General features: G+C 44.2%; 2 protein-coding genes across 3 annotated transcripts; one reads left to right on the forward strand and one right to left on the reverse strand.

Moving 5' to 3' along the window:
* Positions 1-935: 935 nt before the first annotated feature.
* On the reverse strand, positions 936-2765 carry LOC106585148 (large ribosomal subunit protein mL41). Its single transcript, XM_014171035.3, has 2 exons — positions 2672-2765; positions 936-1578 (listed from the first exon to the last, which is right to left on the reverse strand). The coding sequence occupies exon 2, from the start codon at positions 1538-1540 to the stop codon at positions 1133-1135; it is 408 nt and encodes a 135-aa protein (XP_014026510.1). The 5' UTR covers positions 1541-1578; positions 2672-2765; the 3' UTR covers positions 936-1132.
* An 18-nt stretch (positions 2766-2783) lies between these two features.
* LOC106585146 (patatin-like phospholipase domain-containing protein 7) lies at positions 2784-24112 on the forward strand. Of its 2 annotated transcripts, none has more exons than XM_014171032.3 (35): positions 2784-2872; positions 3843-3950; positions 4109-4195; positions 4473-4569; positions 4773-4846; positions 5194-5291; positions 5436-5576; positions 5895-6054; positions 6281-6361; positions 6608-6736; positions 7890-7970; positions 8075-8201; positions 8597-8689; positions 8934-9037; positions 9700-9858; positions 10272-10349; positions 12261-12466; positions 12676-12807; positions 13150-13273; positions 13504-13693; positions 14429-14578; positions 14679-14742; positions 14876-15044; positions 15748-15930; positions 16499-16617; positions 17163-17319; positions 17539-17655; positions 17920-17989; positions 18219-18335; positions 18530-18678; positions 18953-19105; positions 19324-19440; positions 19712-19796; positions 19888-20012; positions 21176-24112. In XM_014171032.3, the coding sequence occupies exons 2-35, from the start codon at positions 3870-3872 to the stop codon at positions 21218-21220; spliced, it is 4062 nt and encodes a 1353-aa protein (XP_014026507.1). In that variant the 5' UTR covers positions 2784-2872; positions 3843-3869; the 3' UTR covers positions 21221-24112. The 2 variants fall into 2 exon arrangements, with proteins under 2 accessions (XP_014026507.1, XP_014026508.1); XM_014171033.3 differs by having other exon boundaries at positions 2786-2872; positions 3898-3950.
* Positions 24113-63493: the final 39381 nt, after the last annotated feature.

The raw sequence follows: 63493 nt of genomic DNA on the forward strand, positions 1-63493 counted from the left end.
CAGTGTTGTGAAAAGTCCTTGCTGCTTTTGTAACTGAGAAAGCAACTCTTTCGATGCACTTGCCCTCTGCTCAGAAGACATATTCCTATATTTCTCTGCATGCTTCGTCTGGAAGTGTCGGGACAAGTTGTAGTCTTTCAAGACAGCGATGCTCTCTTTGCACAGTAAGCACACAGCTTTCCCTGATACCTCAATAAAGACATATTTCAATGTCTACTCTTGCTGGAACCCCCTACATTCATTGTCTACTTTCATTTTCTTTGAAAAACTATTTTTTGCGCAATTTGTAGCTAGCTATTTGTAACTGTGACGTGTGTCCCTTGTGCAGTTATTTTTACATGCCTTCAAAATAAATGTCCCACAGCAGTGGGAGTTAAACCATTACACAAAGGCAAGTATTAATTGGGCTTTTAATTGTAACAAATATGTTTTTGAAAACATTACCATCACAAATTAATTTTGTGATCTGAGCATGATTCCGCGGGCCGTATTCGGCCGCCGGCCTTTGTCCAAGCTTGAAGTAAAGGGTCTGAATACTTATGTAAACAATATTTCTGTTTTAAATGTTTTTATGAATTTGTAAAATGATCAAAAAAACTGTTTTTGCTTTGCCATGATGGGGTATTGTGTGTAGATTGATGAGGGAAAAAACTATTTTATCCATTTTAGAATCAGGCTGTAACTTAACAAAATGTGTAAAAAGTAGTGGTCTGAATACTTTCCGAATGCACTGTATATCATTTTTGAACAAGACATTTACTGTATTTGGATCACCAGGCTTCTCTTATTCTGTTAACATTGTGAAAGCCTATTTGGTAGACATCTAAGCTTAGTTGGATGTGACCATAATGATTTTTCTTAGTGCAAAACCCATCCTAATAACCTGTATCCAACATGTGTATTGATTGTTTAAAAAATAAAGCAGTAAAACGCCATATAATACATTTGTTTTAATTAGAATAGCATATACTAGTACTTTCAGCAAGCACATTCACATACACCACGGTCCAGTAACATATGATCAGCTGTCTCAAATGGTTAGCAACTACTTGACCTCCCAACACAAACAAAATTAGTTAACGATCCTTGATACTAAGTCAGAGTTCCAGATAGATCAGATTGGGTGGCCTTTTTATTGTATAAAGTTCTTTGGGTATAGTTTGAATAACTTTCCCTCCTGCGTGGGCTCAAATCCATATTTCTCCAGCTGTTCCTTATCAAAGGAGCCTTCCTCAAAGTCTTTCTGGATCTGCTGGGCCACAGCCTCGGAGAACAGACCCTCAGGGGTGACAGCGGGCTCCGTTCCAGCCGGGGTGCGGTACGACACGTAGGGCTTGAGTCTGAATCCCTCCAAGTCAGGCACCACAAACTGGGGGATCATTGCCTGTACTGGAACAAATTTTCTGCTGGAGGTTAGTACTCCTGTTGGCTGTGCCCCTCTGCCTTTGTAGTGAGTCCTTGAGCCACGTTTGCTGGTGAATTCAGCCATACGATCGGCTCCTCTTACAATGCCCCGTCGAAGAGCATTCAATACGCCCATCGCATCGAAGAGTTTTGGAGTCAAACTGTTGGGCAAATCTGTATGGAGTCAATGAAATGGGTGAGATTACAATGGGTACTTTGGTAGCTAACAACAGTAAACATAGCTAACTCACTATTTCCTCACTGCTAGGAACCTACCTCTATCAGTTCTTTCACATTAGTTTAAATCAAGTAAAATGAGACTGGGATGAAGAAACAGATTAAAATAAGCATTTTAACTATTGACCGTTTGAATACCCTGTGTGAAAATGTGAGTCAAACTGTTGCAAGATATAGATAACATTTTTATTTACAATGATGGCTACCAAAAGGCAAAAAAGCCTCCTGCGGGGACGGGGATTAAAATATGTTTTTATAAAAAATATTTGACAACACACACATCACGACAAGAGACACACCACGACATAAACTAGTATAGTGTAGATAATCATTGTACCAGTTAAACCGCTGTGAAATATAGTTTCCATAACCAAAAACATTGTTGTTTTAGCTGTTTGAAGCTGGTTTACAAAAGTAAAAGAGCAAAAACAAAACTTAACGGTAGCATAGAAATACTGAACATAGAACAGCTTTACCGCTTCTTAGACTTGCTTTCAAGTAGAATGATTGATCTAAAACTAAAATGTCTATGCAAATTTGACCAGGTCGACCGAAAAAATTACATATTTCCACTAATTGAAATACTGTTGAATTACATTAATTCCTATGGAGGGTGCATTGGAGTCAATATGGGCTTCTTCTGGAGAGTGCCAATACGGTCATTTCAAAGCCTATTACTGGTCAATATATAGCATTAACAAGCCAGGGTTTATATACAACAGTATTGTAAACATGACACATTAACACGTTCCATATTGTAATTGTGGCTACCTGAAGACATTTTCATTGCGAAAAACGTCTGGGCATAGCTGTTAGCTAGCTAACGTTATTTTGCTTGGTTTTGGACCCATGTGTTTTGCTAGCACTACAGTAGTTCGCTAGCTAGCAAAACACACGGGTCAACGACACTTTGACTCCCCGTTTCTAAATAGCTGTACCGTCATTGTTGAAGTTGAAAGCAAGATAAGCACTACATGGCGATTAATATCACTTTAGCGATAATATGTGTCAAATCTATAGCTACATTCACCTTGAACATCGCCAACCGCAAGACAGACACATTCGAAAACCCAGATGTCAGAACAAAACGTTTTGTGATTGGTTTGATTCAGTCAGTAGTAGCCAATTGGAATTCTAGATACTGGCAGCGAGTCATCGGGGATTGAAAGACATGCATGTGTACATAAAACTTTGACAGTGGAGATAGTGGAACGTTAGGTAATACGAGCCAGTAAGTATATTATTGTAGGTAATATTTTCATTTAACCATGTAGTGCAGTGTAAATAATTTGTGTTTATTTGACTGCATGGCTACAGACGGGGTGTCAATGGGCATTGGGCAAGTCGGCATAACGGGACTTTGTCTGTTTGCCTGTCAGCCCATTTAGCTCTGTGTGACAGTGATACAAATCTGGCCATATAACCGTCGACTGCCTGAACCTATGAGCACCAATTTAATAACTGGGATTAAACGTAACTAATTGGAAATGTTTTCGTATTCTTCCATATTTATGTCGTAGATACATTATAGCTATTTAAGGCAAGGGCAACGTTAGTAGAATGTCATACCTGTGCGAATTGACAGTGTGTCTGTCCGTGATTGGGTTTGTTTATCAATATAAGGGCACAGTTAGAGGAAAATACCATACATCCAGATCTTGAAATCAAGCCGGCCATACACCTGCTCAGTATTTAATGATCTAGGCTAGATCAGGCAAATTTGATATACTCAGGATACTAGGCCCTATATGATTCCTGTCATGAACAATCTGTTTACTGGGGTGTGTATGAACTTGTATCTGTGCTAGAGGTCTCTAATGCACAGATACAGGTTCAGGGTGTGTAGTGTAGTAGCCTAGACTTTCTACTTGCTTGTGGGTGAGTCTATTCAAGTATGCGTGTGCAGTGGCCAGTGGGTGTCTCTGGTTACAGAGTGCAGACCAGGTGCAGACAGACACACTGGCAGTACACTCTGTGACTACAGTCAGTGAGTGATCCAGTGTTCTCATTTGTAATATTTTTTTTCTTCTCATTTGTGTCTGTTTTGTTAGGGGATGTTTTGGCATAATAGTTTTAGGGTTTCAAGACTTCACATAGTGCTCCTTTTGATTAGGCCTGTCAGTGTGTAGAATGATTAGGACATTTCCCTCTGGTTCCTTTTCTCAAACCGTGTGAAGAATACTTTATTTCATTTTTTACAGTCTCTTCCACTGTGACTGGGAAAATGCATGTACACTGTTTGCCTTTTTTGGCTAGGAATGGATGACAAGGTGGATGACAAAGATGAGGACAGCTGCAGTATATACCCGGTAATAAAACCAGTTCTAAGTCTCCCACCAATTCAATAGGTCTACTACCCTGTCTATTACACAGTGTCCGATTCCATTTCTCTATCTAGGCTTAACCTTCTTAATGCCTGGTCATGAATAGACATCTGTTGAATGTTGGTTTCCTGCTTGTTTTGTAGAGCCTGCTGCCACTTGGCAGTGAAATTAAGGCCAGGATGCAACATTGGATGGAGGACAGAACAGAGACTGCTATACCATTGCCATTGGTAGGTAGCTACCCAGCACTCTCCTCTCCAGCACTGACTCTGTGAACAGTGCTGTTGTGACTGTTCTTAGATCACCATGGCAGCAGCCTACTGAGGCTGCATCCAAAATGGCACTCTATTCCCTATAAAGTGTAGGTCTACTAAGGCTCTGGTCCAAAGCAGTGCATTATATAGGGAATAGGGTGCCATCTGGGACGAACTCCTAGCCTATATATTAGATGTCAGTGTGGCTGTGGTTTGGTCCACGTCTAGTAATCATCTTCTTTTGCCCTCCCAGTGGACTGGTGTGCTGGTCGTAGCTGTACTGGCTGTGTTGGCAGTGTCTCTCATCGGCATGGTTGTGTTTTTATTCTACAGAAGATACAAACAGTACAGTCAGTACTTCCTGCCTCAATTCTCTCATAAATGACGAACTATTTGATAATAATATATACAGGCAAATATTTCAAACCAATAAAATAGTGAACATTGTTCAAGTTCGTCAAGTTGTAATAAAACAAAGAACGTAATTTAGCTTTAATAGCCATATAGGCCTTTGTGTTCATGCTAGTATGTGCTGTGTGTGTTTTTTTTTCAGAGGAGCAGCAGCCTCACTATCGCTTCAGGAAAAGAGACAAAGTTATGTTTTATGGCAGAAAGATCATGAGAAAGGTCAGTCCCACACCATCAGGCAATCCCTCGCACATTTTGTCTAGAGTGTCTCCCATAATTGTTTTGTGTCGTTTTCAATATAAATAGCACATAGAGATACAGTAAATTACCTGTATGTTAGGCTCTACTGTAGCTTCGTCAAGCAGACCGACCACTGGTTAAGCAGACCGACCACTGGTTAAGCAGACCGACCACTGGTCAAGCAGACTGACCACTCAAGCAGACAGGTTTCATTTCACTTCACTCGTTAGTATGTGAGCTATCACGAGATCAGGCTGGTTTCACAAGGCTAGCTATACTGAATTGATTTAAATTAAAACATCTCTCCCTGTTTTTTACTGTACCAGGTGCAGACCTTGTCCTCTACCTCAACCCCTACCTCTACCTCAGAGTCACAGAAGCAGCGAATCAGGAAGAGAACTAAAGTCCTGTCTATAGCGCGAAAGTGAGTCATGACTACACTGTGTATTCCGATGACACCTGTAGTGATAACCTCTCTTTTTCTGATGGTGAACAGTTTGTATGAGTTTTGCATGTTTTAAGGATACGTTTAAACACCATGCACGAACCCTAACACTTTGTGTCCCAGAATACTGCGCATTAGGAGGGAGCCCCCCACCCTGGTGGCTAAGGAGCCCCCTCCCTCTTTGCTGGAGGCTGACCTCACAGAGTTTGACGTGCAGAACTCTCACCTGCCCTCTGAGGTGCTCTACATGCTTAAGAACGTCAGGTAAGGGAACCGCAAACACATAAACACCTAGACTAGCGACACTCAAATATGGACCTCCAGTCTAGTTCCACTGGTGATTTTTACTTCTTACCCTTTAGTCAGGGACTGATTTAGACCCAGGGTACCTGGTGAGTGCAATTAACTACCAGGTAAAAACTAAAACCAGAAGTGTAACTGGACCCGAGGTTCAGATTTGAGCGTCCCTCACCTAGACTGAGTAAATGATGGGATGTCATGTTGTAAGGTGCTGCATTACCAACAGTTGTTTTAGCAAGACCTGTGTAATCCATTCCACTATGGTCTGTGTGCTGTGTCCAGGGTCCTGGGCCACTTTGAGAAGCCTCTGTTCCTGGAGCTGTGCCGTCACATGGTGTTTGTGCAGCTCCACGAGATGGAGACACTCTTTCGTCCCGGGGACATCGACGACAGCATCTACGTGGTGCAAGATGGCCGTCTGGAGCTCTGCATACATGAGAGTGTAAGATCCCCTACATGCTATATCTATCTGTTGCTGAAGCAACCTAATCATGAATAGTAAAATGAAGAAGGTCCGAAAGGAAATAGTTTTCCATCTTTGACAAAAGTTTTGCCCATAGATCATGAGGGGATGTGGTCTCACCCATTACGCTGCATTTACAACTACTTGTATTATGTACCTAAAGTTTGATAGTGAAATGCAAGTAACATGTATTTTGTTGTTATAGGATGGGACAGATGTGGTGGTAAAGGAGGTGTTTCCAGGAGACAGTGTCCACAGTCTGCTCAGTATCCTGGATGTCATCACTGTACGTTACGCTTTCCACTCTCATTTACCCTCTGATTCAGCTAGCGCATGTTTATGTATCCACTGCACTCTGATAAGTACCTAAGACACAGGAGGCTGGTGAGGGGCGGACGATTCGTAGTAATGGCTGGAATGGAAAACCATGTGTTTGAGACCATTCCATTCCAGCCATTACAATGAGCCTGTCCTCCGATTTAAAGTGAGACCAGCCACCACTTCTCGTCCTCTACCCCTCAATGCATCCCAGGGTCACTCAGCCCCCTACAAGACTGTATCTGCCAGAGCTGCAACCCCTTCTACCATACTGCGTCTTCCAGCTGCTGCCTTCCACTCTGTGTTTGAGAAATACCCAGAGACCCTGGTCCGTGTTATCCAGGTACTGTTACTGTCAGTGACAGACTGACCTAGGATACATCCCAAGTAGCGCACTATTCCCTGTATAGTGCCTATAGAAAGTCTAGACCCCCTTGAACTTCTTCTCTTCACATTTTGCTGCCTTAAAATGTAATCTAAAAACGTATTAAATTAGATTTTTTTCCTACAGATCTACACAACTTCCTCCACATTTTCAAAGTGAAAGAAAGTTATATAATTTTTTTCAAATTGATAAAAAACAAAATGAAATAGCGTAATTGTATAAATCTCCGCCCTCCTGAGTTACTTCTTCGGTTGATGCACCTTAAGCAGCCATTACATCTGTGAATCATTTTGAATAAGATTTGGCCAACTTTGCACAACTCTTAGGGCAACATATATCCATTGTTTTTGTCGACATTGCTGAAGCTCATAATATTTGGTTGGGAATCACTGATGGACAGTAATATTCAAACCTCGTCTCTGATTTTTTCTTTAAGCAGATTTAATTCAGGACTGAGACTAAATCACTCAACACCTCTTGGAAAGCCATTCTGGTGTGTATTTTTTGCATTCAAATTTGTGTAATTGTTCTCCTTTCATATTTATTTTGATCCTGACAAACTCCCTGCCCATGACAAGCGTACCCATAACATGTTGCTGCCACCACCACAATATTGGATTTGACCCAACCCTGTAGTTTTAAATTTAAGCCAAAAGGTTTGTTTATTTGCCGTGTTGTCTTGCAGTAGGTTGTGTAGATCTGTAGAAAAGAAATCTGTTTGAATCCCTTTTTAGATTGAATTTTAAGGCAGCAAAATGTACAAAAAGTTCAAGGGGGTGTAGACTTTCTATAAGCACTGTAAAGTGCACAAATTTTGACCAGGGCCCATATAGTTCTGGTCAAAGTAATGTACTAAAAAGGGAATAGAGTGCCATTTGGGATGTGGTCTGTACACAGGGAAATCAGCCATTATATAATATCACTCAAATACTGGAGATTACACCTCCTGCTTGGTTTGTAGACAACTGTGACATTATTCTGTAGTTACACAGCTAAACCCAAAAAACGAAATCACTGAGGATTTTGTATTTTCAGACATTTTCAGGGTTCTGCTCTCTTTACTAAAACAGTGGAGAGTCATTTGTTGCTTTTTTGTTATTGTCCTTTCTAGATCATCATGGTACGCCTGCAGAGAGTGACCTTCCTAGCCCTTCACAACTACCTAGGCCTTACCACCGAGCTCTTCAATGCGGTATGACACACACACACACACACACACACGACTGGGTATTTCATCTTTGAAGGGGATGTATACTCCTGATGGTTCTGTGTGTGTGTTCCATGTGTGTCTTTCAGGAGAGACAGGCAATCCCTCTGGTGGCAGTGCACAGTGTGATAGGTGAAGCCAACCCGAACAGGGGTCGAGACAGACATCAATCTCGGTCTGATGAGTCTGGCCATGAGAAGGGGCCCAGCGACACAGGTCAGTTATTATGGGATGGTCATCTCACTGGTAAATGCCAGCATAGAAACCAATGTTAATTCTAGTTTTGGTTTTTCATGCGGTTCCAAACATTCCGGTAACTTTCCCCAAAAAACAAATCCCATTTAGAAGATTCCTGGAATCAGGAGGGAATTAACAGGATGTCTGGGAATCCTCCAAGTGGGGTTTCTGGAAAACCTGGCAATTTGGGGAAAGTTACTGGAAATGTGCAACCCTAGTCTGCATTATGTCTGGATTACATTTTGATTACCATATCATGAAAATATGAATCCAGATGGATAAGTGTGGAGGTTGTTATGTTATGTCACTATGAAGAATGGTGGCTTGCTGGAAGCAGGACATGCTCATGGTATAGCTGAATGGTGTTGTTTCAGAAATTGGAGAGAGGAAGTCCTGTCTTTCAAACAGCAGCCCAACCACTAAAGGAAAAAGGTCTCGCTCCCAGTCCACTCCTATGGCAGTGTCAAGTAAGCATACATTACCACACACACACACACACACACACTGGTCAGACCACATAGTAGTGACCTGTACTGTACTGTAAATCTTAAGATATTGTTGATGAATTGCACTTACAAACAATCATATTTTTTTTCTTAAGAAGCTTCTTAAGTTTTTGCGTAAGTAGTGTTTTGTGAATCCGGCACTGCACTGTACAAGCCCTGGTCCGTGTGTCTGAATGCTTTTTGTCTCTCTCCTCACACTCTTGAGGTGCCACATCGGCTGACCTCAACATGGCATATCAGCGAGCCAGAATAAGAGAAGAAGCCGCTAAAGCAGACACACCACCACCAAGTCCCCAGGTCCCACACAAGGTCTGTGATGCACTGCAGATTTACACATGTCAGTGTAACAACGTCCATAAGATACATAGTCAGAGACATTCCTAGTTATGTTTCTGACTCTCTCTCTGACTCTTCCTCTTGCCCCCTCTCTCAATTCAGTTCAATTCAAAGGGCTTTATTGGTATGGGAAACAAATGTTTACATTGCCGAAGCAAGTGAAATAGACAATTAAACAAAAGGGAAATTAATTCATCAGAAATGAACAGTAAACATTAAACTCACAAAAGTAAAAAATAATATAGACATTTCAAACGTTATATTATTGGCTATGTAACAGTGTTGTAACAATAAATAAGGAGATACGTACAGTTTATGTATTTATAGGTCACAAATCTTGCTGCTATGGTGGCACACTGTTATTTCACATAATAGATATGGGAGTTTATCAGTATTGGATTTGTCCTCAAATTCTTTGTGGGTCTGTGTAATCTGAGGGAAATATGTGTGCCTAATCTGGTCATACATTTCACAGGAGCTTAGGAAGTGCAGCTCAGTTTCCACATCAGTTTGTGGGCAGTGGGCACATAGGCAGACTTGGCTCTCATGAGAAGATAGGCTATGGCAGCCTCTCTCGATAGCAAGGCCATACTCACCCCCCCCCCCCCCTCCCCTTTCTCCCTTTCATTCTTCAGTCCATTCTGAAGAAGAGTGTGACCATGGTGCACACTCCCTCTGCTGTGTTTCACTACTCTGATGCTGGAGGAGGTCAGTCAGGTCACATCCACCACAACAAGGTCAACGCCATCTTCCAGGCTGCCAAGAAGGACCTGCAGCGCCTCATACAACTACAGGTACTGGATAGCTCTCTCTGGGTCTCAGTATAAACTAGAACACATCCAGCAGGCTGGCCCCGGAGAGCCACTGTATGTGCAGGCTTTTGTTCCAGTCCAGAACTAACACCTGATTCAACTAATCACAGTCCAGATTATTATATAAAAAAAATTACCATTATTTATACAGGTTTTTTCTCATTGAGATAACATCTCTTTTCCAAGAGAGACCTGGTCCAATAGCAGCAGAGGGAACAACGTTTCAGACAAAACAACTTACATACACTAACACAACATTAAACAAAACTATAAACACACATACAGTACAGTACAGTACTGGGCTGGAACAGAAGCTGTGTGCAGCAGGAGTTTGGACATTCCTGCCAAATTTTCTGACCCTCTTACCTCCCTATCTCTCTCCCTCTTTCTGTCAGGACCCCAGTCTGTTGGAGGGCAGAGTGACTCTGCGTCAGGTCAAAGCTGGCTGTGTGTTGAACAGCCAGGGGGACCAGGTCAGTCAGTCTGTCTGCATGCTGCCTGGTAGTGGTAGACATAGCCTTTAGCCCTGAGGCTAGAGCTCACCTCAGTAAAACATCTACTTCCCCTCTGTCAGCAGCACGGGCAGAAACGGTCAACGTCATTTGTCTTATAACTGCATTTTACAAGTGGTTCATTTATGTGTGTCAAAAGGCACTATTCCCTATAGAGTGGACTACTTCTGACCAGAGCTCTAGTCAAACGTAGTGCACTATATAGAGAATAGGGTGCCATTTGGGACTCACGCATTGACATTATGTACAGTGAGGGAAAAAAGTATTTGATCCCCTGCTGATTTTGTACGTTTGCCCACTGACAAAGAAATGATCAGTCTATAATTTTAATGGTAGGTTTATTTGAACAGTGAGAGACAGAATAACCACAAAAAAATCAAGAAAAACGCATGTCAAAAATTTTATAAATTGATTTGCATTTTAATGAGGGAAATAAGTATTTGACCTCTCTGCAAAACATGACTTAGTACTTGGTGGCAAATCCCTTGTTGGCAATCACAGAGGTCAGACATTTCTTGTAGTTGGCCACCAGGTTTGCACACATCTCAGTAGGGATTTTGTCCCACTCCTCTTTGCAGATCTTCTCCAAGTCATTAAGGTTTCGAGGCTGACGTTTGCCAACTCGAACCTTCAGCTCCCTCCACAGATTTTCTATGGGATTAAGGTCTGGAGACTGGCTAGGCCACTCCAGGACATTAATGTGCTTCTTCTTGAGCCACTCCTTTGTTGCCTTGGCCGTGTGTTTTGGGTCATTGTTATGCTGGAATACCCATCCACGACCCATTTTCAATGCCCTGGCTGAGGGAAGGAGGTTCTCACCCAAGATTTGACGGTACATGGCCCCATCCATCGTCCCTTTGATGCGGTGAAGTTGTCTTGTCCCCTTAGCAGAAAAACACCCCCAAAGCATAATGTTTTCACCTCCATGTTTGACGGTGGGGATGGTGTTCTTGGGGTCATAGGCAGCATTCCTCCTTCTCCAAACACGGCGAGTTGAGTTGATACCAAAGAGCTCCATTTTGGTCTCATCTGACCACAACACTTTCACCCAGTTGTCCTCTGAATCATTCAGATGTTCATTGGCAAACTTCAGACGGGCATGTATATGTGCTTTCTTGAGCAGGAGGACCTTGCGGGTGCTGCAGGATTTCAGTCCTTCACGGCGTAGTGTGTTACCAATTGTTTTCTTGATGACTATGGTCCCAGCTGCCTTGAGATCATTGACAAGATCCTCCCGTGTAGTTCTGGGCTGATTCCTCACCGTTCTCATGATCATTGCAACTCCACGAGGTGAGATCTTGCATGGAGCCCCAGGCTGAGGGAGATTGACAGTTCTTTTGTGTTTCTTCCATTTGCGAATAATCACACCAACTGTTGTCACCTCACCAAGCTGCTTGGCGATGGTCTTGTAGCCAATTCCAATCTTGTCCCTGACATCCTTGGAGAGCTCTTTGGTCTTGGCCATGGTGGAGAGTTTGGAATCTGATTGATTGATTGCTTCTGTGGACAGGTGTCTTGTATACAGGTAACAAACTGAGATTAGGAACACTCCCTTTAAGAGTGTGCTCCTAATCTCAGCTCGTTACCTGTATAAAAGATTCCTGAGAGCCAGAAATCTTTCTGATTGAAAGGGGGTCAAATACTTTTTTCCCTCATTAAAATGCAAATCAATTTATAACATTTTTGACATGCGTTTTTCTGGATTTGTTTGTTGTTATTCTGTCTCTCACTGTTCAAATAAACCTACCATTAAAATTATAGACTGATCATTTCTTTATCAGTGGGCAAACGTACAAAATCAGCAGGGGATCAAATACTTTTTTCCCTCACTGTATAGCTGTATCTCCCTGTGCCGTCTGTTCCCTCTGGTAGGATGCAAGTGTGCAGTTTGTGATCTCGGGGGCGCTCCATGTGTACCAGCGGACGATCGACCGTGAGGAGGACACCCTGCTGTTTCTGACCCACCCAGGGGAGATGGTGGGTCATCTGGCCGTGCTGACTGGTGAACCCCTCATCTTCAGCGTCCGAGCACACAGGGACTGCACCTTCCTGTCTATCTCTAAAGCTGCCTTCTATGAGTATGCCATTTTCCTTGTGTATAGACACAGACACACAGATGCAGGCACAGAGACACACACACACGCGCACACACACTCGACGTCTGATGACAGTATTGTTACTGTAATTCTCATATTTGTCCCACACCCTGTTGTTCCACACCCTGTTGGTGTGCATGTTTTTGTGCACAGTAGTTGCTGTCTGAATATGTGAATGTGGGTCTTTGTAGGATCATGCGCGAAGAGCCAAAGGTGGTGCTGAATGTGGCTCACACCGTGGTGAAGAGAGTGTCAGGCTTCGTTAGGCAGATAGACTTCGCTCTGGACTGGATGGCTGTGGAGGCTGGCCGCACTGTCTACAGGTACCTGCTGAATAGCATAGAAGTACATATAGAACACTAGAATGGACATAGGCATCCTAGCAACATCCATCTTGGTCAGGGAATTATAGGATCTCTATGCTGAATGGTCTCATATCCTCTATCTCCCTCAAATTCAAATCTGGACCTCGAAACCAGTTCCACTGCTTTAAAAAAATTATTCCCCTCTCATGAGGGACTGATTTTAGACCTGGAATACCAGGTGGATGCAATTAATTATCATGTAGAACAGAAAACCAGCAGGCTCCGGACCTCGTAGGGTAAGATTTGAATACACTGGTCTATCTGTTTCTCAGTCTAACTGCTGCATCCAACCGTTCCTAGGCAGGGAGACAAGTCGGACAGCACCTTCATCGTCCTCAGTGGCCGCCTGCGTTCTGTCATCGCAAAGGATGATGGGAAGAAGGAGTTGACCGGAGAGTATGGTCGCGGTGACCTCATAGGGGTGGTAAGTGCTCTATAATCGCATATTCTTTATGGTTTATGTATTTAACTCTAGCCTGGTCCCAGATGTGTTTGTGCTATCATGTCAATTCCTTGTCACCCATTGTCATAGCTTGACAAAGAGTGACAATGAGTTGGGAAGAGCACAAACAAATCTGGGACCAGGCTCATTTAACTTCAAGAGATGGAACCCTTGATTAACTGTTATTCATAGAACTTGTGTGGTGTCCTCAGGTGGAGGCCCTGACCCACATGAACCGAGCCACTACAGTGCATGCCATCAGGGACTCTGAGCTAGCCAAGCTGCCTGAGGGGGCCCTCAGCTCCATCAAGAGGAGGTATCCGCAAGTAGTGACCAGACTCATCCATCTGCTGGGACAGAAGATCCTTGGAAATATGCAGCAGGTTCACGGACCCTTGGCAGGTTAGTGTACAATACTGTTCAAAAGATTGGGGTCACTTGGAAATGTCCTTGTTTTGGAAAGAAAATCCAAAATTTTTTGCACTGTTCTGTGAAGGGAGTAGTACACAGCGTTTTACAAGATCTTCAGTTTCTTGGCAATTTCTCGCATGGAATAGCCTTTATTTCTCAGAACAAGAATAGACTGACGAGTTTCAGAAGAAAGGTCTTTGTTTCTGGCCATTTTGAGCCTGTAATCGAACCCACAAATGCTGATGCTCCAGATACTTAACTAGTCTAAAGAAGGACAATTTTATCGCTTCTTTAATCAGCACAACAGTTTTTAGCTGTGCTAACATAATTGAAAAAGGGTTTTCTAATAATCAATTAGTCTTTAAAAATGATAAACTTGGATTAGCTAACACAACGTGCCATTGGAACACAGGAGTGATGGTTGCTGATAATGGGCCTCTGTAGGCGTATGTAGATATTCCATAAAAAAATCTGCCATTTCCAGCTACAATAGTCATTTACAACATTAACAATGTCTACACTGTATTTCGGATCAATTTTATGTTATTTTAATGGACAAAAAATTGACTTTTCTTTCAAAAACAAGGACACTTCTAAGTGACCCAAATCTTTTGAACGGTGGTGTAGATTTAAAATATGTGTGTGTGTGTGTGTGTGTTGTATTTTGTCTGTGTCAACCACCCATGGTGTATCAGCGATGCCTCTGTCTTCCTTCCTCTGTTGTAGCCCGTGGTCTGACCCTACAACCCCCCAGCAGTAAGTGGGATTCAGGGAGCCCGGCCTCTAACCTGTCCACTGTGACCATCCTGCCTGTGTCAGAGGAAGTGCCTCTTACAGCCTTCACACTGGAGCTGCAGCATGCACTCAGTGCCATTGGTACATATCATTACTACTAGTCCTGCTTCACCACTCCCGTTGACAGTATGTACTATTTTACTATTCAGTATGTACCATTTTATTTCTGTTGGACTTTTAGGTCCCGCCTTACTCTTGACCAGTGACATCATCAAACAGCGACTGGGTGCTGCCGCACTGGACAGGTAGGAATGACGTAATCATTTCAGGCATGCACGCTCTTGTCTGCGTTAGCATATTTGTGTCAAGGTCAGCCGGTTGTTATAGTTAAAGAAAACACTTTAAAGGATACACACATCTCAACCCTCTCCTCTGTAGTGTGCATGAGTACCGTCTGTCCAGCTGGCTGGGGCAGCAGGAGGATATCCACCGCATCGTTCTCTACCAATCAGACGATACCTTGACCCCCTGGACCCAGCGCTGCATCCGCCAGGCCGACTGCATCATCATTGTGGGACTGGGAGAGGCCGAGCCGACCGTGGGCGAGGTATAAAAGAAAAATGCATACCAACACCCCTGCCTTTTTGTCTTGAACCTTTATTTAATCTGGGAAGTCCCATTGAGGTCAGAAGACCTCTTTTACAAGGGAGACCTAGCCAACAAGGGCGACTCAATAAGAAACAACATATACCTATAGAACCCGATCTGCCTAATGGGTATTAGGAAAGTCGAGGGCTTACTTTGTTTTATGCAGTCTCTATGAAGTGGGATAACTGGTCTACTGAGTGTATGTGGGGATTAGTGAAGTCGAAATGGCTTCTTAATTAGCTTTGCTAGGATGAACCCCTATTAGTCAGAAAGTTTATTAGGGGTTAAATGATTGAGGCTTAATGAGGAAGAAGAGAAACATGGCACGTCTCTTTCATTCTCTGCTGTCTGATTTGACATGAAGGACAAATCTCAAATGACACCCAGTCCCTCTTCTACAGTGCGTTACTTATAAAGCAACTGTATGTTTGAACACGTGAACCTAATCCAATAGTACATTACATAAGAAATAGGACATCATTTGGCATGCATCCTAAATGGTACCCAATTCCCTCTATAGTCCACTACTACCTATGGGCCCTGGTCAAAAGTAGTGGCCTACACTGAGAATAGCGTGCCATTTGGGACTCACACCTTAACTTGGGTCTCCTCCACTGTGGGTGTGACGCTGTTGTCCCTGTGCTGTGGCCTCTGTCCCCTAGTTGGAGCGGATGCTGGAGGGCAGTGCAGTGCGGGCCCAGAAGCAGCTGATCCTGCTGCACAGGGAGGACGGTCCCCCGCCTCAGGGCACTGTGGAGTGGCTCAACATGAGGAGCTGGATCTCCAGACACCTGCACCTCTCCTGTCCACACAGGGTCTTCTCCAAGAGGAGCCTGCCTAAACTGGTACCCTATATACACACACATACACAGGCTCACACACACTCGCAGGCAGGAACGGAGACAGGCACGCACACACACGCGGGCAGGAAGGCGCCCATACATACACATACACCCCTGTCCTGCCCAAATGTGGTGTTTTCCAGTAGTAGCCTGTCCATGCTAGTACACACACGCCTCAGCCAGAATAGTCATAGCTCCTCTCACTGACTAGACAATATTCAACCTACTTTTTCAATCTTGGCTTTTGATCTGCAGCTTGCTCGTATGATGCACGTCTCAGAAGGAAGCCTTCAGATAACATTACTGAGCTTTCCGGAAACAATCGTGACCTAGGCTGCTTCCCAAATGGCACCCTATTTCCTATGTAATTTATAGCGCTCTGGTCAAAAGTAGTGCACTAGGGAATAGGGTGCCAATTGGGACGAATCACACATTTTGCTGACTCTTCCCCTCTACCTCTGCTCCTGTGGTGCTGTGCTCCTGTGGTGCTGTGCTCCTGTGGTGCTGTGCTCCTGTGGTGCTGTGCTCCTGTGGTGCTGTGCTCCTGTGCCCCTGCTGTGGTTGTCCTCAGAGAGAGATGTACCAGCGTGTGTTCCAGAAGCCTCCAGACCGCCACTCTGACTTCAGCCGTCTGGCCAGAGTCCTGACAGGCAACACCATCGCCCTGGTGCTGGGGGGAGGGGGTGCAAGGTACTGCGAATCTCTTTCTAGACCTCACACTCCAATGTAACATGCTGCACTATCAGTAGTACCTTTTTTAGCTGATTAGATCTGACATCTGCAGTCGTCACATTACGATTTTTACAACTGCAATTATTCAAACACCATTCTTTTAGGATTATAGTCCCTGGTTATGGTTTTCCTGTTTGTTTGCCCAACTTTAAATAATTGTAATATTTCTAGTATAGAGAGTGTATGGCTGTTTGTGTCATTGTTCACTCTGGATGCCTCTTTCCTCTGTCTACCTTGCTATGAGGCCTCTGTCTTTCGATAATGGCTTTTCTGTCTTTCTTTTCTGCTTTCTGTTCTTGTTCCCTTTTGCTCTGGCATGTCCAGGAGCTGGGTCACGGTGGGTATATTCTCTAGTCCCGTCAACACTGCTCCCTCTGACTGTCCACTAAAACGCTTCCTTAGGCTAAACGTCCCCCCTCTTTTACTCACACACTGACTGTGCTTATTGTCCAGTGTCATGTTTTGGACTCTGTGTAACCTACCTGTGGTCCGTGTCCCTCCAGGGGTTGCTGTCAGGTTGGCATCCTGCGGGCGCTCAATGAGGCGGGCATCCCTGTGGACATGGTGGGTGGCACCTCCATCGGCTCCCTGATGGGGGCGCTGTACGCTGAGGAGAAGAGCAACAGCCGTATGAGGGTCCGCGCTCGCAAGTGGGCCATGGTGAGAAGATACAGGACGGCTGAAGCTGGGCTCAATGTATTAGAGGATGTTGTCCTAATCCCAAATGGTACCCTGTTCCCCATATAGTGCACTACTTTTGACCAGGGCACTAGTCAGAAGTAGCTCACTAAATAGGGGATAGGGTTTAAGACGTAGCCGCTGTCTTTGGCTCCAGAGAAATTGATCGTAAGGTATCTCTCCACCTCTCTCCAAAACCAGGACATGAGGTCCATCTTCAAGAAGGTGTTCGACCTGACGTACCCTGTGACCTCCATGTTCTCTGGGGCCTCCTTTAACAACAGCGTCAGCGCTGTATTTAAGGGCAAACAGATCGAGGTGAGAGGACAGGGGGTTGTAGTCCACACTCCACTTGACAGGATCCCATTGTCGAATAGTGATGGTTTTAATTACGCCTCTATGATCAGTTTAAAATCTGGATTATTTATTCATCCCTAGATTTGACCCATACTTATGACTGCTGGCTTATGACAGCCATTTAACATGATCTCGACAATACCAGGTCAGCTAATAGTTTATTTTCATCAGCTAAACATTTCTTCTCCTCTCTCTTTCCCCCACGTGCTCCTCCTACTCTCCTAGGACCTGTGGATCCCCTACTTCAACATCACAACAGATATCACTGCTTCATCCATGAGGGTTCACACTGACGGTCTGTCTGGCTTTATTCTCATTGTGGAAAATGGCACCCTATTCCCTATATATAGTATACTACTTTTGACCAGGGTCCTTAGGGCTCAGGTTAAAACTAGTGTACTATACAGGGAAAAGGAGGCCATTTGATACGGGTCAAAAGTAGTGCACTATGTAGGGAATATGTTGCCATTTGGGACCTTTGACTCTGTTGAAGTATTGAACCTCAGCGTGCCCTCCTCTTGTAGGTTCCCTATGGAGGTATGTGCGCGCCAGCATGTCACTGTCTGGGTACCTGCCACCTCTCTGTGACCCCAAAGACGGACACTTACTCATGGACGGTGGCTACATAAATAACCTACCCGGTCAGTATTTATATGCCATGTCTCAAACAACTATAAAACATGACGTTGAAAGTCAGCATACATGTATAGTTATACTGTACAAGTTAGAGACATTACCTTGCATGTGATGTACACAGTAGATGCCATGGCTAGTGGTCAGTGTTTGTCACTCTCTATCTCTCTCTCACCTTCACTTTATATATATATATGTATAGCTGATGTCGCTCGCTCCATGGGAGCCAAAGTAGTAATAGCCATCGATGTGGGCAGCCAGGACGAGACTAACCTCACCAACTACGGTGACTCACTGTCTGGCTGGTGGCTGCTATGGAAACGCTTCAACCCCCTGACAGAGAAAGTGCAGGTGAGTCAGGGGGATGTAAAAACATAATGCTCACAACCTAGAATACCTTGTGGTCATTTAGTTCACAATGATTCATATCTGCTGATCACAACAGATCTATCTAGCCTGTTTTAGAGTGCTCCAACTCCTGTTGACCATATTAGTCCTTTTTGGATGTTTTTCCTGGATAAGCCCTATTGGTGTTGAGGACCCCTGCTACTTTCCTTTGTTTGCTGAGGCACGGAGGCCTACCTGAACTCCGATCTATTTCTGTATTCTTCTAATCCTCTATAAGGTCCTGAACATGGCTGAGATCCAGACCAGACTTGCTTATGTGTGCTGCGTTCGTCAGCTGGAGTTAGTTAAAGACAGCGAGTACTGCGAGTACATCCGGCCGCCCATTGATCACTACGGCACCTTAGAGTTTGGCAAGTTCGACGAGATCGCTGTGAGTCGCCCTCTGTTTCTCACTGGTTTGCGTCCCAAATGGCACCCTATGAAGTGCACTGCTTTTGACCACAGCCCATAAAGTGGTGCGCTATATAGAGAAAAGGGTGCCGTTGGGGACGCAGACACTGTCTCCACGGCTCTCCATCTGTCTCGTCTCATCATAATCTCACCTAATCCCCCCCCTTCTCCCTCTGTCTCTCGCTCTCTCTGTCTCAGGAAGTGGGCTACCAGCACTGTAAGACAGTGTTTGACATGTGGAGTCGTAGTGGGGTTGTGGACAAGATGATGAAAGACAGACATCAAGAGGAATTTCATAAGACGAAGAGCGGCAATGTGAGTTAGTTAGTTACACAGACCGGATCTTAACTGCACCACACCTTGTTTCTATTTCAGATGTTGCAGCAGCTATTCCAATCCCACTTCAGCCTTGTTTGCACATCTCATTGGTTCATGATTTTTTTTTTTTGTCGTTTTTGACTGATTGCTTCCAATACTAGCTGTTATGAACTGGACTGTGGCAGTTTCCTAATTTACAGTTGCCAATAAATGTCCCTTTAGACTGTTGACTGGCGCGTGTGTGTGTGTGTGCGTGTGTGTTTTTCAGGTGGTCACGTGTCCCAATGCCTCCTTCACTGACCTGGCAGAGATTGTCTCTCGAATTGAGCCTGTCAAACCAGTCCTGGTGGAAGGTGAGAGGGACACACACACACACACACTTCCTGTACCTATCTGGTTCCTGTGTTATTCTCTACACCTTCTCTGTCTTCCTCTCTCCCTCAGAGTTATCAGATGAATACCAAACAGACTATGATGAGGAGGCTATAGAGAGTGCTCTCTCTGACTTTGACATGTCTAATCCCAACAGTGGAGCAGAACACACAGAGGGGGAGGAGACGGCAGACACAGTATGTACAAGGTTGAAGTCCAAATGGCCCCCTATTCCCATTTGGGACGCACACATATACCCACTGAAGCAGGATCCAGGATTGCCTTTAGGGAAATTATGCTAACTAGTAAATAAACAATATACCAAGGAATTTTCCAGAGATGAAAAAAAACGAAAGTCAAGAGATCAGTTTTACACAACCGATGTTTGCGTTGTGTGATCTTCTACAGTAGACAGAGACCATGCTGCTTTAACTACTCACCTCTCTCTCTCTTTCTCTCTTTCTACCTCTTTTTCTCTCTCTTTCTACCTCTTTTTCTCTCCCTTTCTACCTCTTTTTCTCTCTCTTTCTACCTCTCTTTCTACCTCTTTCTACCTCTTTCTACCTCTTTCTACCTCTCTTTCTACCTCTCTTTCTACCTCTCTCTCTCTCTTTCTACCTCTCTCTCTCTCTTTCTACCTCTCTCTCTCTCTTTCTACCTCTCTCTCTCTCTCTCTTTCTACCTCTCTCTCTCTCTTTCTACCTCTCTCTCTCTCTTTCTACCTCTCTCTCTCTCTCTTTCTACCTCTCTCTCTCTCTCTTTCTACCTCTCTCTCTCTCTTTCTACCTCTCTCTCTCTCTCTCTCTCTCTTTCTACCTCTCTCTCTCTCTCTCTCTCTCTCTCTACCTTTCTCTCTCTCTCTCTCTCTCTCTCTCTCTTTCTACCTTTCTCTTTCTCTCTCTCTCTCTCTTTCTCTCTCTCTCTTTCTACCTCTCTCTCTCTCTCTCTTTCTACCTCTCTCTCTCTCTCTCTCTCTCTCTCTCTCTCTTTCTACCTCTCTCTCTCTTTCTCTTTCTACCTTTCTCTCTCTCTCTCTCTCTCTACCTTTCTCTCTCTCTCTCTCTTTCTACCTTTCTCTTTCTCTCTCTCTCTTTCTCTCTCTCTCTTTCTACCCTCTCTCTCTCTCTCTCTCTCTCTCTCTCTCTCTTTCTACCTCTATCTACCTCTCTTTCTCTCTCTCTTTCTCTCTCTCTTTCTACCTCTCTCTTTCTACCTCTCTCTTTCTCTCTCTTTCTTTCTACCTCTCTCTTTCCCTCTCTCTCTTTATACCTCTCTCTTTCTCTCTCTTTCTTTCTACCTCTCTCTTTCTACCTCTCTCTTTCTCTCTCTCTCTCTCTCTTTTTCTCTCGTTCTTTCTCAGGATGAAGAGATTCAGATCAAGGTCCGATGTCACCAAACCGCATGACCACCAAACCGCCAGACAGTGTTGATGATGCATAGCATCCATCATATTCATGACGCACTGTTTCTCCGTCCGGTTAGCAGTGGTCCTCAATGCCAGTCTAGACTTTTCAAAATGCACTATTTTTAAAAATTATTTTAGGAGTTGCTCTACAGTGTGTCCAAACATGAATGAAGGACAAATGTACTCTTTGTCCTCTTTGACATCAAAAAGGATTTTCCCAATCAGGGAGCAGAGATGTATATTATATCACTAATATCGTATCATATACACACCCAGAGGGGAGGTGTGGAATGTACAATGTGAACTGTGAGTTCATGTAAGGGAGCCAAAATAAGCACAAGTCATACAGTTGAAGTCGGAAGTTTACATACACTTAAGTTGGAGTCATTTAAAACTTGTTTTTCAACCACTCCACAAATTTCTTGTTAACAAACTATAGTTTTGGCAAGTTGGTTAGGACATCTACTTTGTGCTTGAAACAATAAATTTTTCCAACAATCGTGTACAGACAGATTATTTCATTTATAATTCACTGTATCACAATTCCAGTGGGTCAGAAACTGGTGTAACTGAGTCAGGTTTGTAGACTTCCTTGCTCGCACATGCTTTTTCAGTTCTGCCCACAAATGTTCTATAGGATTGAGGTCAGGGCTTTGTGATGGCCCCTCCAATACCTTGACTTTGTTGTCCTTCAGCCATTTTGCCACAACTTTGGAAGTATGCTTGGGGTCATTGTCCATTTGGAAGACCCATTTGCGACCAAGCTTTAACTTCCTGACTGATGTCTTGAGATGTTGCGTCAATATATCCACATAATTTTCCATTCTCATGATGCCATCTATATTGTGAAGTGCACCAGTCCCTCCTGCAGCAAAGCACCCCCACAAAATGACGCTGCCACCCACGTGCTTCACGGTTGGGATGGTGTTCTTTGGCTTGCAAGCCTCCCCCTTTATCCTCCAAACATAACGATGGTCATTATGGCCAAACAGTTCTATTTTTGTTTCATCAGACCAGAGGACATTTCTCCAAAAAGTGCGATCTTTGTCCCCATGTGCAGTTGAAAACCATAGTCTGGCTTTTTTATGGCGGTTTTGGAGCAGTGGCTTCTTCCTTGCTGAGTGGCCTTTCAGGTTATGTCGATATAGGACTGCTTTTACTGTGGATATAGATACTTTTGTACCTGTTTCCTCCAGCATCTTCACAAGGTCCTTTGCTGTTGTTCAGAATGCGTCTCCTTCCTGAGCGGTATGATGGCTACGTGGTCCCATGCTGTTTATACTTACGTACTATTGTTTGTACAGATGAACGTGGTACCTTCAGGCATTTGGAAATTGCTCCCAAGGATGAACCAGACTTTATAGGTCTACAATTTGTTTTCTGAGGTCTTGGCTGATTTTCTTTTTATGTCCTAACCAACTCGCCAAAACTATAGTTTGTTAACAAGAAATGTGTGTTGTGGTTGAAAAAGGAGTTTTAATGACTCCAACCTAAGTGTATGTAAACTTCCGACTTCAACTGTATTATACCATAATAAGCTGGGTCCCATCCTTACAAACTCACCTGCACATACACAGTGAGAGCACTTCTCTAATGTGCTGCTATTTGCACAGATCCAACATGCTGTTGATCAAAACCCTATTGTAGCGAATTCGGGGGTAGCCTCTAGGTGTCGGGTTAAGATCACTACACTATTTATAATTTCTCAGCTGTTATGGTTAGGTTGTATTATGATCAAGGTCATTGCATTTACATTTCATTCAGTATACTGTGGTTACATCATGAAACTATATGAACTAAGTCCAGATTATCATTGTCACGCAAGCATGTCAATGCATCTTTATACTCTCTTTTTTCAGTTGCCATATGTGCCTTTCAAATGTATGGTTTTTACAGAACAGCTCCTTTTTTTGACTGACTGATTGATAGTGATTGATTTGATTGCATATTTCCTTATTACAATCAATCTCATTAGAGTGGGTTGCAAAACAATCATATTGTATAGTATTATGATGTTATTGTTGTTCAGAGTGTATGTATGTCCTCATCACTTTAAGCACTAGATTAGTAAATGTTATCAGTTATAACCCTAGTTATCACTTTAAGGAATGTAGCAGAAGTATTGCTATTTGCATTGTTAGGAGGAAACTTGAGCGCCTTATTAGCAGGGATGTCAGTGATACCATACTGTATGTGTTTTTTTCTTCTTCGCTTTTTTAGACTACCTTCCCTTAGCAGGGTAGAAGTTTTAATGAGATTTTAGTCAGGGTTATGGAATATCTGTGGTACACTACTAAGAAGAAAAGGTGGAGGAGTATCAGAAAATAGATCATACTTTGATATTATTTTATTGACACTGTTCCCACTGAGCACACCCTGGTTGAATCAACAATATGTCCACGTAATTTCACTGAAATTATATTGAAACAACTTGGAATAGAGGTTGAATTGACGTCTGTGACCAGTGGGTTTTGTCTTTTATGATTTGAAAACCGATTTAAAATGACAATGACTTGATTCTGAATGAATTACATTACGAATGAATTACTTGTTGACTGAATGGGCGACCTAATATTATTCTTCTTCTTCAACTGTTATCTCCTTTTTTGTCTACTGCAATTCAGCTTTTAGCTGCGAAAGGGTATAAGACAGACTAACTAATAATAAAACCTTGATATATTAGTGACAAAAATGAGTTAACAATATATGTCGGCCGATAGGCTGTTGTTTCTCTGTTTAAAGCCTTTTCACTATGTTATGCTGTCAGTAACCTCGTCCTCAGGCTATTGCGCATTTGGGAAAAGGTGTATGGGAACGAGATTATGCGGTCAGTAGCCTATTTAGTATTGTTGTGTGAGAGATGTAATGACTAATAAATTGCATTGACTTCTACTTATCCGATTCCTATTAGTGCTCAAGTTTTAGTCACATGCTGATAAATAATACAATTTAAAGATAGGCTGCTGTTTCCCTTACATTATTACCTCACTTGCCTGATCTCTGTTTTATTATGACGTCGAAATAGAATTATATCAATCCATGACAGGGTTATTCTATGCGTGGAAAAAATCTATTGAAAAGCGCCGATAAAACTAAAACGCATATTACAGCGAAAGGCAAGACAGTTTGCAGTCGGCGGATACAAAGGCAAAGATACTGACTCTGAAAGAGCAGCGGCTCCGCGTACAACAATTAGGTAAGCTAGTTATGTCCACCGGTATTTCTAATAGTTCTATAAATGTACACGTTTAGTGTACATATAATAGAATGAAGAATTAGTAATGTAATATTCCACATTGAAAATATAACAGGCCTATATATATAAGGTGCACCACCTTTCCTAGCTCTGACTGCCCGCCGACCACTGAGTTCTGCAGCTGATCCAGAGCCATGGGCATCTCACACACCTCCTGAACACCTCATCTCACACACCTCCTGAACCAGGTAGGACTCGCAGGTAGGTTTTTTTGGATCCTCTCAGCCTTTTTGATGGTCATCTTTTTTAGGCTGTTCTCCAGCTGTCTCACGCTACCAAGGGATAATAGAACAGAAACGTTCTAAGAAAAACCTTAAACATGATGTCTAGGATCCAAGCTTTTAAACTGCTCAGTCTGAGACTGAGACTGAGCAGTTTAAAAGCTTGGATCCTAGATCCTAGACATCATTCACTTGAGTCTTGTAATAAGTCAAAGTCACTCAATGTCAACTTTCAGCACCATGGACAAGGGCATTCACACACTAACTCCACTAAGCAGTTAAAACTGTGTGTGGTGCTGTCCATGGTTCTGAAAGTTCACACTGCTGTTTTCTACAGTAGGTTTTTGGGGACAATTGAGTCTGTGCGAAGCTAGCTCTTTAAAGGGGATGTCGCAAATGGCACCCTGTCCCCTATATAGTGTCACCTGGTCGTAGTGCTGCTCATCATCATCCGCTATGGAGTCCAGCTCCAGGACCTTCATATCCGGCTCCATCTCCAGCAGCTGTGACTCCTTGGCCCTGACAGCAAACTGCAGCCTGGTGTGCTGCTCTATCAGAGTACACTGTCGACGCTTCTCCCACTCCACAACACTCTATATACACGCACACACACACACACACACACACGCTGGCATATTATATACAAGTTGGCATGTACAACTGGGCTATTACAAAATAGAACAAGAAAGAAAGAGAAAGAGAGAGAGACAAATAAAGAGTGAGAGGGATGGACCTGTGGGAAACAACGAGAGAACAGGAGAATGTAAGAAAATATTGAAAGTGAACATGTTAGTCAAGAGGGACACTTAAATGCCTATTGCAGTCAGTGAGTGTTGTTGTTATATAGGGTTGGAGAGGGTCGTCTGCCAGAGAGGGACTGGCTGAAGATACAGCCCCTATCAGAGGTATTACATCAGATGATCTTACACCACAGACACTTATGTATTAAAATAAATACAGTAAATATCAGTTCGCCGATGTCCAAATAGTACTCTATCTTGAAGACAGTAGTATTCTGAATCATACATAACTTTGCATGAGCAAAGGCAATATGTAATGATATCCATATTCATCCTGTTGCCGGTTTTCAGGTGCTCACATTTTATTTCCCCATGTTCAGCATTGGGATTGATGCTGAAATGATGTGTGTCTGTGTTGTGTTCTCCTCCTGCAGCCCAGCAGACCGTCGCGGCCCCCATTACTACACAGTCCGTCTTCAAACTGGTGGAGGATATTGATGCTCTGAGAGAAGCCCTCAGCTGCACTGATCTGCAGGTATGGTGGCCCACGTGGATCATTTAGCCCTATTATATGCAACTTCTAATAAGCACTCTAATAAGCAACGTGCTACCTATCATTAATCTAACGTTTTAATATAAGCCACTGTTGCAAACAGCCCTTTGTTATTTCCCATGACACATTGATGTAGTTGTTTAATTTTGTTGAGTTATGTTGCAGTAATATCTAACCACACTGGGGTGTTGTAGTTTTTATTATATATAATATACACTGCTCAAAAAAATAAAGGGAACACTTAAACAATACATCCTAGATCTGAATGAAAGAAATAATATTATTAACTACTTTTTTCTTTACATAGTTGAATGTGCTGACAACAAAATCACACAAAAATAATCAATGGAAATCCAATTTATCAACCCATGGAGGTCTGGATTTGGAGTCACACTCAAAATTAAAGTGGAAAACCACACTACAGGCTGATCCAACTTTGATGTAATGTCCTTAAAACAAGTCAAAATGAGGCTCAGTAGTGTGTGTGGCCTCCACGTGCCTGTATGACCTCCCTACAATGCCTGGGCATGCTCCTGATGAGGTGGCGGATGGTCTCCTGAGGGATCTCCTCCCAGACCTGGACTAAAGCATCCGCCAACTCCTGGACAGTCTGTGGTGCAACGTGGCGTTGGTGGATGGAGCGAGACATGATGTCCCAGATGTGCTCAAATCGGATTCAGGTCTGGGGAACGGGCGGGCCAGTCCATAGCATCAATGCCTTCCTCTTGCAGGAACTGCTGACACACTCCAGCCACATGAGGTCTAGCATTGTCTTGCATTAGGAGGAACCCAGGGCCAACCGCACCAGCATATGGTCTCACAAGGGGTCTGAGGATCTCATCTCGGTACCTAATGGCAATCAGGCTACCTCTGGTGAGCACATGGAGGGCTGTGCGGCCCCCCAAAGAAATGCCACCCCACACCATGACTGACCCACCACCAAACCGGTCATGCTGGAGGATGTTGCAGGCAGCAGAACGTTCTCCACGGCGTCTCCAGACTGTCACGTCTGTCACATGTGCTCAGTGTGAACCTGCTTTCATCTGTGAAGAGCACAGGGCGCCAGTGGCGAATTTGCCAATCTTGGTGTTCTCTGGCAAATGCCAAACGTCCTGCACGGTGTTGGGCTGTAAGCACAACCCCAACCTGTGGACGTCGGGCCCTCATACCACCCTCATGGAGTCTGTTTCTGACCGTTTGAGCAGACACATGCACATTTGTGGCCTGCTGGAGGTCATTTTGCAGGGCTCTGGCAGTGCTCCTCCTGCTCCTCCTTGCACAAAGGTGGAGGTAGCGGTCCTGCTGCTGGGTTGTTGCCCTCCTACGGCCTCCTCCACGTCTCCTGATGTACTGGCCTGTCTCCTGGTAGCGCCTCCATGCTCTGAACACTACGCTGACAGACACAGCAAACCTTCTTGCCACAGCTCGCATTGATGTGCCATCCTGGATGAGCTGCACTACCTGAGCCACTTGTGTGGGTTGTAGACTCCGTCTCATGCTACCACTAGAGTGAAAGCACCGCCAGCATTCAAAAGTGACCAAAACATCAGCCAGGAAGCATAGGAACTGAGAAGTGGTCTGTGGTTACCACCTGCAGAACCACTCCTTTATTTGGGGTGTCTTGCTAATTGCCTATAATTTCCACCTGTTGTCTATTCCATTTGCACAACAGCATGTGAAATGTATTGTCAATCAGTGTTGCTTCCTAAGTGGACAGTTTGATTTCACAGAATTGTGATTGACTTGGAGTTACATTGTGTTGTTTAAGTGTTCCCTTTATTTTTTTTAGCAGTATATTAGAACACTTACGGTGCGTGTTACATTACAGAAAATACAAAGGTATTCAAACACACCCTAGGCCTGGTACCTGACCTGATAGTCTCTCTCTGAACAAAAATTAAATCCACACGCTGCCAGTGGTGAAAGAAGCACCCAATTGTCAAACTTGAGGAAAAGTAAAGATACTTTAATAGAAAATGACTCAAGTAAAAGTGAGCCACCAAGCAAAATAGTACTTGAGTGAAAGTCTAAAAGTATTTGGTTTCAAATGTACTTAAGTATCAAAAGTAAATGTAATTGCTAAAAATACTGAAGTATCAAAGTACAAGTAGAAATAATTTCGCATTCCTTATATTAAGCAAACCAGACGGCACAATATTTCTAGTTTTTATTTATTTACAGGCAGCCAACACTCAGACATAACTTACAAACTAAGCATTTGTGTTTAGTGAGTCCTCCAGATCAGAGGCAGTAGGGATGACCAGGGATGTTCTCTTGATAGGTGCGTGAATTGGACCATTTTCCTGTCTTGCTAAGCATTCAAAATGTAACGAGTACTTTTGGGTGTCAGGGAAAATGTTTGGAGTAAAAAGTAATTTTCTTTAACTGCATATATACACTGAGTGAACATAACATTAGGAGCACCTTCTCTATCCAGGGCATAGACTGACTCAAATCAGATTTATTTATAAAGCCCTTTTTACATCAGCAGATGTCACAAAGTGCTTATACAGAAACCCATCTTAAAACCCCAAACAGGAAGCAATGCAGATGTAGAAGCACACTGGCTAGGAAAAACTCCCTAGGAAGGCAGGAACCTAGGAAGAAAGCTAGAGAGGCACCAGGCTCTAAAAGGTGGCCAGTGTTCTTCTGGCTGTGCCGGGTGGAGATTATAAGAGTACATGGCCAAGATGTTCAAGCGTTCATAGATAATCAAAGTGGTTATAGAGGGTGCAACAGGTCACTGTTGGTTAGGGCTTGTAAGTAAGCATTTCACTGTAAGGTCTACACCTATTGTATTCGAAGCACGTGACAAATAAACTTTGATTTGATTTGTATGGCTGGTGGCATTGTCATGCTGGAGGGTCATGTCAGGATGAGCCTGCAGGAAGGGTACCACATGAGGGAGGAGGATGTCTTCCCTGTAACACACAGCGTTGAGATTGCCTGTAATGACAATAATCTCAGTCCGATGATAATGTGACACACCGCCCCAGACCATGACGGACCCTCCACCTCCAAATCGATCCCGCTCCAGAGTACAGGCCTCAGTGTAACACGCATTCCTTCGACGATAAACGCGAATCCGACCATCACCCCTGGTGAGACAAAACGTTGTTGCCGGTGATGTCTGGTGAGGACCTGCCTTACAACAGGCCTACAAGCCCTCAGACCAGCCTCTCACATTCGGTTGTGATACAGCCCGGGACCGAACCAGGGTCTGTAGTGACACCTATAGCACTGAGATGCAGCTGCATCGGGATCAGATCTCTGTAGATCTGTGACACAAAATGTGAATAAAGTAAAAGGGGTGTGAATACTGTATGTCAGCCTTCAGAAGAAAGAGAAACACACTCGATCATAAAGTATATAAAGTCCATACAGAACCCCTGGTAGAGAAAGTCAAAAATAATGATTGAGAGAGCAGTAGCGATAGCTAGCAATATAAAAAAAAAATTGTGGCCCGCCTTCCTCCCATTTTCAAATGATTATTTATCTGATGTGCCACCCCCCCATCCTCACTCCCCACAGCACTCTCCTCTTTTTCCTCATCCCCCGTCCCTCCTCCACCTTCTCCTCCAAATCACAGCCTCCCATATCATCAATTTTTAAGGGGAAAACAAAGCAGTTCCCTCAGGCAGCCAGGCAGGTATGTGGGTCACAGCGCAGCGGTAAGCAGCTCCAGTCAGAGAGCCCCTCTGGCTCACATGCGATATGTGCAGCATAAATGGCCAATTGGCCCCTGAGTAATTAAGATGTGGTGATGACGGTGGCACGCTGCTCAAATCAAATCAAATTTTATTTGTCGCATACACATGGTTAGCAGATGTTAATGCGAGTGTAGCGAAATACTTGTGCTTCTAGTTCCGACCATGCAGTAATATCTAACAAGTAATCTAACCTAACAATTTCACAACAACTACCTTATACACACTAGTGTAAAGGAATGAATAAGAATATGTACATACAAATATATGAATGAGTGATGGTCAAACGGCATAGGCAAGATGCAGTAGATGATATAGAGTACAGTATATACATATGAGATGAGTAATGTAGGGTATGTAAACATTATATAAAGTGGCATTGTTTAAAGTGGCTAGTGATACATTTATTACATCAATTTTTCCATTATTAAAGTGGCTGGAGTTGAGTCAGTATGTTGGCAGCAGCCACTCAATGTTAGTGATGGCTGTTTAACAGTCTGATGGCCTTGAGATAGAAGCTGTTTTTCAGTCTCTCGGTCCCCGCTTTGATGCACCTGTACTGACCTCGCCTTCTGGATGATAGCGGGGTGAACAGGCAGTGGCTCGGGTGGTTGTTGTCCTTGATTATGTATTTGGCCTTCCTGTCACATCAGGTGCTGTAGGTGTCACGGAGGGCAGGTAGTTTGCCCCCGGTGATGCGTTGTGCAGACCTCACTACCCCTTACGGTTGTGGGTGGAGCAGTTGCCGTACCAGGCGGTGATACAGCCCGACAGGATGCTCTCGATTGTGCATCTGTAAAAGTTTGTGAATGTTTTTGGTGACAAGCCGAATTTCTTCAGCCTCCTGAGGTTGAAGAGGCGCTGCTGCGCCTTCTTCACCACGCTGTCTGTGTGGGTGGACCATTTCAGTTTGTCCGTGATGTGTACGCCGAGGAACTGAAAACTTTCCACCCTCTCCACTACTGTCCCGTCGATGTGGATAGGGGGCTGCTTTCTCTGCTGTTTCCTGAAGTCCACGATCATCTCCTTTGTTTTGTTGACATTGAGTGTGAGGTTATTTTCCTGGCACTACACTCCCGGGGCCCTCATCTCCTCCCTGTAGGCCGTCTCGTCGTTGTTGGTAATCAAGCCTACCACTGTAGTGTCGTCTGCAAACTTGATGATTGAGTTGGAGGCGTGCATGGCCACGCAGTCGTGGGTGAACAGGGAGTACAGGAGAGGGCTGAGAACGCACCCTTGTGGGGCCCCAGTGTTGAGGATCAGCGGGGTGGAGATGTTGTTTCCTACCCTCATCACCTGGGGGCGACCCGTCAGGAAGTTTGGAGGATACTATGGTGTTAAATGCTGAGCTGTAGTCAATGAACAGCATTCTTACATAGGTATTCCTCTTGTCCAGATGGGTTAGAGCAGTGTGCAGTGTGATTACGTCGTCTGTGGACCTATTGGGGCGGTAAGCAAATTGGAGTGGGTCTAGGGTGTCAGGTAGGGTGGAGGTGATATGGTCCTTGACTAGTCTCTTAAAGCACATCATGCTTCAGTCAATCAGGCCACACGATCAAATCAATGACCCAAGGTTACGGTATGCAGTGTCTCTAATGGCATCCTATTCCCTAATAGTGCATTACTTTTGACCAGAGCCCTCTGTGGTCAAAAGTACAGTAGTGCACTATATAGGGAATAGGATGCCATTTGAGAGACTGACCTAATCAAGTGTATGCAGAAAACACAATGTACTGATTACTCAAATCATAGATGTAATGAATGCTGATCTATGTCTCTTCTTCAAAATGCTTTTGTCTGAATGATGAACAGTGAAGACCTGACTCAGTGTGCAGCATTACAGATTCACCACACCCACACCTTGCCAGATTTTCTCACTTTTCTGAACTAACTAATACTTTGGACAGGTCACACAAAGTTGACATAACGTGTCAGATACTGTATAAATCATGCAGGCTTGCATCTCAAAGGGAACGCTATTTCCTATGCTTTTGAGCCCTATGGGCCCTGGTCAAAAGTAGTGCACTATATAGGGAATAGGGTAACATTTAGGACGCATCCCGCAGTAAAACGTAATTCCTTTCTCAGGTATGTGGTCTCCTACCTGCTGTACATGGTAAGGTCCTCTGTGTAACAGTGCGATGTGGAGGAGAATACAGTAGGACTCTGTGTGTGTGTATGCGTGTGCATGTGTGTGTGTCTGTCTATGGGTAATGATAATGACATCCATCTAGGTCAGGGCCCAAGTCCCCAGACGGCTAGGGGACAATTCAGGAATTAAGCCTTATTGATGGGGTAAATAACCCGCTGACAGCAGGTTAGAGTGAGAGGCAGCTGAGCATGCCACCGCGCGCGCACACGCACACGCACGCACGCACACACACACACACGACATCAGGTGGCATGTTGGTGGATCAGAGCGAGAATGATTGAGCGGCAAAATTGGGTTTTTCTTTATAAATGCCTGTGCATTCTACTGCCTGGTACGCAGATCTGGTTAGGTGATTGTGTCCCCTTTAATACTACCTGGGTTGACCTATTCAGAGGCAGGAAGCCTTGATTTCCTGGCTTCTTGGAGTGAACAGCAGAAGATGGCAGCTGGCTACACACAAGACTTAAGATCAGCCAACTCGGTGACGCCTTCTCAATCTGGTGACCAAAATATGATTTATATTGTTAATTAAATGTATACAAGATCAAGCCAAAAGACTGTGATGATGAATAGAGTGCAGTGAGAGCAAGGTGACATTTCTTAACACTTGGTGAACTGTGGTGAATTCATTCCAACCAGTCTTTTGGCTTGATCTTGTATACATTTAATTAACAAGATAAATCATTTTTTGGTCACCAGATTAAGAAGGCGTCACTGAGTTGGCTGATCTTAAGTCTTGTGTGTAGCCAGCTGCCATCTTCTGCTGGTTGAATCAACGTTGTTTCCATGTCATTTCAACCAAAAATAATTTATGTGATGACGTTGAATCAACATTGAAAACTGATTAGGAATTGCATAAAGTCATCAATGTAAGGGCAATTTGTATTTTTTTCACCCAGCTTTTAACCTAAATCCAATGACATGGGGACATTTGTTGTTGATTTCACGTTGAATTCACGTTAGTTGACAACTCAACCAAATGAAAATCAAAACTAGACATTGAACTGACATCTGTGCCCAGTGGGCTGTTGTCACGATAGCTAGTACACTAAAATGAATCAAAAATGTGGTATTTGAAAGTAGAGCAGTACTGTACATGATGAATAGAGTGCACAGACCAGCCTGATCGCTAGAAATGTACATTTTCTGATCTTTTAAAAAGGTCCTGAAAACATTGATATATGCCTTCCTTGGCACTCACAAAAATAAAATAAAAATGATTGCCCCGCACCGGGCACAAACTTGTTATGCTCAGAGCTGGAGTGTTCTGCTTAGACCACCGTACCACCACAATTCACAGTACTGTCACAAGCCGTGAGAATACTTGACGATAGTTGAGGGAAACAACATTTTTATTGTGTTTAGCCATCCCCGAACCATAGCCCTAACCTTAACCACTCTGAATTAATACCTAAACTGTTAACCTTTGAGTTGCTTCTGTTTTAACCCTGTAACCACGCGGAATTAACCCTGTAACCACGCGGAATGAATGCATCAAAAATAGACGTTCATCCATAATACATCCAATTTAGAAGGGGCACTGTAAGATCTTGTCGGCAAAGACAGCAATGTGGGCTCTCTTTAGATTTGAATTGAGAGCCATTACAGAATGTGTAGAAGTCTGTTGTTGTTTTGAATTTCAAGCAGACAGTGGGGAAGAGGGAATCTATGACAATAAAGAGGATTTACATAGTAATGAGCCAGACACCTCTGAGACTGACTAGGGATAGACATTTCACCCCGATGCACATGCTGGTTGATTGACATGTGATATATTAAACAATTGGAAGAGAGAGAGGACCCTGTGGACCTCTGATGAATCATTCTTCAATTCTCTTTAGTTGGTTTTTGATGAGTGAAAATGTCGAGATCAAACAATGTTTTGATTGGGATTCGAAAAACAACAGACTGCTCTGTTGTGTTTTCGAATCCCTTACCCCTTTAAATAACAAATATGAAAATATTAGGATAATCTAAATTGCATAGTGGGAATCAAGATAGTTGGATAGAAGGTTTATATTTGAGGAATTATCATGTCTGCTGCTACATATGGATAATTCATGTGTTGGGTTAATTTGAGTGTAAGTTGGCAAAGTTGGAATCTTCTTGAGATTTTGTTGTGACCCAAATTAAATTTTAATGTTTGAGATCATGTTGGTAATTCAGACATGAACAAAAACAAATTTGGGCTATGATGTAGTCAGCTTACAATCTTTTTATTTTCTACGTAAGTGCAGTTTTATGTTTCCAAGCTGCTCATAATGATTCTCAGCGACATCCAGGGAGGAGAGGACAAGGATGCCCTTCAACAAAGTCTTTGTTTTAGAACTACACTCTTAGGAATAAAAGGAACCCTTACCATAGAGGGTTCCACATGGAACTCAAAAAAGCTCTCTACCTAGAACCAAATGGGTTCTACCTGGAATCAAAAATAGTTATTCAAAGTGTTCTTCTATGGGGACAGCCAAAGAACCCTTTTAGGTTCTAGATAGCAACTTTTTCTTCTAAGGGTGTAGTTTCAGGGGCTCCCGAGGCTCTCGCGTCGGATCCCGAGTGGCGCAGCGGTCTAATGCACTGCATCTCAGTGCTAGAGGTGTCACTAGAGAACCTGGTTTGATCCCGGGCCGTGATCGGGAGTCCCAAAGGGCGGCGCACAACTGGCCCAGCGTTGTCCGGGTTAGGGGAATGTTTGGCCGGTGTAGGCAGTCATTGTAAAATGAGAATATGTTCTTAACTGACTTGCCTAGTTAAATAAAGGTAAAATAACCTAAGAGTGTTTTCCATAGTGCACTACTTTTGACCAATAAAACGTTTTTCTTTGATGGAGTTTTTAAGGACCTTTTTGAAAACTTGATTTTAAGTGCGGACCGTCTACACAAAATCGTATGTTTCAAGACTCTATAAGGAGTTCAAGGACAACACCAATCTGAAATATCTATTATTGAACTTGACTTGGGGAATACGAAGCAAGCGCAGTTGATTATCCATTTTGATCCAGCATTTTCCATACCGTATATAGAAATAAATACATTCATTGAGATTCAGCCTTGAATTAGGTGTCCACACACATACTTTCCCAGAATATGAAAGGCAGATTTTCTAGTTATGGAGCTAAAGCTTTTTAAGACTGTACAGTGCAGATGGAATGCTATGGCAGGTGATGATGCTGGATACTATAATTAGAGCCAGAGAGGCTGTGTCTGAAACGGCACCCTAATTCCCTATATAGCACACTACTTACTAAGTTTCCTGGTAAAAAGTAGTGCACTAGGGAATACACTCTTAGAAAAAAGGGTTCCTAGGCTGTCCCCATAGGATAACCCTTTTTGGTTCAAGGTAGACCTCTATAGAACCCTCTATGGAAAGGGTTCTACATGGAACTCAAAATGATTCTACCTGGAACCAAAATGGTTCTACCTGGAACCAAAAATAGTTACATCAAAGGGTTCTCCTAAAGGAACAGCCGAACAACCCGTTTAGGTTCGAGATAGCACATTTCTTTCTTAAAGACTGTAGGTTGCTATTTGGGCCTGAGCCTTGGCCTCTTGTTGACAGTAAGGGAGCTGGTCTGATTGGTCCAGTATTAGGGAGTGATGATGGAGGGATCTGCAGGTAAGAATAGCACCTACTGAGTCTGCATCCCGAATGCCACCCTATTCTCTATATATAGTGCACTACTTTTGGACTGGGCCTGTCGGGCTCTGGTCAAAAGTAGAGCGCTATGTAGGGAATAGCGTGCCATTTTGTGCAAACATAAGTTCCGTTGTGCAGCTATTTCTGTCTGCTGCTGTTTGCTGAGTGGTAGGGTATATGTTAATGTTCCTCTGATGTGCAGTGAAGCTTCTAAAAACAGCTCTTGCACTCCGGGAAGGCGGTGAGCTTTACACCCCTACAAGTCCAGTAAAAACTATGAGCAATGTGCATACTACCGCACAACAGTACAGATAATTAGGATGGAACCCCTATGATAATGCGCTTAATATGTGTGTTAAATTTCGAGAAAGGCCCATATGGGATTGGTATGTTATTAATCTCAGCATCCCAGAACCAATTTTATAGAACAGGTTCTGAAATATATCCTAGTTGGAGTGATGAATGGTTTGGAAAGGTTGGTTTGATAGATTATGTTATGGTAGAGAGATCATTCTGCCCTGTGATGGTGTTCCAGTGTGCGTATGTGTGTGTAGATGTGTGTGTGTGTTTATGTGATTCTCTTCTGGTTAGATGGATTCTGTTCTGTGATGGCACACGGCCAAGTTGTGCTCTCAAAGTGCTTAATGATGGGAAGAGGATGTGATATACCCACTGGACCATGTGATCAACACATGAGTGAACACTCACCCTCATACTGATTAGTGGGCAATGGCACGTAATGTAGACATCTACGCTATATGCCGGGAGGAATCCTCTTCCTCCTCATTGCACCCTGCAGCCGTTTCTTCACATTTCTCTTTGGATGCGTCCAAAATGATGCCCTATTCCCTTCATAGTGCATTACCTTAGACCAAGGCCCATAGTGCTCTTGTCAAAAGTAGTGAACTATCTAGCGAATAGGGTGACATTTAGGAGACACAATCCATGGCATTTAGAAATCTCAACATATGGCTAGTTTTCTCTACATTCATTGTCGTGGGTCTTGATGGAAGTTCAAAAGGTCATACTGTGTCGTCCTCACGCTCCTCTTCCTCCTCTCTTCCGTCCTTTCTCACTGTCTCTCACACTGATTTGCAGTGTCCTTCTTCCACACCGCTGACATTCTCTCTCTCCTATGTACTCTCCGCGGCTCCACAACTTCCCTGTCACTCTCAAGGTTGTGTGCTGTGGGAAATGCCCTTCATGCCTTCTCATATGCTTTAATTGGAAATGGAGAATGAGTGTAATACTCATACTGCAGTCAGAACTGCGTCTCAGTAATTCAAGCATTCAAATGTATGTACGGGAAGAAGACATTTTGGCAGGTTATTCTACAGTTTATAAACAATAAAGTTACGCTCTCTGGTTCCGCTCCCCTTTTTGTTTACAGAATCCCTATTTCTCTCTCTCACTTTGTGACTATAAAGGTGCATTTAAATACATCCGGAACTGAACTCACTTCAATGTCGGATAGAATGAATTCAATCAAATTCTACAGATGCGTAGACCTGAATGACTTTGGTTTACCTTTTCCCCTCAGTTGTTGCAGAATACAGTGGAGTCGAGGTGACCGTGACACTCTCTTTCCGAGAAACCTGCCATTTAAGGGAAAATGGCTCCATTTCAATGCCCCTTGGCAAGCTTTGGAGTCCTCTAGGGCAGTGGGGGATCGTTAGGACCTTCTACACCTTCAGAGAAGGATTAAGGATTTACGAAATAATTATCATAGTTTGAAAATATACGTTTCCTTTTCATTTCTATTTTATCTTCTCAATAATATTTCAATTATATTCTGATTTTAATGTCTTCAGTTTGTGTTGGAAAGGACGGACCTACTGTACTGTTTAGCATTGTAACAAGGGTTAGTTTGGGTTACTATGGTTACTGGTAACCGTTTCCTATTAGCCGAGAGTATATAAGGATGTATTGTATAATATCCGGTTTGTTATAGCTTTGTATGATGCACACTCAAGTTGGCTTGTTAGGACGGTCAAGATATTCCCGTTCTGGTCTGAGCTAGACTGCACCTACAACTTTAATCAATAACTATAGAGATTAACCGTGAGTTCAGAAATCTAAACTGTTGTGTCGTGAGTGGTCCAAGTCTCCGTGTGAGTATCTTATATCCATGAGAAGAGGTCTATGCCTAAGCTAGCAAGCCTGCCTAGATGTGCCCATCTCCATCACGTGTGGATAAGAAGATAACGCCAGTAAACGAAAAGTATGACAATATTGTACTGTACTGACAGACCTATCACATGATCAAGTCACAATAGATAACTCTCAAAGTACATTAGTGTTTTTTGTTTTTAGAGGGTAGATCAGCTTTAATATTGCACACATATTGCGGATTATATCAATGTAATTGTCTGCATCATTTCCAATCCCCCATAAATGTTTTTAAATATTTGTTTTAAACATATTTTCCTTCTTTTTCCCATAACTCTACCACCCCTCCCCTAATTGGAGTAAACTAAACGACAACAATAAGAGTGTTTGTTTGTGCATCACTAGAATGCACACTTCCTCAAAACTTGAGGATAGAGCAGTGAGTGTACCACACGTTTAGCTGTGAAATGCACTTTGAGGATCAATTATACTGTAATACTGCTGACCAGCTGTTACTGAGTAGGGTTTGTGTGCCACCCAACAGGTTGTAAATACCGGTAATGAGCAGGGGTGATGGATGGAGACAGACCCAATTAGAATAGAGGTAGGATGGAACATGATCTGCTCCCTGCTTTCTCTTTACATACCAGACCAGTGTTCAAACACTATATGAAATCTTTCAAATACTTTTAGCTTTTGATTTTGACTGCCTGGAGTGACAGATGTGCAGGGTTTGCAGTTTTTGCAACTATTGTATTGGTTTCATTGCACCAGTCAAACCCAGCTAAAGTATTTGAAATGGTTCCCAGGAGTGTTTGAACACAGGTCTAGTATACATTAGTCCCAGGCAGTACTCTGTGTGCATACTAGATAAGCTCCTCCATTATGGCTGGCTCAGGCTCTGTGTTGTTTAGCATGCAGCCAGTGTGTCCATTGGACATGTGCTACTGTTCATCCATCACGCTAACAGCAATGTCCAACATGAGCCAAGACACACACACATCTATCACCCTAACAGTAATGTCTGACATCAGCAGAGCAGCCATCACTGCACTCTGGGGGACTGACACTTTATTTGTGTGTGTGTTGGAGGGTAGTGTACAGTAGCAGCAATGACATGACTCAGCTCTGTGACTCACTGTCCATGCCTGCCAAACGCACGCTGGAGAGCCAATAAACCAGCCCCGTACACACAGAGAAAAATTGCACAGATACAATCACACGCACAAATACACATGCACACTCACTTTAACCATTGTCAGTTATATATAGGAGAATAGGAGAATATAAATCATGTATAATCTTGACCTTGAATCCATTTACTGCCCACTATGGTAATTACCATATGGTATTATGATAACATTGCAATGCTGTCGTATCATTTGCACATTCAAGCAGGTTTGCAATATTGCTCATTAGTATTCCGACCTTGCTCAAAATATATAGCAAGATACCCATAATTCACCAGTGGCAATGTAATGAGAAGCCATTTAAATATGGCATCACAGGGCGACTGACAATACAAACATTCAGCTGCCTCCAATGAGATGACAGTCCTGGTGAGATAGTCATTTTGCTGTTTAACGATCACATGCGGTTATATTGGATGGTGAGCTGGTGGAGGAGGGATGAAAGAGGAGATGAGGGCTGGAGGAGAAGAGGGGTGGAGGAAGAGGTGAAGGGATGGAGGAGGAGGAGGAAAGAGGGAGGACGAGGAGGAGGGCTGGAAGAGAGCGAAGGAGGAGAGAAGAAGACATGCACGTTGAAGCAATGAAGGAGAGGCAGTAGACAGTCGGAGAGGAGAGATTGAGAGATGCAGGGGAGGAGGTATAGAGGGAGGGATGAGAGGAGGTAGAGAGGAGAGGGAATAGTGTCAGTATCATCAGGTGATGTTTGGCAGCATTGGCTGTGTTGCGTTGGGGGGTTAGACAGTGATTAGGCTGCAGATCATGTGTAGGCAGTTAACTGGATTACTGGAATGGCTAATTAGATAGGCTGTCTGCCAAGCTGAAGAGTGTCTCAGCCATACATTTTACTAGGTGCGAAACTTTGGTTTTATAAGTGTGTGGGGGGGGGGGCATAACCTGGCGGGGGGTCTGGGGTCCTCCCGCATAATATTTTTTATTTATATGAAGCTCATTTCCTGCATTCCTACACAATCTAATATGACCTATGGCCCTTTAAGCCTTCTCTATTTAGAACAACAAAAAGTAAGCAAAAATGCCCACAGTCATCAAGCAAAGTAAGAGGTCATTATTAAATATGTTTAAGTGAGACTGAACTAGATCAAAGGTAATTCAATAATCAATATTGTGTTGCACCTTTAACCAATAGCCTAACAAATGAAGAACGCTTTCAAATAAAGTACAAAGACTTAACTTTAGATTGTCTTTATTAAGACATCCTTTATGTAAAATGTCATGCAGCCCGAGCCGCCTGGATGCCCGACCCCCACCAGTCTAGTCAATAGCTCAACTCTCTCCCCAACACAATTTCCTTCCCACTTTTTTTATGTCTCAAGGGAAAGTTTTACAAAACAAAAGTTTATTAAAAACGCATACACCTAAACATTAAGACATAGAAACAGCACATCCTCCATAAAATTCATATCATAGGCCTAATAGTACTGTTGAGCTCTTTCGTTTGCACACAATATAGCTGTGTCACCCTGTCCTGTCCCTAGCGGTCCCCGGCCCTGCAGCGCCCCCAACCCAACACACCCCACTCAGCTTTAGGATCTTAGTGAAACGTTCATTATTGGTTGCAGGTGTGTTAAGCCAAGGCCAGAGTGACAACCAACAGTACGGCAGACCCCCAGGGCCAGGACTGAGCAGCCCAGCAGCTAGGGATTGCTTTAATAGGTATCTCCCCTGACGTGGGCATGTTTTCAATACAGACTCCTTTTGTCGTAAAGTATTCCATATAAGGCCTCCAGACCTTATGAAATTGCACAGTATACCCTTAATCTTGTAATAAATCAAATCTAGTGATACATTACTTGACATTTCTACCATCCATTGTGGGAGGGTAACCAAACTTTCAATTAATGGCAATGCATTTCTTAGCCGCTATAAATGATAGGTTACACAGTTTCTTCTGATAACAGTCTCCAGTATCAACGTTTTCAAGTAAACAAAAACAGGGAGAAGGGAGAATCTGTGGACATGCTGAGATAAAAGAACACACTCTTTGCCAGAATTCAGCCAGACTTCACAAGACCATAACATATGCAAATATGTCCTGTTTTCGGTTTTACACCTCCAGCAGAGGAATAACACTTCTGAGTGCACGATATTCAGTTTCACTGGCAGATGACAGTGCGTTTCACAGTACGTTCTGTGGATGCTCTTAAACGGCAGTAATTTATGTCTGAGATTATATGAACATGACTGGACATTCTAACATATCTGTATCCATTCATCACCATCATCGTCAATAGCGTCTCCCAGGTCTTCCTCCTATTTTAGTTTGAGATGTTTTGTGTCATTGGGAAAAGCCTCTATCAACCCTTGATACGGTTTGGAAATCAACTTTAGAGGTTTATCAGACTGCCTTGAAATAGTTTCAATCTTTGAAGCTTCTTGCTTGTCCAGTGTTTGCTGCACAGGGATAATAAAGTGTTGTATCTGCAAAAGTTCACCTCTGCGCCGTAACAGACTGGTTTTCCCTGGATGCCTGACCCTGCAGGGACACCTGTCACCATCCGATCCTGTTCAGATGAGTCATGTCAAAGAATTACCTTGGTGTACATTTCTACATGATATAATCCAAGAATAGAATCAATGGTTCAATAATTGAAATTACCATTTTTATCAGATCCCAGACTGTAGCCTACCCATCACCTCAAGATGGAACTTTGTATCCATACACTGATTATTATAATATACTGCAAACTTAACCTGCGCTCCGTAGACTGGTCTTCCCTGGCTGTCTGACACATCGGTTGATTCAGGTTTAGTGTGATTAAGATGAAAATAATAGCTAAAGTTAGTGAGCTAGTTAGCAAGCTAACATTAGCCAATTTTTGGCTAGCTCTAGCTAATGGTACAATGGTACATCATCAAATGTACTTCTGTTGAAACAGGACAAAACAAAGGCTACAAAACATTTCCATACACACAACAGCTGTTAGATACTGCTACCTGACCGATAGATAGCTAGAGATGAACTGGGTGTGGTAGCTACTAGCTAGCTAAGTAGCTGCTAGTAGTTCATTCACTTCAGTCGAGAGGGGTGAAACATTAGCTAACGTAACATGTTAGTTACACCCCTAGCTCAGCACTAGGAATACAAGCTTTTTTTTCTGTCAAACAGCAGTTACCTTGCCAGCTAGATCAGTCAAATAAAGAGTAGCCAGTTTCTGCTCTGTTTGCTTTTACAACTCTGAGAAAAAGCTCAACACACACAGACAGCAGTTGCCTCTGTTCATCTTTCCAGTGTTGATCCTATACACAAGCCTTTCAGAAGCTTTGCCTTCACACAGCCTGTTTGCACACTCTGTGGTATTCATATGGCCCTGAATCCAGTCAGATGAAACCGGAAAACATCCTACCCGACCGCTCTGAGGCATCCGCATGGTCCTAAAACACACCGGTGCTGCGTTTTGTATCACAGTACAATAATAAAACTGGAGAGGACAAAAATACAATTTTATAATGTGACGGGGGGTCATGTCCCCCGTCCCAAGTGAAAGTTGCATCCCTGCATTTTACTCCCAAATCAACATCAATACCTCTTTCTTTATAAACCCTGGGCTATGTTCTCCTGATTCCTTTGAGTGATTGGTTGGTTCGCAGTAAGGTTGCAAAATTCTGGTAACTCTCCAGAAAATTCCCAGGTTTTCTATAAATCCTTGTTGAAAGATTCTCGGAATAGGAAGGAAATAAGCATGAAATCTGGGAATCCTCCCAACAGGATTTCTGGGAAAACCTGGGAATTTTGGGAAACTTCCCACCTTGCCAAAAAAATACATTTGATATCTGATTATGAAGCACTGGCTGGTTATAATAATAGCATCTAGTTTCCAGAGAACATGATCTAATTCAGTGTTCACCAACCTGTCGATTGTGATCGCCAAGTCTTCCATTTTTTACTTGATTCAGAATCCCTGCCAGGAAGGCAAGTGTTCCCATTTTGAACCATTTTATGTGTCTGAAGGTAGAACTCCACCTACCCGGGAGGCCCAGAGAGCAAATCAAGTGCACCTACAAGCCTACCGCTGGCCAATCAGATAGCTCAGATCACCGTGTCTTAACAGTTTCCTTGAGCTATAGACTTTAAAAAGAAGCCTTGAGCGCATAGCAAAGTTGATAATGTGAGATTTAAAACCATGACTAGAGAGAGACTAACGTTAAACGAATACAGCAAAGTGCTGCTGTTTTTATTAGTAAATTCATGTTTAACTTGTTATTCAGCACTGTCAACACGTTGTTCAACACTTGTGTAAGCCATAAAATGCGCTACAACCAGCACTGCAGCTGCAATGAATGAGTAGGCTATATCAAAATGTTTAGATAACCTTGTGGCTTGTCTGTTTTTTATATGGAGTAATATTTCACCTTATCTGAACATCGGATTAACAACATGAACTGGTGCATGAGGCAGAAATAATACAGTGTTAATTTCGCCATCAGCTGGAAGACAGTGTCCCCTTTTCTCAGCGGAGGGAGGGAGAGCGGAGGGATGGTAAGGCCCGTGTATACTACTGGCAGCCCCTCGCTGTGAAACACTGTTTCTGCCTCTGCTCTCCCCCTCCCCTCAAACAGACCATCAGATGCAGGCCATCAGTCCAGTAAAATTAAATAAAACAATTATTATGCTCACTCAAAAGTAATACAACAAATGATCTATTACAAGTGTGATCATATACCTACATTTAAAAAAAATATCATTTCAAAATAGTCTGAGAAGAACAACATTGGCAGGGCAATTCAAGCATAGCGAATATGCACTGATCATCTATTGGGCAGATAGTTTACTGCAAACCTCATTGCTCATTTTAATAGGTTAATGTTGCATAGGCTTACATTTTTTATGTCATGTTTAAAATAAAGTCTGAGCAGTAGATCTCGGCTTGCATTTGGATTCAGAAAGTGATCTTGACTCATAAAAGGTGACCACTGATCTAATTGCTTGGCCTTTTCACCAAATCAATGCACGAACAAACAAGCACTTGCAGTAAATGTCAACAGGTTCCATCTTGTTCCCATTCTGGCCCATGTTTGACAAACACATCAGTCTCGGGTTCCATTAGCTAATATCCATCTGTAGAATTAGACTGATATCCAATGAAAGTATAATTAATTCTATGAGTTATTGAAAAGTTTTCCTCAAATGGAGTCGCTGGAGCGTCTTCAAATGATGTTGTTGAAGAGAGAAAGTTAGACGTCTCTTGCCTCAACAATGCCCTAGAGCAGTGGTTCCCAAACTGTGGGCTAGAACCCACTTGTGGCGGCAGGAGTCCAGGTGGGTCTCGGGATGAAATGTTTTTGTGGGGGACAATACAGTTTTGGGACATAAAAACGCTTTCAGTGTAAACTAGGGCTGTCCCGACTAAAACAAACAATGGTGGACCGAAAGTCATCTGTTCTTTTGACCAATCGATTTCTTGAAATGTTTAAATGTGTAATCAACTGTGTGCATTGAGCTTGTCTGATTCTTTAAGCTTACGGTTTGCACTAGCGAATTTGCAACATTGTATTAAATATTCTGGGCACTCAGTTTCCTGGGCTAGTGAGCTCGAGACAGACACAGCTGTAGACTATTTGCACAAGGGATAAGCAGTGCTTGACTTGGACTGAAGCTGAGTACCAGCATCTCAAATGTTCTACTGCTTGAGCCCCTGTTCCGCTTATAGAATATTAGCTCAAAAGTATTGTGGCGCACCTGCACCATATAAACAGTACCAGCAACCAAACTAAGTACGGGAACTTATTTCAGTCCAAGTCAAGCACTGATAAGAAGCCTATTCTATGACATTTCCACTGGATCAGAGCTTTACATTTTTCCCTTTTCATGCTGAGTGGTTATCGAACGGGAGAGAGCTGGAAAGATTTTTCAAATACCTTGAGGAACTATTGTAATTCTCATTGGATGTAAAAACAGACTTTGTTTGCTTGCTGTTTGAGGTGAAGAAAACATTTATTTGAGAAGCTGTTTATACAGGATGTATCGCCCCCGCTTACTGTCAACCAATCATGTCAATGTGGAGCTATACAGAGCCCTCTGCATTGTTACAAAACTTTGGAGGTGCATGGCGATGTGGTAGAGTTTGATTTTGCCTCTGGAGGCTCCGCAATTGCGTCACACCCACGATATGGAGCCTCCGACCACATTTTCAAATCAAGCATAAATTGGCTTTTAGTCTAGGCCTCTGCAATGGATTAGTTCACTGAGAATGGCACATACAGTACCAGTCAAGTTTGCACACCTACTCATTCAAGGGTTTTTCTTTATTTTGACTATTTTCTACATTGTAGAATAATAGTGAAGACATCAAAACAATGAAATAACACATAAGGAATCATGTAGTAACCAAAAAAGTGTTTAACAAATCAAAATATATTTTAGATTCTTCAAAGTAGCCACCCTTTGCCTTGATGACAGCTTTGCACACTCTTGGCATTCTCTCAACCAGCTTCACCTGGAATGCTTTTCCAACAGTCTTGAAGGAGTTCCCACATATGCTGAGCACTTGTTGGCTGCTTTTCCTTCACTCTGCGGTCCAACTCATCCCAAACCATCTCAATTGGGTTGAGGTCGGGTGATTGTGGAGGCCAGGTCATCTGATGCAGCACTCCATCACTCTCCTTCTTGGTCAGATAGCCCTTGGAGGTGTGTTGGGTCATTGTCCTGTTGAAAAACAAATGATAGTCCCACTAAGTGCAAACCAGGTGGGATGCAGAATGCTGTGGTAGCCATGCTGGTTAATTGTGCCTTGAATTCTACAGTGTCACCAGAAAAGCACCCCCACACCATCCTGATTCACGCAGTCTCGTCTGAACAGTTGATGTTGAGATGTGTCTGTTAATTGAACTCTATGAAGTATTTATTTTTGCCTGCAATCTGAGGTGCAGTTAACTCTAATGAACTTATTCTCTGCAGCAGAGCTAACTCTTGGTCTTCCCTTTCCTGTGGCGGTCCTCATGAGAGCCAGTTTCATCATAGTGCTTGATAGTTTTTGCGACTGCACTTGAAATGTTCCATATTGACTGGCCTTCATGTCTTAAAGTAATGATGGACTGTCGTTTCTTTTTGTTTATTTGAGCTGTTCTTATCAAAATATGGACTTGGTATTTGACCAAATAGGGCTATCTTCTGTATACCACCCCTATGTAACCGATGTGAAATGGCTAGTTAGTTAGCGGTGGTGCGCGCTAATAGCATTTCAATCAGTGACGTCACTCGCTCTGAGACTTGAAGTAGGGTTTCCCCTTGCGTTGCAAGGGCCGTGGCTTTTGTGGCGCGATGGGTAACGATGCTTCGTGGGTGTCAGTTGTTGATGTGTGCAAGGGTCCCTGGTTCAAGCCCAGGTTGGGGCGAAGAGAGGGACGGAACCTACACTGTTACACCTACCTTGTCACAACACAACTGATTGGCTCAAACGCATTAAGAAGGAAAGAAATTCCACAAATTAACTTTTAACAAGGCACACCTGTTAATTGAAATGCATTCCAGATGACTACATCATGAAGCTGGTTGAGAGAATGCGGCCAAAGTGTGCAAATCTGTGTCGTGACGTTGTTATCGTTAATGTGATGCCATACTATTTATCAAATAATGAACTATGTTTATAATTACGTGATAAAATGAATCATGTAAAAATTAACTCAGTAACCTGGGACACCACGGGGAAAGTTTGTTTAATGAGTTACTGTTTCCCGAATTAACTCAAATAATATCAGAATATATCGATTTCATAGCAGTCACTAATTAATTAAGTAATTTCCTCATCAGTCTCATTCTGAACATCGTATAATTTGTAAATCTGCACAAACCCGGGTCTCACTAATCATTCCATACCACACAAATTGAGTTGATTATTTATTTACGAACAAGCTAAATGATAACATAAGATACACAAACAGTCTAGGTTATTGGTTAGAACGTAATACAATGCCAAAAGATCCCTAGCGGACCAACACAATATGACACTTGTTACACAAGATGGAGATTTAAAGAAAGAGAGAGAGAGAGAAAAGCAAGAGAGAAAAGCAACACTTGGATGCATTTGTAAACTACGCTTAGTTTAGCCCTAACACCTTGCCCCGAACTGCCGCTCTCATGGGTCAGAATTGTTATTGTTTGTTATTTACGTGTTGAAGGTCTCCGTTGGGTATCTCAGATGGGTATCGCTCATGGTCTTGTCTTTCGTCTTCAGGTGTAAGTCTCTTATTGTCCACAAGATGATTGTCCACTCTGATTGTCCACATCTACTGCAGAGATAGCCTGCAAAGTTCTATCATACTTTCCAGGTCTATGCCCAAACAGTTCGAGCTTCTAATTTTAACAATGAATTTCTACAGAAATAAGTCTCTCATTGCTGCCGCCTGTTATAGACCCCCCTTAGCTCCCAGCTGTGCCCTGGACACCATATGTGAATTGATTGCCCCCCATCGATCTTCAGAGTTCGTTCTGTTAGGTGTCCTAACCTGGGATATGCTTAACACCCCGGCAGTCCTACAATCTAAGGTAGATGCCCTCAATCTCACACAAATTATCAAGGAACCCACCAGGTACAACCATAAATCCGTAAACACGGGCAGCCTCATAGATATTATCCTGACCAACTTGCCCTCCAAATACACCTCTGCTGTTTTCAATCAGGATCTCAGCGATCACTGCCTCATTGCCTGCATCCGCTATGGGTCTGCGGTCAAACGACCACCCCTCATCACTGTCAAACGCTCCCTAAAACACTTCTGCGAGCAGGCCTTTCTAGTCGACCTGGCCCGGGTATCCTGGAAGGATATTGACCTCATCCCGTCAGTCAAGGATACCTGGTCGTTCTTTAAAAGTAATTTCCTCACCATCTTTAATAAGCATGCCCCTTTCAAAAAATCTAGAACTAAGAATAGATATAGCCCTTGGTTCACTCCAGACCCGACTGCCCTCGACCAGCACAAAAACATCCTGTGGCGGACTGCACTAGCATCGAGTCCCCGTGATATGCAGCTTTTCAGGGAAGTCAGGAACCAATACACGTAGTCAGTCAGGAAAGCAAAGGCTAGCTTTTACCAACAGAAATTTGCATCCTGTAGCTCTAACTCCAAAAAGTTTTGGGACACTGTAAAATCCATGGAGAATCAGAGCACCTCCTCCCAGCTGCCCACTGCACTGAGGCTAGGTAACACTGTCATCACCGATAAATCCACGATAATCGAGAATTTCAATAAGCATTTCTCTACGGCTGGCCACGCTTTCCTCCTGGCTACCCCAACCCCGGCCAACAGCTCTGCACTCCCCGCAGCTACTTGCCCAAGCGTCCCCAGCCTCTCCCTCACCCAAATCCAGATAGCAGATGTTCTGAAAGAGCTTCAAAACCTGGACCCGTACAAATCAGCTGGGCTAGACAATCTGGATCCTCTCTTTCTAAAATTATCCGCTGCCATTGTTGCAACCCCTTTACCAGTCTGTTTAACCTCTCTTTCGTGTTGTCCGAGATCCCTAAAAATTGGAAAGCTTCCGCGGTCATCCCCCTCTTCAAAGGGGTAACACTCTAGACTCAAACTGTTATAGACCTATATCCATCCTGCCCTGCCCTTCTAAAGTCTTCGAAAGCCAAGTTAATAAACAGATCACTGACCATTTCGAATCCCACCGTACCTTCTCCGCTGTGCAATCCGGTTTCCGAGCTGGTCACGAGTGCACCTCAGCCACGCTCAAGGACAGTACTGTGCAGCCGTCTTCATCGACCTGGCCAAGGCTTTCGATTCTGTCAATCACCGTATTCCTATCGGCAGACTCAACAGCCTTGGTTTCTCAAATAACTGCCTCACCTGATTCCCCAACTACTTTTCAGACAGAGTTCAGTGTGTCAAATCAGACATGTTGTCCGGACGTCTGGCAGTCTCAATGGGGTACCACAGGGTTCAATTCTCGGGCCGACTCTTTTCTCTGTATATATCAACGATGTCGCTCTTGCTGCGGGTGATTCCCTGATCCACCTCTACGCAGACGACACCATTCTGTATACATCTGGCCCTTCTTTGGACACTGTGTTAACAAGCCTCCAAACAAGCTTCAATGCCATACAACACTCCTTCCGTGGCCTCCAACTGCTCTTAAATGCTAGTAAAACCAAATGCATGCTTTTCAACTGTTCGCTGCCCGCACTCACCCACCCGACTAGCATCACTACTCTGGACGGTTCTGACTTAGAATATGTGGATAACTACAAATTCCTCGGTGTCTGGCTAGACTGTAAACTCTCCTTCCAGACTCATATTAAACATCTCCAGTCCAAAATTAAATCTAGAATCAGATTCCTATTTCGCAACAAAGCCTCCTTCACTCCTCCAAACATACCCTCGTAAAACTGACTATCCTACCGATCCTCGACTTCGCCGATGTTATTTACAAAATAGTCTCAATACTCTACTCAGCAAATTGGATGCAGTCTATCACAGTGCCATCCGTTTTGTCACCAAAGCCCCATATACCACCCACCACTGTGACCTGTATGCTCTAGTCGGCTGGTCCTCGCTACATATTCGTCGCCAGACCCGCTGGCTCCAGGTCATCTATAAGTCTATGCTAGGTAAAGCTCTGCCTTATCTCAGCTCACTGGTCACGATAACAACACCCACCCGTAGCACGCGCTCCAGCGGGTATATCTCACTGGTCATCCCCAAAGCCAACACCTGCTTTGGCCGCCTTTCCTTCCAGTTCTCTGCTGCCATTGACTGGAACAAACTGCAAAAATCGCTGAAGCTGGAGACTTATATTTCCCTCACTAACTTTATACGTCAGCTGTCTGAGCAGCTAACCGATCGCTGCAGCTGTACATAGCCCATCTGTAAATAGCCCATCCAATCTACCTACCTCATCCCAATATTGTTTTTATTTACTCTTCTGCTCTTTTGCACACCAGTATTTCTACTTGCACATCATCATCTGCACATCTATCACTCCAGTGTTAATTTGCTAGTTTGTAATTACTTCGCTACTATGGCCTATTTATTGCCTTACATCCTCACGCCATTTGCACACACTGTATATAGACTTTTTTCTATTGTGTTATTGACTGTATGCTTGTTTATTCCGTGTGTAACTCTGTGTTGTTGTTTGTGTCGCACTGCTTTGCTTTATCTTCGGGTGCCGACTCTGGTGCGAGGATCGTCGCCGGGAACTCCGGACCGTAGATCGTCGCCGGGAAGTTCCGGACCGTGGATCGTCGCTGGAGGAACTGGACCGTGGGTCGTTGCCGGAGGAACCGGACCATGGATTGTCGCCGGAAGCTACGGACCATGAATCGTTGCCGGGGACTCCGGACCGTGGATCGTCGTAGGAGGTTCCCGGACCGTGGACTGTCTCAGGAGGTTCCGGACCGTGGACCGTCTCAGGAGTTTTCGGACCGTCTCAGGAGGTTCCGGACCGTCTCAGGAGGTTCCGGACCGGGAACTTTCACCGTAAGCTCCGGACCGGGAACTGTCGCCGGAAGCTCTGGACTGTGAAGGCGCACTGGAGGCCTGGTGCGTGGAGCTGGAACAGGTGGCACCAGACTGGTTACACGCACTTCAGGGCGAGTGCGAGGAGCAGGCACAGGACGTACCAGGCTGGAGATACGCACTGGAGGCCGGGTGCATGGAGCTGGTACAGGATATACTCGTCCACCACCCGTCTTGGACAGATGCCCACTTTCGCACGGGAAGTACGGGGAGCTGGCACAGTACGCACCGGGCTGTGGATGCGCACTGGAGACACAGTGCGTATCACAGCAAAACATGGTGCCTGCCCGGTCACACACTCCCCACGCTGAGTACGTGGAGTTGGCTCTGGTTTAAACCCTGGCTCCGCCAACCACCCCGTGTGCCCCCCCCCCCCCCCCCCCCCCCAAAAAAAAAATTGGGGCTGCCTCTCGGGCTTCCGTCGTGGTTGCGAACCCGGAGTCGTCATTGATCCTCCTTCGCTGCCTCCGCCTGCTTCCATGGCAGGCTCTTGTCTCCTGCCATGATTTCCTCCCACGTCCAGGAAGTCCTCCACTCCCTTCTCTCCTGTGCCCAGGATCCCTGCTCCTCCTGGCCATGCTGCTTGGTCCGTTTGTGGTGGGATCTTCTGTCAAGATCATTGATGTAAGGATTGGACCAAGGCGCAGCGTGCTCTGAGTTCCACATTTTATTTTTGTGAAACTTTACAACCAACAACAACAAAAAAGAAACAACCAACAAACCGTGACGACAGATGCGCTACATGCACTGACTCAAAATAAGATCCCACAAACAATAGGTGGGAAAAGGCTGCCTAAATATGATCCCCAATCAGAGACAACGAGATACAGCTGCCTCTGATTGGGAACCACATCAGGCCAACATAGAAATACAAAACTAGAGTACCCACCCTAGTCACACCCTGACCTAACCAAAATAGAGAATTAAAAGGATCTCTAAGGTCAGAGTGTGACAGGTACCCTTTAAAACTGCGAAATATTCTCTCCACTGCCAAGATGACAACTGACCAAGCCCCTTTTTGATCCAGAAAAATGCTAATAATTTCATAATGATACAGTACATTTCTTGAAATTGTTCACAAGAAGCCATACTCAAATCTAAATCCAGTTAAATGTTTGGAAGAAGAGGGTATTATTAATACATTTTATGCTTATTCCTTGGTCTCTAGTGGGGAACCGTGAGGGTCTTCTATGCCAGCATATTTCTTTGGTGGTCTCTGGGGAGATAAATCTAGCTAGCTGTCAGCCATTGGCTCGGCCCTCAGAAGCTAGACAGAACTGTATTCAACTGTATTTGGGCAGAATTTGTGCCCTCCCAGTTTTGTATCCTCATAAACATAACAAATGGTATATAAATTACACTGCCCTGTTTTGCCAATGTAACGCTGCCGGGCCTTCCAAACACAGACTCTGAACACAGAGCATATTACATGAACAAAAATCCCAGGTTGTCTAGCTGGCATTTGAGATGGATATGACAAGTACATTTCGCCAGGAATGAGATTGGAATCAGATGCTTCTCATGAGGTTCAACACAGCATCGAGGAGGCTGCAACTCTTTTAAATGGTAAGCTACAACTTTTATGTCCCTGAATGCCATGCCAGAATGATTTATTCATTGGTTTTCCCTCATGTAAGCCTACTGGTTGCTTGGCAATTTTTTAATGTAATGTACAATCTTAGTATACAAAACATTAGGAACATCTTCATAATATTGAGTTTCACCCCCTTTTCCCCTGAGATCAGCCTCAATTCGTCGGGGCATGGACTACAAGGTATCGATAGCGTTTCAGAGTTCCCAGGTGTCTTAAAAGCACCATCAATCCAGAGAAAGTTTGATGACAAAATTTGCCCACGAAGGACCGCAGCGCCACCTTCCTGTTCAAGTGAGCAAAGCACAACTAGGTGAATCCAAAAATGTATTGTATGCTGCATAAATGATTGAATATGCCAGGGAGATATGTATACTGTAGCTAAGAAAGTAATACTAAGTGTATGTTGTGTAGTAAACTGTTAGTAGCCCATGTGCCTCACCCTAATAATTTGGTCCCTTTTCAAATCAAATCAAATTTCAAATCAAATGTTATTTGTCACATGTGCACAGGTCAGTCGAGGTAATATGTACATGTAGGTAGAGTTAAAGTAGATAATAACCAGAGAGTAGCAGCAGTGTAAAAGGAGGGGGACAATGCAAATGATCTGGGTAGCCATTTGATTAGCTGTTCAGGAGTCTTATGGCTTGGGGGTAGAAGCTGTTAAGAAGCCTGATGCACTCATGCATGCTTCTGTGTTGCTTGGTCACTGTGGGGACGGCGTCATCTATACACTTATTGAGGAAGCCAGTGACTGATGTGGTGTACTCTTCAATGCAATCGGAGGAATCCTGGAACATATTCCAGTCTGTGCTAGCAGACTGTAGTTTAGCATCTGCTTCATCTGACCACTTCTTTATTAACCGAGTCACTGGTGCTTCCTGCTTTAGTTTTTTCTTGTAAACAAGAATCAGGAGGATAAAATTATGGTCAGATTTGCCAAAGGGAGGGCGACGGAGAGCTTTATACGCGTCTCTGTGTGTGGAGTAAAGGTGGTCTAGAGTTTTTTCCTCTGGTTGCACATTTAACATGCTGGTAGAAATGAGGTAACACTGATTTAAGTTTGCCTGCATTAAAGTCCCCAGCCACTAGGAGCGCCGCCTCTGGATGAGTGTTTTCCTGTTTGCTTATGGCCTTATACAGCTCATTGAGTGCGGACTTAGTGCCAGCATCGGTTTGTGGAGGTAAATTGACAGCTACGAAAAATATAAATGAAAACTCTCTAGGTAAATAGTGTGGTCTACAGCTTATACCCCCTCAGTCTCAACGTCAACAGTGAAAAGGCGACTCCGGGATGCTGGCCTTCTAGGCAGAGTTCCTCTGTCCAGTGTCTGTGTTCTTTTGCCCATTTTAATCTTTTCTTTTTATTGGTCAGTCTGAGAAATTGCTTTTTCTTTGCAACTCTGCCTAGAAGACCAGCATCCCGGAGTTGCCTCTTCACTGTTGACATTGAGACTGGTGTTTTGCTGGTACTATTTAATGAAGGTGCCAGTTGAGGACTTATGAGGCGTCTGTTTCTGAAACTAGACTCTCTAATGTACTTGTCCTCTTGCTCAGTTGTGCACCGGGGCATCCCACTCCTCTTTCTATTCTGGTTAGAGCCAGTTTGCGCTGTTCTGTGAAGGGAGAAGTACACAGTGTTGTACGAGATCTTCAGTTTCTTGGCAATTTTTCGCATGGAATAACATTCATTTCTCAGAACAAGAGTAGACTGATGAGTTTCGGAAGAAAGTTCTTTGTTTCTGGCCATTTTGAGACTGTAATTGAACCTACAAATGCTGATGCTAACAGATACTCCAGTTACTAGCATGTAACACTGAAACATGCATGAGAGCATCAGCTGTTCCGGATGACTGTGTGATCACGCTCTCCGCAGCTGATGTGAGTAAGACCTTTAAACAGGTTAACATTCACAAGGCCGCTGGGCCAGATGGATTACCAGGACGTGTACTCCGAGCATGTGCTGACCAATTGGCAAGTGTCTTCACTGACATTTTCAACATCTCCCTGTCTGAGTCTGTAATACCAACATGTTTCAAGCAGACCACCATAGTCCCTGTGCCCAAGAACACTAAGGTAACCTGCCTAAATGACTACCGAACCGTAGCACTCACGTCTGTAGCCATGAAATGCTTTGAAAGGCTGGTCATGGCTCACATCAACACCATTATCCCAGAAACCCTAGACCCACTCCAATTTGCATACTGCCCCAACAGATCTACAGATTATGCAATCTTTATTGCACTCCACACTGCCCTTTCCCACCTGGACAAAAGGAACCCCTATGTGAGAATGCTGTTCATTGACTACAGCTCAGCGTTCAACACCATAGTGCCCTTAAAGCTCATCACTAAGCTAAGGACCCTGGGACTTAACACCTCCCTCTACAACTGGATCCTAGACTTCCTGACAGGCCGCCCCCAGGTGGTAAGGGTAGGTAACAACACATCCGCCATGCTGATCCTCAAAACGGGGGCCCCTCAGGGGTGCGTGCTCAGTCCCCTCCTGTACTCCCTGTTCACTCACGACTGCACGGCCAGGCACAACTCCAACACCATCATTAAGTTTGCTGATGACACAACAGTGGTAGGCCTGATCATAGACAAGGATGAGACAGCCTATAGGGAGGAGGTCAGAGATCTGACCGTGTGGTGCAAGGACAACAACCTCTCCCTCAATGTGATCAAGACTAAGGAGATGATTGTGGACTACAGGAAAAGGAGGACCGAGCACGCCCCCATTCTCATCGACGGGGCTGTAGTGAAGCATGTTGAGAGCTTCAAGTTCCTTGGCGGACACATCACCAACAAACTAACATGGTCCAAGTACACCAAGACAGTCGTGAAGAGGGCACAACAAAACCTATTCCCCCTTAGGAGACTGAAAAGATTTGGCATGGGTCCTCAGATCCTCAAAAGGTTTTACAGCTACACCATCGAGAGCATCCTGATGGGTTGCATCACTGCCTGGTATGGCAACTGCTCTGCCTCCGACCTCAAGGCACTACAGAGGGTAGTGCGTACGGCCCAGTACATCACCGGGGCCAAGCTTCCTGCCATCCAGGACCTCTATACCAGGCGGTGTCAGAGAAAGGCCCTAAAAGACTCCAGCCACCCTAGTCATAGACTGTTCTCTCTGCTACCGCACAGCAAGCGGTGACGGAGTGCCAAGTCTAGGTCCAAGAGGCTTCTAAATAGCATCTACCCCCAAGCCATATGAACAGCTAATCAAATGGCTACCCAGACTATTTGCACCCCGCCCCCCCATACGCTGCTGCTACACTGTTATTATCTATGTATAGTCACTTTAATAACTCAACCTGCATGTACATAATTAACTCAATTACCTCGACACCAGTGCCCCCACACATTGACACATTGACTCTGTACCGGTACCCCCTGTATATAGCCCCGCTATTGTTATTTACTGCTATCTCTTACTTTTTTCTTCTTAAAACTGCATTGTTGGTTAAGGGCTTGTAAGTAAGCATTTCACTGTAAGGTACACACCTATTGTATTCGGCGCTGCCACGTCCTGACCAGCAGAGGGTGTTGTTGTGTAATTTTGGTCAGGACGTGGCAGAGTATGTCTGTGTATGTGTGTTCTGGGTGTTGTATTTCTATGTGAGTCTGTGTGGCTCCCGATCAGGGACAGCTGGTTATCGTTGTTCCTGATTGGGAGTCATATATTTAGGAGTATGTTTGTCACTTGGGTTTGTGGGTGGTTGTGCTAACACTGCTAGTCTTTGGTATGTACGTAGCCTGTTAGCATGTTGTTAGTCGTTTTTGTTTATTGTTTTTTTTCCCCGTGGATACTTTGCTCTTATATATTAAAAAGATGAGTATCTACATTTCACCTGCTGCAGTTTGGTCTCTTCAACACGGCTGTAATTATGACAGAACCACCCACCACAACAAGACCAAGCAGCGGAAAAGGGAGCAGGACGCTGAATATAATATATGGACTATTCTGAGGAAATAGACTTCGACATGGACACTCGTGAGAAATGGACTAGGGAACAGATTCTGGCTGGAAAGGGCCCGTGGAGAATGGCTGGTGAGGACCGGGAACACTACCGGGGTACACGACTGGCGAGGAAGCCGGAGAAGCACCCCCAATAAAAAAAATTTGGGGGGCACACGGGTAGTTTGGCTAGGCCTAGGAAGAGCCATAAGCCAGCTACCCGTGAGTTCATGGAGGAACGTATGGAGTGGAGGGCGCCGTGTTTCGCTGAGGTGCGCACTATCTCGCCCATACGCACGCACAGTCCGGTGCGCGCCATTCCAGCCCCTCGCAGATGCCGTGCTAGAGTGGGCATCCAGCCTGGTAGGAGGATGCCTGCACAGCGCGTCTGGTCGCTGGTACGCCTCCTAGGACCAGGCTACCCTACTCCCGCTCTTCGCACGTTAACCATCAGGCCCCTGCACAGCCCAGTTCGCCCTGTACCAACACCCCGCTCGTACAGGGCTGTTAGTTCCATCCAGCCAGGACGGGTTGTGCAGGCGGTGAGGTCACGGCCACCTGTGCGCCTCCATGCCCCAGTCTTTCTGGTTCCCGCCTCTCGTGCTATCCCGGAAGTGAGTTCCTCCAGTCTGGCACGACCAGTACCAGCAACCCGGACCAAGCTTCCCATGAGTCGGCCTAGTCCTATTCAGCCTGTTCCCGCTCCTCGCACTAGCCCTAGGGTGCGTGTCTTCAGCCTGGTACCACCTCTACCAGCCCCACGCACCAGGCTTCCAGTGCGTCGGCCCAGCCTCAAGAGCCCGGCACCAGTGTGCAGTCCAGAGTATCCGGCACCAGTGTGCAGTCCAGAGTATCCGGCACCAGTGTGCAGTCCAGAGTATCCGGCACCAGTGTGCAGTCCAGAGTATCCGGCACCAGTGTGCAGTCTAGAGTATCCGGCAACAGTGTCTAGTCCGGAACCGAGGGAGACTGCCTGCGACCTGGAACCGAGGCAGCCTGCCTGTGACCCGGAACCGAGCGGGTCTGCTTGCGACCCGGAACCGAAGGATTCTGCCTGCGACCCGGAACCGAGGGATTCTGCCTGCGACCCGGAACCGAGGGAGTCTGCCTGCGACCCGGAACCGAGGGAGTCTGCCTGCGACCCGGAACCGAGGGAGTCTGCCTATGACCCAGAACCGGGTGAGTCTGTCTGCGACCCGGAACCGAAGGAGTCTACCTGCGACTCAGAACTGAATGTGACTAACTGTGTATTGAATGAGTCTGCCTAAAGCGTGGAAATGAAGGAACCTGCCCACGATCCACAACGGATTGAGTCTGTCTACGACCCGGACCCCAATGAGTTTGCCTACAACCTGGAGGGCAGGAGGCCGGAACCAGAGCCACCTCCAGGATAGGTGGGTTGGGGAGGGAGGGTGTAGCACAGTGCCTTCGTTGACGGCAGCCACCCTCCCTTCCTTCCCTTATTGTTTAGGGGGTATTTGTATTTGTTTTTGTTGTGGTTTTGGGGGATTTTGTGGTTTCTTTTTTTAGGTGCATTCGGGGTATGCACCTTTTAGGGGGGGTACTGTCACGTCCTGACCAGCAGAGGGTGTTGTTGTGTAGTTTTGGTCAGGACGTGGCAGAGTATGCCTGTGTATGTGTGTTGTATTTCTATGTGGGTCTGTGTGGCTCCCGATCAGGGACAGCTGGTTATCGTTGTTCCTGATTGGGTTTCATATATTTAGGAGCATGTTTGTCACTTGGGTTTGTGGGTGGTTGTGCTAACACTGCTAGTCTTTGGTATGTACGTAGCCTGTTAGCCTGTTAGTCGTTTTTGTTTATTGTTTTGTTTTTTTGTTTATTGTTTTTTTCCTGTGGATACTTTGCTCTTATATATTAAAAAAGATGAGTATCTACATTTCACCTGCTGCAGTTTGGTCTCTTCAACACGGCTGTAATTATGACAGGCGGCGCATGTGACTAATAAAGTTTGATTTGATTTGACTATCGAAATCAGCACTATAAATTCTCAGAAAACCAAAGATTCGTAGATGCCCTTCCAGACTCCCTCCACCTACCCAAGGACCCCTGAGTACAAACATCAGTTAACCACCTAACCGAGGATCTAAACTTAACCTATCATAATACCCTAGATGAAGTCGCACCGCTAAAAATAAAAACATTTGTCACAAGAAACTAGCTCCCTGCTATACATTAAATACACAAGCCCTGAAGGAAGCTTCCAGAAAATTGGAACAGAAATGGTGCCCCACCAAATTGGAAGTCTTCTGACTAGCTTGGAAAGACAGTACCGTGCAATATCGAAAAGCTCTCATTGCTGCTCGATCAGCTTACTTTTCCAACCTGTTTGAGGAAAATAAAAACTATCTAAAATATATTTTTGATACTGTCGCAAAGCTAACTAAAAAGTAAAATTCCCCAAGTGAGGATGTCCTTCACTTCAGTAGTGATGAATTAATGTACTTCTTCGACGAAAAGATCATGGTCATTAGAAAGAAAATTACGGACTCCTCTTTGAATATGCGTATTTCTCCAAAACTCAGTTGTCCAGAACTGCCAGGACCTCGGATCAATGGAGACACAATTTTTACCATGTCTTTTAATGGCGTCAGACCAAGGCTCTGCTTCTTTCCTCATGCTCCTAGGCCTTAGTGCCGCTTTCAACACCATTGATCAACACATTCTTTTGGAGAGATTGGAAACCGTAAATGGTCTACGTGGACAAGTCTTTGCCTGATTTACATATTTTCTGTGGGAAAGCTATCACTATTATTTTCACTATACACAGAGCATACAAAACATTAGGAACATCTGATCTTTCCATGACATAGACTGACCAGGTGAATGATATAATCCCTTAATGATGTCACTTGTTCAATCCACTTCAATCAGTGTAGATGAAGGGGAGACAGGTTAACAAAGGATTTTTAAGTCTTGAGACAACTGAGACATGGATTATGTATGTGTGCCATTCAGACGGTGAATGGGCAAGACAAAAGATTTAAGTGCCTTTGAACAGGCACTTTAATGTTTGGTATACTCAGTGTATACTTCCATATTTTTTTTTAACTGGTACTGTATTACCTTCAGATGAGTCTTGTGAGGCTTGTAGGTGTTTGTGAGAGTCTCACCTTTCCATATTAGTGTGTAGCCAAAAGTGTTTTGGACTCTACAGACAGAAGTTGACAGATCGGCGTTACCGACTTCAGACGAGTCCCGTGACACTTGTAAGGGTCGTAGAGCAAATCGGAGACACCACAAACGTTTGCACACAACAGATATTTTCGCGAGAAGACAGATTTTTGGGATGTCTCATGGTCTGACAAACACCGCTGTAGCTCGGCCACCTTCCACCGCTGATGCGGAAGGCACCCATTGGTGAGTGCGGTGGATTGAGATGCAGCCCAAGCAAAAAACCTGATATATCTAGCGTAAACAGACAGATTCATTTTTTAAACTGGTAGCGACTACAGGCCAAAATAGACCAAAAGAACATGTCAAAATGCTCAGACTTGCTGCCACTCTAATCTGTCCCCTATACATGCTTTATTGATGGGGCACTACTACTACATACCAATTCAATTGGTAAAGTATTCTTACTAACTACCATATACCAGTTAGATTGGTACAGTATTCCCACTAACGGCTGCAACAAATATAACCTCACAAGGAGCGTCTCACAATATATTAATGAACAAGAAACAAAAATATCATGTACTCACATGTGGTTAAAAAGGGGTTTTGGCGCTCCAAAAATATAGTACGGTACTGTATTCCGTGGGACGGAATTACTGATACCTGCACGTTCAAAATGAAGAGGCCTGCACTCTTGGCCTCGCATGCTAGCAGTGAAGATGTAGCAGAAACAAAACGCTATGTTGCATATCTCACTGCTTTCTTTCATATGCTGTGCTCTCCTGACAACAAATAATCAACACTTCTTAATATAAATTCAATGAATTGTGCTCAGTAAGCCCATGGAATATGGTGTTAGGTAATTGCGTAGCTACTGTTTGTCACGCCCTGACCTTAGAGATCCTTATTATTTCTCCATGTTTGGTAAGGTCAGGGTGTGACTCGGGTGGGAAAGTCTATGTTTTCTATTTCTTTGTTTTTGGCCGAGTGTGGTTCCCAATCAGAGGCAGTTGTCTATCGTTGTCTCTGATTGGGGATCATATATAAGTTGTCATTTTCCTTTTGGGTTTTGTGGGGTCTTGTTTTCTGTTTAGTGTCTGTGCCTGACAGAACTGTTCGCTTTCGTTTTGTTGCTGTAGTTATTTTGTTTAGTGTTTCTTGAATAAACGTATCATGAACACTTACCACGCTGCGCTTTGGTCTACTCTTCCTACCATCAACGAGAGCCGTTACACTGTTACAATAATACACTGCTCAAAAAAATAAAGGGAACACTGAAACAACACAATGTAACTCCAAGTCAATCACACTTCTGTGAAATCAAACTGTCCACTTAGGAAGCAACACTGATTGACAATACATTTCACATGCTGTTGTGCAAATGGAATAGACATCAGGTGGAAATTATAGGCAATTAGCAAGACACCCCCAATAAAGGAGTGGTTCTGCAGGTGGGGACCACAGACCACTTCTCAGTTCCTATGCTTCCTGGCTGATGTTTTGGTCACTTTTGAATGCTGGCAGTGCTTTCACTCTAGTGGTAGCATGAGACGGAGTCTACAACCCACACAAGTGGCTCAGGTAGTGCAGCTCATCCAGGATGGCACATCAATGCGAGCTGTGTCAAGAAGGTTTGCTGTGTCTGTCAGCGTAGTGTCCAGAGCATGGAGGCGCTACCAGGAGACAGGCCAGTACATCAGGAGACATGGAGGAGGCCGTAGGAGGGCAACAACCCAGCAGCAGGACCGCTACCTCCGCCTTTGTGCAAGGAGGAGCAGGAGAAGCACTGCCAGAGCCCTGCAAAATGACCTCCAGCAGGCCACAAATGTGCATGTGTCTGCTCAAACGGTCAGAAACAGACTCCATGAGGGTGGTATGAGGGCCCGACGTCCACAGGTGAGGGTTGTGCTTACAGCCCAACACCATGCAGGACGTTTGGCATTTGCCAGAGAACACCAAGATTGGCAAATTCGCCACTGGCGCCCTGTGCTCTTCACAGATGAAAGCAGGTTCACACTGAGCACGTGACAGACGTGACAGAGTCTGGAGATGCCGTGGAGAATGTTCTGCTGCCTGCAACATCCTCCAGCATGACCGGTTTGGCGGTGAGTCAGTCATGGTGTGGGGTGGCATTTCTTTGGGGGGCCGCACAGCCCTCCATGTGCTCGCCAGAGGTAGCCTGACTGCCATTAGGTACCGAGATGAGATCCTCAGATCCCTTGTGAGACCATATGCTGGTGCGGTTGGCCCTGGGTTCCTCCTAATGCAAGACAATGCTAGACCTCATGTGGCTGGAGTGTGTCAGCAGTTCCTGCAAGAGGAAGGCATTGATGCTATGGACTGGCCCGCCCATTCCCCAGACCTGAATCCAATTGAGCACATCTGGGACATCATGTCTCGCTCCATCCACCAACGCCACGTTGCACCACAGACTGTCCAGGAGTTGGCGGATGCTTTAGTCCAGGTCTGGGAGGAGATCCCTCAGGAGACCATCCGCCACCTCATCAGGAGCATGCCCAGGCGTTGTAGGGAGGTCATACAGGCACGTGGAGGCCACACACACTATTGAGCCTCATTTTGACTTGTTTTAAGGACATTACATCAAAGTTGGATCAGCCTGTAGTGTGGTTTTCCACTTTAATTTTGAGTGTGACTCCAAATCCAGACCTCCATGGGTTGTCTGGGTTGACGCCCCCCCTTGGGCTGTGCCGTGGCGGAGATCTTTGTGGGCTATACTCGGCCTTGTCCCGGGATGGTATGTTGGTGGTTGGAGATATCCCTCCAGTGGTGTGGAGGCTGTGCTTTGGCAAAGTGGGTGGGGTTATATCCTACCTGTTTGGCCCTGTCCGGGGGTTTCATCGGATGGGGCCACAGTGTCTCCTGACCTCTCCTGTCTCAGCCTCCAGTATTTATGCTGCAATAGTTTATGTGTCAGGGGGCTAGGGTCAGTCTGTCACATCTGGAGTATTTCTCGTCTTTTCCGGTGTCCTATGTGAATTTAAATATGCTCTCTCTAATTCTCTCTTTCTCTTTCTTTCTTTCTCTCTCTCTCTCTCAGAGGACCTGAGCCCTAGGACCATGCCTCAGGACTACCTGGCTTGATGACTCCTTGCTGTCCCCAGTTCACCTGGACGTGCTGCTGCTCCAGTTCCAACTGTTCTGCCTGCAGCTATGGAACCCTGACCTGTTCACCGGACGTGCTACCTGTCCCAGACCTGTTGTCCCAGACCTGCTGGAACCCTGACCTATTCACCGGACGTGCTACCTGTCCCAGACCTGCTGTTTTCAACTCTCTAGAGACAACAGGAGCGGTAGAGATACTCTCAAAGATCGGCTATGAAAAAGCCAACTGACACTTACTCTTGTGTTACTGACTTGTTGCACCCTCGACAACTACTATGATTATTATTATTTGACAATGCTGGTCATTTATGAACATTTGAAAATCTAGGCCATGTGCTGTTATAATCTCCACCCGGCACAGCCAGAAGAGGACTGGCCACCCCTTATAGCCTGGTTCCTCTCTAGGTTTCTTCCTAGGTTTTGGCCTTTCTAGGGAGTTTTTCCTAGCCACCATGCTTCTACACCTGCATTGCTTGCTGTTTGGGGTTTTAGGCTGGGTTTCTGTACAGCACTTTGTGATATCAGCTGATGTAAGAAGGGCTATATAAATACATTTGATTTGATTTGATTTTTGATAAATTGGATTTCCATTGATTATTTTTGTGTGATTTTGTTGTCAGCACATTCAACTATGTAAAGAAAAAAGTATTTAATAAGATTATTTATTTCATTCAGATCTAGGATGTGTTGTTTAAGTGTTCCCTTTATTTGTTTGAGCAGTATATTTATATAAATCTATTAGCAAGTACAAACTACAAGTGCATAACTAGATGATAATTTTCCATGAAAATGTTGGGAAAAGTATTTTTTATAATTATTTTGTTGCAATGGTTTTCAGAAACCATGTATAACATTTGTCAATAAAAAGCCTCATGCTAATGTTGGTCACATTACTGCTAACTAATGTGAGTTTGTAATGCTGTGCGCACTGTGCAGTTCCAAAATAATTCAAAGGGTGGAAGCCTAGACCACAAATTAATGTTTTACATGAAATAATGTTCTAGTTATGTGCAACATAGCAGGATTGGGATTTTAGGCTGCTATCCTTTGGATTATTTTGGAACTGCGTAAACTCACATTAGCAGTAGGCTTGTATTTTAACTGTAGAGTAGTGGGACACAGACATAGATTCTGCAGATAATATGTACAAACTCGTGCACCAAACACGCTTGAGATTAATACCAAAAAATAGTATTTGTGGTAATAAATCACAGATTCCAAGGCCAATTGGTTACAGCACAATATTTCTACCTATTTAATGACACAAAAACAAACACGAGGAATATGATACATGTTTGCAACTTCTTGCAGGTCTTCTTCTGACAAGAAGTTTAGGATTGCAGACTCAATAACAAAACCGTCCAGGCTTGGATGCCTCTTATCAGGTCAGCTCAAACTGATGAAAACCGTTGATCTAGCTCA

This window comes from Salmo salar, chromosome 24 (genome assembly GCF_965601325.2).
Source record: "Salmo salar chromosome 24, fSalSal1, whole genome shotgun sequence".
Taxonomy (NCBI): Eukaryota; Metazoa; Chordata; class Actinopteri; order Salmoniformes; family Salmonidae; genus Salmo; species Salmo salar.

Coding starts and splice junctions, on each gene's coding strand:
- LOC106585148 (XM_014171035.3), bottom strand. CDS start 1,540: ATGGGCGTATTGAATGCTCTTCGACGGGGCATTGTAAGAGGAGCCGAT.
- LOC106585146 (XM_014171032.3), top strand. CDS start 3,870: ATGTACACTGTTTGCCTTTTTTGGCTAGGAATGGATGACAAGGTGGAT. Junction 12,467..12,675: donor TCTAAAGCTGCCTTCTATGA/GTATGCCATTTT, acceptor GGGTCTTTGTAG/GATCATGCGCGAAGAGCCAA. Junction 20,013..21,175: donor GGGAGGAGACGGCAGACACA/GTATGTACAAGG, acceptor GTTCTTTCTCAG/GATGAAGAGATTCAGATCAA.